The sequence below is a fragment of the Oryza sativa genome, chromosome 2 (genome assembly GCF_034140825.1).
Source record: "Oryza sativa Japonica Group chromosome 2, ASM3414082v1".
NCBI lineage: Eukaryota > Viridiplantae > Streptophyta > Magnoliopsida > Poales > Poaceae > Oryza > Oryza sativa.
This window is the reverse complement of record NC_089036.1, coordinates 7,947,554-7,999,515: the sequence shown is the minus strand read 5'-3', so window position 1 is coordinate 7,999,515 and position 51,962 is coordinate 7,947,554. Positions and strand designations below refer to the sequence as shown.

Genomic DNA, 51,962 nt, shown 5'->3' with positions numbered 1-51,962 from the left:
TTTCCTAATAATATGAACCTAATGTAAGGGCATGTTACTTTTTTTAAAGGAAAAAACATAAGCTCATAGAAAATGCCGAAGCAGTTAATCCTATCGATCGATCTTAAAATAAGCTAACACGACCTTCTTGGTTCGTGCGCAAAAAAGATGGTCAAAACGGCGTCATGCCCATGCAGACTTGATCCGATTCTCACCGGCGTATCAAGATTAGTTAACACACAATATATGCTTAACCTCGAATATATACTTTGGACTTTCTTGTAACAGGAATTGAAGATGTCGATACACGTACAGCTTGCCTTTGTATATGTGAAAAGCTGACTATACAAAAAGCAGAGTGCACTTGCCTATTAGCGACGGCACAGGCAGCAAGTACGACTTGTGTATTGTATAAGCTGCTTTGCTTTCTCATAATTTCGACGAAGTAGTCTACTACGACCGTGTTCAATTAATCAGTGGATCGAGATTTGTTGCCCTGACTTGCATGGCAAATGCGATGGGCGCTATGGAGACAAACTGATGAGATGGTGATCGATATATATCTTCTTAATTTCACCAGGAACCAACCACACGCACAAACCTAGATGTCTAAATCAAGGAACTGGAAACCACATGATATACTGTACATGGTGTAGTATTTTCTCTTATAAGAATAAAACACAAGAAATTGTCTTCCCTATGTTTGCACAATGGCTTATTTGCAACACACAACTCCACTAGGAAATTGAAACAAAATTATTGTTTCATGTGCTACAACCACTAGACATATCTCAATTATTGACAACGTGGTTTTATATTTTATTGTTTTTAAGGAAAACACTGTAGAGTAAGCCCCAAATTATATAAGATAGATAATCTTCAACTATATAAGATATGTACATTTTGTGAACAATGTTACAAATCACTTTGTTGGATGTAAAAATGACCAAAATAAAAGATATAGATCTTGATGAGTTATACCACTTTGTTATTGATGACTTTTTCAGTTGAAATCATTTTGTATTTTAAAATGTTGTTTGAAGTTGTCATATTTTGAAATTCAAATTCAAACTGTTCAAACAAAGTCATATAAAAAAATGACCAATACAAAAGTCGTAGATCTTGATAAGTTATACAACTTTGTTGTTGACAACTTTTCTATTTGAAATCATTTACTATGTGAAAAAATTATTTGAATATCTTATATTATAAAGTTCAAATTTTATATAGTCCAATCAAATTTGGATGAAGAAATGACCAAAAGAAAATTGGTAGATCTCAACGAGTTCTACAACTTTGTTTTTGGCAACCTTTTTATATGAGTTGATTTAATATCATAAAATTTGATTCGAAGTTCTCATATTTTTAAATTAATTTTTAATAACTATTTTCGCATGCGGTCCACTTAAGGAGCCGCATGCGAAAATCTATGTATGCAAAAATACGACCCCAAATCTCTCTCCACTCTCTTTTCCCTCCCACCACTTCAAAATTTTTAACTCATCGTCTCTCTCTCCTCTATTTTTTACCCTCCCCCTCTCTCTCTCCTCTCCTCTCTTTCTTTTCTCCTCTCCCTCTCCCTCTCCGAGAGTGCCACCGGGCGGCGATGGCGTCGGCGGGCGGCGGATCCGGCGGCGCCGCCCTCGGGAGGACCGGATCCGCCGCCCTAGGGAGTGGCTGCGGCTACGGCGACGGCCGGCGCGCAGCGGGGGCGGCGGATCTGGCGAGTAGGCAGCCTCAGCGAGTGGGCGGCGTCGGCGAGTCGGCGACCTCGAGCCTTCCTTGACGGCGGCGGGAGCTGCGAGTGGGCAGCGGATCCGGCGAGTGGGCAGCCTCGATGACCTCGGGCCTTCCACGATGGCGGCGATACGGGCGGCGACGCGGGCGATGGGCGTATCCTCCCGCCCGAATCTAGCGGCGGGAGTGGTCGGCGACATGGTCGGTGGCGGCGGACCTCCTCCCGCCTGAATCTGGAGGTGGCAGGGGTGGCGGGCCGCAGCGGATCTGGAGGCGGCGGGGCTGCCTGGATCTGGAGGCGGCGGGGGTGGGGGTGGCGGGCGGCAGCGGGGGTGGCCGGCGGCGGAACCAGGGCGACCGGCGGCGGGAGCGGTCGATGACGATGTGGGCGGCGACGTGGTCGGCGGCGGCGGGCCTCAGGCCGCCCAGATCTGGAGGCGTGGGCGGGCGGCGGCGCAACTGGGCAGCTGGCCGGCGGGAGCGGCCGGCCAGCTAGGGTTTCCTTTTTTTTTGAATTTTATTTTTTTCGCGATTTTTTCTTTTTGCATGCGGTCGGGCAAAAGTCCTTTTCGCCCGCATGGAAAGACTGGGAGCACCACCTGTCCCGAGGCGCCACTGGTTTGACACACATCAGCACGCATATCTGGAGCTACTATGGCTCGCACTCGCACATGTACTGCCCGGACGACGACGTACACAGGCACAGCAGCTAGCTGCATATTATCTGCAGAAATTTCGTCGTCCCTGTCGCCATCGCTGGCGGTTTGGAAACATGTACAGCTCGTCGATCGTATCGTCGTACATACTGACTGTTCGTTTGCGCTTGGCCGGAGCCGGAGACTGTCCGTGCCGCGTCAACCACGCTAATTAACGGGCAAAACAAAAACGCCACCTTACGTACGTACCTGCTCCGATATTCCGACCTGTCGTCAACGAGAGACAGAGAGAGGAAGGACGACGAAGGGCGCATGTCCTGCTCGTCGCTCCTGTGCCGCGTCCGTCTCGTTGCGCCTTGTGCCCTTCCTCCTCAGGAATCCGGCCGGTGGCCCCCATTCCTATGCGTGATATTATCTAGTCCCACCTCCGTTTCAGATTATAAGACTTTCTAGTATTACTTACATTCATATAGATATTAATGAATATAGACACACATATATGTCTAGATTCATTAACATATATATGAATGTGGGCAATGCTAGAAAGTCTTATAATATGAAACAGAGGAAGTACTTTCTTTCTGCTCAAAATATATACTATTATCATATACATCGCAAAAAAAATAATATTATCATATTGTAATAAATAGACATAGAACCCAGTATCATAAATTTATGGTGTGTTTTGTTCATGGTTAAGATTAGGTAGGATATAACAATTCATATTTTTTGGGATATATGGTCCAATTTTTATTTGGTGAGTTGATATGGCTATCCAAATTTTTATAGAACGGATAGGAGGAAAATAATAAACTAGTAAGTAATAATAACATATGTTAATTATTATTAGTTTCACCATAAACTATACTAATTATATCTCCTTGACATTAATTTTGAAAAGTTATTACTAATTAAAAAAAATAATTGTCGCCAATTAATTACTAATGATCAAAATTAATATCCTCATTCGGTTAATTTGGCCGGATGCACTCATTCAACGTATTTTAGAATATTTCCTCTTCGAACCGTCCTATAGCTACCCTTGTTCACCAATCAAACACCTTCAAAAGTTGGATTGCTATCACCTATCTAGGGACATCTTTCCAACCAAACACATCTTTACATGAAAATGATATGTCTAGATTCATAGTGTTATATTGTAAGTTAGTATTAAGTTATTATATTTTAAAACACGGATAGTATATATGGAGTACATGTTGACTAGCACAGTGGTCATTCACTTTGGAAAAACACTTGCTTGTGATCTCTTGTCCTTTGTTCTCTGCCGTCATTCAGAGTACACCCCACGTCCCCACCTTTAAAGAAAAAGAGCAGTGTTTACATGCGACCATCCTATGCTGCGTGTGTCCATGCGCTACTTGGCTAGTTGCCTCGCTGCTTGGCCAACTTGCGTAGTTGCATTGGTGTTTGGAAGATGTGGTGGTAATTGCTTCGATCGCCGATCGGTTTGCATGTCTCTAGTCGGGGCAGAAGCCGAAGAGGGGAGATTTACGGTTCAGACAATTTAACTACGGTCTAATTTTTGAAGAGCTAAAGAGCTTCCGATAAGCAGTTAGCGGTGAAGCTATACTCAACTTGGGGCTATACTAAGACTAATTTCTAATTTTATATTATATTTGTTCTAAAATATAAAAAGTTTGGACACGGGTACGTGTCAAGAAATTGGTACAATTAAATGGGGTAAGGTTGTAATTGGTTGAGAAAATGAGATGAGTAGAAAATTTAAATGCGGGAATAATGTTGTGGTTGTTTGAAAAGAAAATGTAGATGAAGAAATTATTATATTTTTAACATAAAATTTTAAGGTTAAAAATTGTTGTATTTTATGACGGGGAAGTAACTATTAGATAGGGTCTATATACAGACCAGGCATGCATGGATACTGCAGGACCTTCGCCGATGGATAGGGTTCACAATTTCTTTGAATTTTCCTCGAATTTATTTGCTCAAAATTCAGAGATCTCCCAAACTCAGTTTTATCTAATTCTGTGAAATTTGCGAATCATCTTGGGGGCTTGTATTTCGACCCCAAAGAAAATTGAAAACTATGGTTGGGCTAACAGACTTTTTCCAATGCCCCCGCGTCTCCTCCCAGAGAGGGCGGCTAAGGCTACGGCAACCCTAGCCACCGCCGCAACCCAACATCCTCTCACCCCTTCCCTCGCTGCTGCTCGAGCGAAGTGTCGGCAAAAGCTGGTGGCTCGCCAGGACGGCGGCAACGGGGCTCACAACTTCCTCCTCTCCAGATCCGGCGTGGGTGGACTCAGGTGAAGGTCGGTGGTGCCATTTCGGCAGCGAGCGGAGAGGACCGACCGGCGCCTCGGAGCAAGGCAACGGTTCACGGCTAGGGGCGACACAACGTTGTCCGACCTAGGAGGCTAGGCGAAGGAGGAGGCGCTGGTGGTGGGGCAGAGAGCGTGGAGTATAGGCGGCATGGCAGCTTGGAGCCGCTAGATCTCGTGCCCCTCTGGCCAGATCCAATGCTCCCTATCAGGATTTGGCCCTCCATCAAGGGAAGTCGTCTCCCTGTGCAGCAGCCTTAGTGCCAATGATGGCGACGACACGACAGCACCGGCGGTGGCGGGGACGGCATGGGCCTGGACAGAGGCAGTGGTGGAGCCCACGGATCCGGCGTGGGTGCGCCCGAATCTGGGGCTGGCAAGGGTGGCGGCGGCGGCGGTAGCGGGAGGAGTTGGTGATCATCGTCGTTTTTCTACTTGAAGACGTCGTCAGGAGGTCCCCCCTCAAAAACCTCTCTTAGGCAGCTTGTGTGTGCTCTCTCTAAATGTTTGTCTTCTTACGGCAACGCCCTACCTAATGCAAATTGGTGATGTTGGCAGGCCTTGTGGGGGAGAGCGGTTCCATCTTCTCTCTCACCTAGAGTTGAGTGCAGTGCTTGCTGTCAGATTTTGGTTTTGGCCGGTTCGGTTTGTGGCTTTTTTTTGTTGGTCTAGTGGCAGCCGGTCGCATTTAGCGGTGATCGGTCCGATGCTAGTATTTTTCTGAGTTTTGTATAGATGTTGTTGGTGTGTGATGGTGGTTTTTTTTTTTTTTTGCTACTGCCTTTTATTTATGGTGTTAACCTTGTAATGAATCATTGCTTTCATCCCTACATCTCTGCCACCGTTGTTTTTTTTTCCCCGGACTTGCTGCGGTATCTTGTACTATGGATTGGAGTAGAAATAACTTTCGTGATTCCGATGTTGATTGGATCAGCAAGACAAAACTTGCTCTCTTTTTTCCTCCAAAAAGAAAAGATCAAGACGAAGCTTGTCGTCGAAGTGATCATCTAATTTCTTCTTTTCTGGAAGATACACCGCATCAAGGTATGACAATACGATAGTGATATAATATGACAGCAGTAGCCAGTAAACCAGAGTAAAAATCACACACGTCATGACATGATGGAAAGGAAAACTTAACTACAGCACAGTATAATTAAATTACACCACTAGTAGTTAATTAGGTCTATTACTTTTCCTCGTTAGAAAAGTTCAGGAGGGCTTTGGTCTGTGAAAAGCTGTACGTGATTTAATAAATTAGCACATAGTTACTGATTCTGACGGTCAGGTCAATTTTTGTCATTAAACGATGCTACCGATTTGGCTGGAAATGACAGGCTAATTCCTAATTCCCAGTTGCACACCAGATTTTTTTTAACGAAAGACAACGTGTCCATTCATTGAGTATAGGAGTGTTATTTATAGGTAAAATAAAAACAAGGAGATATTTACGGATAAAGCGGCCTTCTATGGCATCATCTCAGTTAGACGTTTGGTTCCCGCCAGTGTCCAAGATATCTTGATTCCTTAATTTTCACAACAAGATCCACGGGGGATAGCTTCTTGTTTCAAAAGATTCTCTGGTTTCACACCTTTCATATTTCCCAAGAGATTAGGGGTGTGTTTGCAAGAGCAAGTTCCCAACCCTCCTCTCTCGTTTTCCGTGTGTACGCTTTTCAAATTGCTAAACGGTTTGTTTTTTAAAAAAGTTTCTATACAAAAGTTGTTTAAAAAAATCATATTGATCCATTTTCAAAAAAAAAAGCTAACATTTAATCAATCACGCGTTAATGGACCGCTCCGTTTTCCGTGTATGGGATATGGGTTCCCAACACCCACCTCCAAACACAGCCTAGGAGAACAAGGGTTGCACGCTAGGTCGAACTAGTTTTTATCATGGATGACTACGACTTACGCCCTGACGGCCACGTTCATTTTAACTTATTCATTGGATTATTAAAAAAATTATTTACTAATTCACACGTCAAAAAATGTATTTTATTAAAAATGTTCTATTAAATTATTTTTAAGCTACTCACTGTACTTGTCTAAATTTACAAAAGAAAATATGTTTTTGGGTGGAGTAGTATTTGTTGAGTTGGTTTCTTTCAATATTTATTTTATCAATTTACTATTATTGAGTAGTTAATCCATGACAATAATTTGCTCAATAATCTAAATCAAACTTAGCCATAATATTAGAGTATGTATCAAATATTTGTACAAAGTAGTTGATTATAAATTAGTAGGATTTAGAGTTTTACTAGGTATTAGTGTATTTGTGTTAGGATAAAGTTATTTACATCTCTCTCCTAGGTTCTCTCGAACGACTTCTTAGCGGCGTTGTTGATCGAGGATTTTTGATATCTTGTAATCTATCTATTATATTATTAAAGGAATAGAAAAAGGAGCCTCCAGTCCTCCACGTTCGCTCTCATGGCCTATAAATTCTCACATTAATCGGAGAAAAAGAAAAAACAGAGTCCATATAGAAATACAATTTAGAAATAGCCTCTCACATTAATCGGAGAAAAAGAAAAAGCAGAGTCCATATAGAAATACAATTTAGAAATAGCTGAAATTCGGAATTAAAGAATAAGGAATATTAGAAGAGGAGACTAGACTCCACATAGAAATACAATTTATAAATAGTTGAAATTCGAAATTAAAAAATAAGGAATATTAGAAGAGGAGACTAGACTCCATATATAAATACAATTAGGAAATAACTAAAATTCGGAATTAAAAATAAGGAATATTAGAAGTAGAGTATAGAGTCCATATAGAAATACAATTAGGAAATAATAGAAATTTGGAATTAAAAATAAGGAATATTAGAAGTAGAGTATAGAGTCATATAGAAATACAATTAATAATAAAAATAGAAATTCAGAATTAAAAAAATAAGGAATATTAGAAGTAGAGTATAGAAACCATATAGGAATTTAAAACTAACTAAAACTTGGAATAAACATAATAAAATTAAAAGTAGAGTTTAGAGTCCGTATAAAAATACAATTTACAAATAACTAAAATTCGAAATTAAGAAAAACATGGGAAGAAGAGTTTAAAGTCAATATAGGAATACAATTTAGAAGTAACTGAAATTCGAAATTAATAATTAAAGAATATATTGAAAGATGAGTTTAGAGTCCACATAGAAATACAATTAGAAATAATAAAAATTCAGAATAAAAGTAAATAATATTGGAAGAAGAGCATAGAGTCTATATAAAAATACAATTTACAGAAAGTTCGGAATTAAAAAAATAAGAAATATTAAAAGACGAGTCTAGAGTCCATATAGGAATATATGTAATTTACAAATAACTTAAATTTGATATTAAAAATAATTAATAACTAATATGTATATAAAATACAATATGAATATTACACATTAGTAGTTTTATAAAGTTATTGCAAAATTTAAAATTATGTTATCATTTTAATATATTTGAATAATACCATAAGAAAACATATATACTATTATATGAGAGAAAATATAATAATATGCTAGCCGCATAATCTGCGCGGGCCACCATACTAGTTATGTTGGATGAGGGAGGGATTATCTGTAATCAGTGTCTTAAGGATATAGACTACGGTTGAACTAAATTATCAAATATCGTGATTCGAGGTCATCGTCACTTTTGAATCTTCTATGACCCTCCTTCGTGTATGGTTTACGATTTCAATTTTGGTGCATGTTTTATAATAAGCGGCATTAGAGTTTGTGGAAGATACATATATAGAGATGTGATGGAGGTGTCCCACACCGTGAAACTTCTGTTTTTTTACCCGGTCTAGCCATGAAGCTAGTTTACAGTTGTATTCTTGGACAGTCCTCGGAGATAGAAGGCCCATGCATGGCTCATGCTGGGACTAGGCCCATAACTACAAGCCCAATTGTTCAGAACCAAAGGAATAAGTTCACTTGAGGTCCCTCATTGTCGCCTAGTCTGATTTTCGTCCTTCCACCAAAAAACCAGATACAATCAGTCCCCCAACTAACAAAACCAGGGCAAACAAGGTCCCTCGACAGTTTAGATGATGGTCTTAGCTGACATGACGCTTCTGTAGCTAATTTGACTTGGTCCTTGTTCTACGTGGCGGCAATGTGGCACTGGAAGTAAAATATAAAAATTAAAAATTAAAAAACATGTGAGGCCTACATATCAGTCAGATAAAACATAAAAGAATTCATGGGACCCACATATTACCCTCCTCTCCTGTCAACGCCTCCTTCTCCACGGACGACGGCGACGACGCCTCCTTCTTCCCTCTCCTGCCCGGTCATCCTTCCTCCCTCCTCGAGCTCCCTCGTCTGCTGGCGAGCACACGTGGAGAGGGAGAAGGCCGGCGGGTGGCTTCACTGGCGCCGCTCAAAGGGAAACAAGGTCGCCGCTCCTCTTCCACCGTAATGAAGACCACCACCTGCAGGAGACGTGGGGGAAGCAGTTATGCAGAGGGAGGGAATGGTGATGTCGGCCTCCGAAAAGGGGAACTCAACGACGGCGGGAGGAGATCCGATGGCGACTGGACAAGACGCCACAGGAGGGGATCCAACGGTGACTGGCTCTCAGATCCATCATAGCCGGGAGGGGACCCAAATGCGCGTGGTTGCCGTGGGTTCGATGCTTAGCCTCCCCGCGGCGGTGAGGCGGGAGCGGAGGTCCCTAGAACTCCCCGTGGCGGTTGAGGTCAGTGACATTGTGACTGTCGCCTCGCTCCTTCCCGCTGGTCGTCGCCCTTCTCCCCGATGGTCGCCGCCCCTCTCTCCGTCGCCCATTGTGCCTCCAAGGCGGCCACACTCCTGGTGATCGGGCGGATCTAATGGGTGCAGGAGGAGAGTGGGGTGAGAGGGGAGGCGGCCGAGTCGTCATTGTCAGCGGCCTCCGTGACGGGGGCATGTGCTCGTGGCTTGGCGGAAGCTGAGGTGCAGTTCACGCAGCTGGCCTAGGAGCTGCAGGAGGAGTCGGCAAGGGCCCGTCGCGCGCGACGTAGTTGTCAAACCGGGTGACCTCTTCCGCATTTCCTCCGCACGGCGAGGATGGATGCGCTGGGACAAGGGGCGGGGGCGGTCGGTCCTCCTCCACGCAGAAGCGTTGGCGGCGCGGCGGGTCCTGTCGCCGGCGGCGGTGGAGCCGGAGCAAGGAGGCGGAGATCTGGAGGGAAGGAGAGTGGCCGCTCCACTCCTGCCGCCCACCGCATGCCCCTCCTCTCCCACCGCCCACTGAAACGCCACTCCTCTCCCCCCGTCCTCGCTGCAGTCCTCTCTCTTCCTCTTGCCGCCGCTGGCGTTCTTGGAGCCCGCAAGCCACAGGTGGCCGGCGGTCACCCGCTTCGACGCCGCCGTCGTGGGATGCTACCACCGCCGGAGCGCTAGAGGATGAAGGCGGGGATGGAGGATGGAGGCCTAGAAGAGAAAGAGAGGAGAAGAGGCTGAGGTGAGGTAGTGGGACCCACTAACACGTGGGTTCCACTATTTTTTTTGGTTGACGTATGGGTCCCGTATATTTTGTTAGTTTTTTTAGTTTTTATTTTTGTTCCATTTATTTTTTTACTCAAACTGCTACATAAGTGCCACGTCAATGTGATGCTAGAAGTCCATATACAAAGTTACAAACATGCAAAGCTAATTAAGTAAACTAGGAAGATGGCCCGCGTGTATGCGCGGGCACTTATATTATATTATTGAAAGGTAAGATTATTGTTTATTTAGAAATTTTGTCTCATAGATTCAGGGCAAACTTTAGCAAACTAAAGTTTGGATAATGTTATTTTATACTCCCTCCGTCCCCTAATATAAGGGATTTTGATATTTTGCTTACACTGTTTGACCACTCGTCTTATTCAAAAAAAAGTGTTCAATTATAAAAAACGAAAAGTTGTGCTTAAAGTACTTTGGATAATAAAGTAAGCCACAAATAAAATAAATAATAATTCCAAATTTTTTTAATAAGACGAATGGTCAAACAATACAAGCAAAATATCAAAATCCTTTATATTAGGTGACGGAGGGAGTAATAATTTAAGGGTTCTATTTTTCTTAAGGTATCTTAAAAAACCATTCACAACTTTTGAGTAGGAGATGGATTAAGTACTTACGACTTTTGAATCATGTTTTTTTTTCTCGACTAAATAAGAAACCATTGCTGGTTAATTATCATACAGTCCATCTATATATATATCGTACGTGTAGTATGGCTGCAAATGAAAAATGCGAGTGCAAGATACTCAAAATTCTTTTGATTAAATCGTCTCATGAAGGCGCATGATATAGTAATAAAGGGAGGGAAGCATATGCATGGGAAAAAAAGAAGAAAGAGAAAAATGAAAAAAAGGGAGGGGAAGCGTACGTACCCACGCACGTAGGTGCGTACCTATGCCGAGGTGGGACCTCGTAGTATTTAGTTTGTTCTAAGATCAATTTAATCTAACGGTTTATAATATTGGACCTACCGATTTAAGTGAAAATCAAGTAATAGATACTTTGATTTTTTTTCCTTAGAATTTCTAATATTTGCCCTAATTTATTAGAGCACCACGTGGCAGCTTGAGAGCATTTTAAGGAATTTTAAATGACTTAACACATGTAATTAGAATATTAACTGCGCAATATATATGTATGGGACATATGGTAATATTTGTTCCAACTTCGTCCATGTTTATATACACGTAGAGAGAAATTAATTTTGTGGCTAGCAATTAATTTTGACACCTTTAGATGTCTAATTAATAGAAATTAATTTTGACACCTATTTACAATTGTTCAGAGTAACTCTTACATATTTATCTTACAACTTTGATGATCCGTTGATCACCAATTTACTGATCACCATGACTTGCATGAAAAAAAATGTAGTACTTAAGGTTTAGGATGAAATTGATGAATTATATAATTTATGTGATAGCTATTTGAGGGTATAAACGAATGAATTGACTTCTAAAAAAATTAGAATGTTGTTTAAAGAAGACACCATTTAGAAACTTGGAAAGCGTGCAAACAAAAATCCAAAAATGGAATTGGGAAAAAAGAGAGGGCCTTAAACTCCCTTTATCACCCTTGTCGTAGTAAGAGTTCTATTGATATTCATCAATATTGCGCTCACATTTATAACATAATGATTCCTTTCACCTGTACGAACAAATAGTACGAAATCCAAATACGACATAACATAAATACATTATAATTATAATTATTATGTAATCAACTCTCGGTTTCAACTTAAACAGAGCTAATTAGTGTTGAGAAAAACACAACCCATAGTGCTTAATTATTCTCTCGCTGCATCACACATTTAATTTTCTTTTCATGTTATTAACAAAATTAATTATCTCCATATATGATTTGATATGTGGCAAAGCGGTAGCGCTACAGCGGTTGTGATCATCTTAGATGTCTCAGACACTACGCTTTGTCACACGTGCGAAAGGCAAAGGTGCAGGCGTGCATTGTGCAGCAGGCAAAAAGAGAATTTCAGACGCTTTATTTATTAGCAAACAATTGATCCGATGATTATAATAATAGGTCCACCAGTTATAGGGTAAGTGTAAATTAGTTAATATAGATTTTAAATTGTTAATTTAATGGGTACACAATATAATGGTGTAAACCTTATTTTGAAATAGTGCATTACTTGAGAATAATAGGCCAATGTAATAAAAAATAGATCCGATGATTTATATAATGGGGCCATCAGTTTAAGTGCACGTATAAATTAGTTAATATAGATATTATTAATTTGATAGGTACACGATATTATTGTGTAAATTTTATTTTAAAACAGTGCATTATTTGAAAATAATAGTGCAAAGTAAAGAGTACACCGGTTTAAGTTATGTGATGGTAGATTCTTTGTTTATAAAATCATGATTATTTAAAAAATATATCCATTATATATATATATATATATATATATATATATATATATATATATATATATATATATATATGGTAAAAAGAAGAAAAAAGGAAAAAAAAAAGGAAGGAAGCGTACGTACTACCATGTAGGTACTTATATACTCCACCTGCCCATGCGCGGGAGGAGGATAGGTGGGGCTCATGGTATTTAGTTTGTTTTAAGATCGATTTTATCTAACGGTGTATAATATTGGACTCACTAATTTAAGTGAAAATCAAAGGATAGATGTTTTGCTTTTTCTTAGAATTTCTAGGATTTTCTCTATTTTATTAGAGCGCCACGTGGCGACTTGAGAGCGTTTGTAGGAAGTTTCATGGACTTTTAGTATATAATATAATATAATATAATATAATAGAAGATAGATAGATAGATAATAGATTTGATTACACTTGGACATATCTTCAAGTGATATTTTGTCAATTTGTTTCACATTTTTATTTAACTATTTAAATCACATCACCTAGGTGATAAAAATACCTCCTGCTTTCTTTCCTTTTCTTGAAATGTAAAATGGTTCCGATTTTGCTTGATAATTAATATCACAACAAGCTCAGAGTTACAAACGAACAAATTAAACGACAAATACTGCAACAAGCTCAGAGGTACAAATAAACAAATTAAATTACAAATACCGTGACAAGAAGTTCGGAGATTAAAACAAACGAACTTATTACAGAAATGAGTTAAGTTGAAATAACCGTACGCCGTAAAAAACTGTGAAAAGTAATCAAGAAATAGTAGGTGATCATCATCTTGCTAGCTCAGCTGCTGTTGACCACCCTGCAGTTCTTCCTGATCTGGCCGGCTGCTCCGGTGAGCGGGCATATCTTCCCCATCTTTATCATCGCCGCCACGAAGTCGCCGGCGAAGAGGTCCGGGTCGGTGCTGTACTTCTTCACCCGCTCGTCCTGCGAGCCGCCGTTGAAGAGCTCCTGGTCGGAGTGGAGCAGGCCGCGGCGGCCGACCAGGTCGCGGTAGTAGGCGTTGTCGAAGGCGAGCGCCGTCATGTCGTCGAGCGGCGCCAGGTTGGAGTCGCCGGAGCCGGACGCGGCGGGGCAGCGGCGGCGGCGCTCGGCGGCGAACAGCGGGTCGACGTTGGTGTCGTTGTAGATGTGGCCGCGGAAGAACTGGCACTGGGCGTAGCCGATGGTGTGCGCGCCGGAGAGCGCCGTCATGTCGCGCGGCGCCAGGCCCTTCTTGCCGAACGCCGCGACGAGGTCGGCGAGGCTGGACGACGGCCCCGGCAGGTCGCTGTCCGCCTCGCTCTTGCTCGCCGTCGTCGAGTCGCGCCGCCCCAGCGGCACCTCCCAGCTCGGCCCGCCGAGCTGCATTGCATTGCGTGTGCAGTGCAGAAATGTTGTTACGAAACCGGCCCCGAAATCACCATCGGTAACCAAACGCGGTAACCAAACACGTACATACCAGGTTGACGCCTTCGCGGGCGGCGAGGGCGAGGATGTCGGCGCAGGAGACGACGCCGGGGCAGGCGGCCTCGACGTTGGCCTTGATCTTGTCGATGACCTCGTAGCCGCGGATGGAGTTGGTGTTGGGCCCCGCGGTCTTCTCGCCGACGAACCCCTTCGACGGCACGTCGTCGAGAAGAATCGATGCATCGCAACCCTGATCAATCACAAGCAATGTGAGCTTGCATTGCTTCAAGATCTCCATAGATCATCCGCCCAATGAGCAGGAAGAAATGAAGCTTAGCTAGGATCATCTACCTGGACGAAGCAGTCGTGGAAGAAGAGGCGGAGGATGGAGGCGCCCATCCGGCGCTCGGCTTTGATGGCACTGAGCATGGTGCCGCGCACGATGGCCTCGAGTGTTGGGCACGACTTGCGGTAGTACGACGGTGTCATGGGCAGCGGCAGCGCGTCGTCGCCGGCGGCGGCGGAGGAAATCATCGGCAGGACGAGCGCAAGGAGAAGGCAAAAACGAGTCGTAGTAGACGAAGCTGCAGCCATGGCGATCACAAATTCACAATCAAACTGATCACTGTATACCTCTCCGATCACAGCTAGCTAGCTTAGCTTCTTCTTGCTTAGGACGACGACTGGTACGAGCTGAGGGATTCGTGGTACGTGCTTCGCTATTTATAGAGTGGATTAGTGGAGTACGTGTGCCTTGAGATATCTCTATGCATGCATCGATGATCATGCGAGATGATATGCTAGGATTAATTAGTGCTTTCTGCAGATTAATTACCTAGCTGGCTGCACGGCTCCCATGTGGAGATATCTGTAAGTTTATACGATAGCTTTCTCTAACTATGTTTGTTATTATTATACCGCCAGCTTAGCTCAAATATACCTGGACCCAGTATATACGTTGGTGCAACTGCTAGTAGGAGCAGTCGCTGACCGGCATTGGCACGGTTAATTAACGCCCTAACTTTGTTTGAAGTTTCTACAATTGAAGGGAGAAAAACGCCAACATAACCTCCCCTGTGAAAACGTATCTTCGCTTTTGATTTGTAGAAAAAACATAGCGGTTTCGAAGGATTTCAATTCTATAGAAAAATTTTCTATGAAGGCTTTCAAAACAAATGATTAAATCCTATCATATGTTTTACGATATCTATAACATAGGCAATCCAATGGAGATTTTAGAGAAAACATAGCAAGAGCCAGTGGCGGAACCAACACCAAATTTTAGCTATGGCGGATCAATATGATAGGACTACGTTTGTTTATAATTTTTTTTACACGAACTATACTGCAAATTGCACTCATTGAATATACGACACACTAAATAAAACGTTAACGACAATAGTCCTAAATTTGTAATGTAAATTTCACGAGTGAAATAATTTTCACAAGAGTGTGCGTCCATTTTACATATGTGCTCTGTTTATGGCCAGACCTTTGGATGGTCAGTCCAATCAATAATTCTGCTCAAGGAAAAAAGCAATAAACTAGTGGAAATTTACTAAAGCAGCATACTTATTTTTTACGGGTTGTGTTAGTCTTCTTTTCAGACATAAGGCAGTTCTACGAAATCCCTACATCCTGAATTAAACAAACTTTTATCAAATCAAATAACCAATTAATCAGCACATAAATCAACATGCTAATGGCCAAATGCATAAATACTCTTCAATCCTTGCATGGCATAGCTATGGCCAGTGCCACAGCATGCCACAAGAGAGGGTCCGCCACTGGCAAGAGCTTCAATCTCTTGAAAAATTTTCCTTGAGTTTATCTTTCTCATCCGATTCATGTGTTTTTTTTGGGGTCCAATCAAACGACCATTCCTGTGTTTTTCCGCGTTTTGCAATCATCTGATTTACACCTACGTTCCTATCAGAATGCTGTATTTTTCCGTTTTTCATTCGTGCGATTCAAAGGGCTACTTGATATAGGCACACAAAGATAGTATTTTAAAGTGTGGTCAGGCTTTTGACAGGTTGATCCAAGCACATTTGGCACAAAATAAGTGAAGTACAGGGACGATGTAGGTCGGTGGACCCATCTGTCGTAAACCCATACTAGTTCCTTAGTTTCTCACATATCATTCAAATAGTTAAATTCTAAAAAAAATAATAGATTAATATGTGATATATACTTCATACACATGTAAGTTTAAATACGACATATAAAATTTGATAAAAAAAACAAATTATTAGTGCATGTTCTTTATTGGATTATTCGATCTTTTGTTTCAACTTGTATATATCAATTTTGATTTTGTATATTTATGAAATGATATATCACATATTGATCTGTGTTATCAAATTGTTTCATAATTATTTAAATGCATTCGAGAATTTAGGGATATCCCCTCACAAGGGAAAAAATACTTTACCACTTGAGGGTATTTCTTAATTAGCCCTCTTGTATATTCAGAATTTTGATTTTTTTTCTTTAATGGATCAAAGAGAGGCAAACGTAGGGCTTAAGTTCGAATTGCCCTATGTTTGTAGGAACATATTCTAATCCCTAGAGAGAATATCCGTTCTCTTTTTTCTCTCAAGTTTAATTGCATGCTCAAGAAAAACAAGTTCAAACTTGACAACACATTGAGAAAAAAAATACTAGTATTATTTATATGTTGTCTTTATCTTTTTATTTTCTTAATGCGTGAGTTCAGTTTATGCCTATTCTATAGATTGTTACATTTTTGTTGTATGAATATTATTAAAGATTTAAAGATTTGTTCATAACTATCAGTATGATTTTTTCAACAAACAAGGAATCATCTGTTCGAGGGATTAAAATAGTTCACCTAATGTTTGCATCGTCTCTTGCCCCGATCCTTGCACGCTATAGTTGGATCATACGATCAGTACGTAGTGGTGTGCATGCATATTGATGCACGGCCGGCTAGTCAAGTAGTTGAACTTGGCAAAAGAAATTAGACCCATGGGAATGGTGTGCTTAAGTTAATAATTAGTGTGTCTTCTAGCTGGGATATATCACACCTCACTAGTCAACGACACGCACATGCAGAGCGAAGAGATTACGCAAGTACAATATGAACACCAACGAACTAGCCATACATTCTCCAAAGTTCTAGGTGATCATTGGCTAATATATATGCAATGCACACTTTAATATTTGAACGTGTGGTCCAATTCCTTGCTAACTGCAATATCAGAGAGATCGATGCAGTTGTGTTAATAGCTCCGCGAATCCTATATTTATTAATATTCCAAGTGTCCAACTGTCAGATACTCCCTCCATACTCGTAAAGGAAGTCGTTTAGGACAGCGACACGGTCTCCAAAACACAACTTTAACTTCTTGTTTCTATAAAAATATTTATTGAAAAGTGATATATGTATACTTTTATGAAAGTATTTTTCAAGACAAATATATTCATATAATTTTTACATTTTCAAACTCAACAACTTGAGAGTTATTCATGATTTATATTCCCAAGGTTTGACTTAAACATTGTCCTAAACGACTTCCTTTGTGAGTATGGAGGGAGTATTGTGGTACTCAAAGTTGAATTAAGAAGCTAGCGCGACTATATCTATATCTAAAACAACGTGTTTTCATGATAAAAAGATAAGTTTGTGTTATTCATAGGAACAAAGATAAACTTTCACTAGTTATTCGTAGGAATTAAGTTTGTGTTCTTAATATATACTTACTCTCTTTGTCATGAAATGCAAACATTTCTGAATTTCTGATGTTTAATTTAGGATTAAGGAGAGATGAGAAATTAAATGTGTTGGGTTTAGTCTCACATCGGTAATTGATGATGGGGGAGCACGACTTAAAATGTGGGAGCGGTCCTCACCCGTCAGACTAGTCTTTTGGGTTGTGTAGGCTCAGGACCTAAAGTTGTGGCTCCGGTTGGACTTGTGGTGGAGCAGGCCCAATGTGACCTGGGTGGCTCACAGTTGGTAGGTCGGGCTGCGCACTCTAACAAGTGGTATCAAAGCCCAAGGTTTGGAACCCGAAACAATTTCCATGGGTCACATACTCACATGGGTTGATGTGACGGGGGAGATTGTTGGGTTCTAACAAGTAGTATTAGAGCCCAAGGTTTGGAACCCTGAACAATTTCCTTGGGTCACATGCAGACCCACAAGCCCTAGGTTTGGAACCCGGAACAATTTCCATGGGTCACATGGAGTCTTCATCGGGTCACATGGGTTGATGTGACGGGAGAGATTGTTGGGTTTAGTCCCACATCGGTAATTTATGATGGGGGAGCACGACTCAAAAGGTGGGGGGCGGTTCTCACCCATCAGACTAGTCTTTTGGATTGTGTAGGTCTAGTTGTGGTTTCGGTTGGGCTTGTGGAGGAACAGGCCCAATGTGACTTGGGTGGCCCACCACTGGGCTGCGCACTCTAACAAAATGTGAAATGGTTGTAACTGGTTAATATTAGGGGTGAATCTAGAATTTTAAGGTTGTATATTCAAAATGTAGAGAAGTAGAAAGAAAAGTTACAGCCAAAAACCTAATAGTTGGCATGTATATTATCATATAGTAGTAATGATATTTATATAGCATAAAATCAAACTGTTATTCAAAATGTAGAGAAGTAGAAAGAAAAGTTACAGCCAAAAACCTAATAGTTGGCATGTATATTATCATATAGTAGTAATGATATTTATATAGCATAAATCAAACTGTTGGGTAAAGACCTGGCAGTACCTTCATTAAAAAAATGATATTTATATAGCATATATATTTAATTATGTGTTGAATATGATGACTTCTTGGTTTGAATATGACGTCCATTTTATTTGTTTTTCATACACATACGCATCACATACGATATATATCTATTTCTTTTATAAAAAATATTAGATATTCATTTTAATACTCTTGAATTATGCTGGGCTTGCCTTTGGTCAATATGAGTAACCACTACTACAGATTTGGTTTTTTTTTATGCGGCTAAAATCGACTTTTGCATGTGGATGGGCGGCCCACCTGTGCTCAAAGGTCTACGAAAATCGGATTTTCCCATATGGGCGCTTAAGCTGACCACATGAGAAAAGGAAAAAATCATGAAAAAATATATATAAATTCTGAAAATTGAAAACTACCCCACTACCCCGATACGCTAACCCTAGAATCCTCTCATTGTCAACGCCATCCTTGTCCTCGCCCTCCGGTTGGCGTCGGCGTGCTTGTCCTCCCATCACCGTCGCCGTCATCGTCGTCCTCATTGCGTCGCCGCCACCGACGGATCCGCGCGGAAGGGAGAGGGGCACCGGATCCGCGCGGGGAGGGCCGCCACCGGATCCGCGTGGGGGAGGGCCGTCGCCACTGGATCAGGGCTGGGGACGGCAGCCGGCCGCCGCTGGATCTGCGCTCGGCCACTCCTCCGTCAGCCTCTCGCTCCCTCTGCCAGACCCATGATGGGATAGCCGCCGTGGCCCTCACTCACCGAGAGTGAGGGGAGAGGGGAGAGGAGTGGGGAGAGGACTTAGTGACAGAGAGAGGAGGGCAGAAATAAAAAAGAGTGGCAAGAGAGAGGAGTATTTTCTCATGCAGGTCACTTCATGGATGTTGTTACTTACTTTGTGTTAGAATAAATGGGCTAGGCCCGATTTTTCTATTAAAATCTCAAGGGCCCATAATAAATGTTAAAGATAATAATACCACACTGGGAATTAAAAGTGGAGTATCTCAACTTAAATAGGGAGTTATTGGAGGCTCCCTGTTGACCGGTTGAGGTGGGGATCGGAAAGCCACAAGCGCGCGCGCGCGCCGAGCCGAGCCGGCCGGCCCGAGGGCGTGGGGAGGCCGAGGCGTTGCGTTGTGTCTGCATCTCTCTCTGTCTCTCTCTCGATCCTTTTGCAATGGACCGGAATCCAACCCCGCGAGATTGCCTCTGTAACGGGCAGGCAATTCAATACGCATTGATCGCGTCGTTACTGCGGCAACGGGCGGATTCCTCTCCTGCGCTATTAGGAAACAGAGACCCCCGATCAGATCTCTACGCTTTCTCTCCGATTGCTGGTTCTTCCTCCTTGCACCGCTTGTGCTGCTTCTGCTTCCCCGGTTCTGATCGCTTGCGCACATGAGAGATCGGAACGAGCAAGCCCTCCGAAACCACACCTCGCCTGAGATCTGCACCGGGTAGGCGGGTGATCAAGTTTTTGGGGAGTGCTTCCGCACGACTGCTCTTCTTCCTCTGTTCGTCGTCGGTTCATTTGCATCATGTCTTCTGGAGATGGCGCACCTGGAGCGGGAGCTGGCGCACCGGGAGCCGGAGCTGGTGCACCGATCGACAACACCAACGGAGGCAATTCTACCTCACAATCCAGGGATGGAATTTCATAGTGTATAACATTCTACCGCTATCTCTGTTTTTGTTACTTCTGTTAGTCGCAATGTTATTGCGTTCTCTACATGATGATGATGCTTATTTTATCTTAAGCATGCTCCTGGTTATGTTTAATTTTATCACTAGATCACCTCACATTATTCATGTCATGATTATTGTCTTAATATTTTGGATTAAAATATACCGATATATGACTATATTTCCAACACTTTGTGTATATGTTGTTACGTACTTACATTCCTGCCTACATCCAGAGCGCATGGGTATGAGGATGGGCCGAATCTACGTGGAAGTAACAACTAGGAATAAGTCTATTTCGCATCCTGCATCTCTTTACCCTGGTTAAATCGCATCCCTGAACCACAAAACTAGAATAACACCACCCACAATTTTAAAAACCGGTGGAAATTGACTCCTTGGATAGTTTCGAAAGATGTTTTGCTGACGTGGCAAATTGCCTTGGTCTAAGTGTCCCGACGTGGCAGCTCAGTCATCAAAGGAGTTGAAATAGAAGTGGGTCCGATTTGTAAGGTACAATGGTCAAAAAAATTAAAAAAAATATGGGATCCACTTGTCAGTCCTTCTATTTCTCTCGCATCACCCGTGATGACGAGCATGGGGTTGCGACCACGGGAGAGGATCTTGGCGATGCGGCGACAATTCTTCTCCCCCCGAGCCGGCAAGGTTCCCGGTGGGATAAGGGATAACAGCGTCGTCTGCGGCGGCGAAGCTGCAAAGGAAGAGAAGCGGCGGACAGCTACACATGGGTAGGCAGCCGAAGAGCGGCATGGGCAGAGAATGGCGAGCTTGATGTCCTCATTGCGGAATCCGACCTTGCCGAAGACTCGGCTGACATTAGGGTCATCGAGGACGAGCTGAGAGAGCTTATGCCAACCAGCTGCACGAGGCGGTGGCGCCAGGCCACCATGGCCAGGTGGTAGTAGATATTGTACACCTCGAATGCCGCCACTGTCCCACTCGCCGCTAGGAGGATCCAACATCGGCGACAGCGGGAGAAGGTCACAAAGCTATCCATTGCAGCGACTCGCCGAAGCTAGGGTTAAGGTTCGCCTATGTCCACCACATAGGTGGTGCTACCGAAATCATGCTCGGTGGTGGCAGAATTGAATGACACCTTGCGGAGGTGGCAGCGGTGACAGCGGTGGCTCAAGAGCCCTCAGTTGACATGGTGGTGGCTTGTGAGGTGAATGCAAGACGGGCAGATGTCGCCATCGATGCATGAGAGCACGGCGACAACGAGAGCGAGCGGTGGGTCGTTGTGCGCGACGAGGCACGGGACGTCATGCGACTAGGATCTCCCACCAGCCGCCCCGCCCAGCTCCACTCCCGCCGCTTGTTGCTTGCCTCCCACATCTGGGGAGAGAGGGGAGAAGGGAAAGGAGGTGCGCTGCACGCCGGCCAGCCTAGAGGAGTCGAGGAGATAGAGAGGAGGTCGCAAGGATCTGGCGGGTCGTTGCACTCTTCGAGTTCCCAACGCCGTGGATCGCCGACGTCGCTAGGCTGTTCGGCGTCAAGGCGACACAGTTCTCTGTTTCCCGCGTGTACATAATAGACCTCGCACGCCGCCTCCACGGCGAGCACCGGACCTTGGAGGACCTCGTGTCAGCGCCCATGGGGTTTCCTCCGTCGTTGCTGCTTGCCGCCGTGTGGAACGGACGACGTTGATTGGGAGGCGGAAGAGGGCGGCGATGGAGAGGACCAGCTGTGGAACGCCACCGCGAGCCCCTCTAGCCTGCTGCGTGTGCCTCGGCTGCAGCGGGATGTGGAACTTATTTGCCAACCCCGCCGATATCAACGGCCAACTTTGTCCAGTCCGCCACTGGTAAACCGGCATTGCGGGCCGGAATTGCTACTGGGCGAGCGATCGCCCAGGGCGATCGGATCCGGATCCCCCTTCCTCCACCTGGTTTTCTTTTTTTGACACCGTATTACTTTCCTATTTTAATAAATTTATGCACCTATAGTTCGTACACCTCAAGTTTACACATTTAAAGTTTAGAGACCCAAAGTTTATAAATCAAAAGATTATATATCCGATTCAAATTTGAATTTGAATTCAAATATTTTTTATATATAGTATTTCTATACATCTAAAGTTTATACACCTAAAGTTTATAGACCCAAAGTTTATAAGTCAAAAGTTAACATACCCGTTTCAAATTTGAATTTGAATTCAAATATTAATTTATAGACCCAAAGTTTATAAGTCAAAAGTTTACATACCCGTTCAAATTTGAATTTGAATTCAAATATTAGTTTATAGACCCAAAGTTTATAAGTCAAAAGTTTACATACCCGTTCAAATTTGAATTTGAATTCAAATATTAGTTTATAGACCCAAATTTTATAAGTCAAAAGTTTACATACCCATTCAAATTTGAATTTGAATTCAAATATTAGTTTATAGACCCAAAGTTTATAAGTCAAAAATTTACATACTCATTTCAAATTTGAATTTGAATTCAATTTTTTTTATATATAGTATTTGTATTTCTATACATAAATTTTTTCAACTTTGTTTTTTTATTTTTTAAAATTGTATGGTGTACTGTAGTATGAAGAGAAGAAAGAGAGGAGAAAGGGGGAGAGAAGGGAGCATACAGGGGGAGCAGGTGGGCCTGTGATCGCCGCCCATTAGCCGTCCCCCTTCTATATTCAACTCCTTTAATGATTGGGCTACCACGTGAAAACACTTAGACCAAGTCGATCTGTCATTATGGAAAAACCGCTTTTGAAACCACCCAAAGAGTCAATTTGAACTGGTTTTTGAAATTGTGCAAGGTGTTATATCCGGTTTTGTGATTGAGGGATACGATTCAACGAAGCAAGAGAGGAGGGAGCAAAATAGACTTATTCCAATCAACTAACAAGCAATTTTGACGTCCTAACATCTGGACGAGCTAGGCCCGGTTTCGGACCTCAGATGGCCTCACAGGCCTTACAGACAAAGCCCACAAGATCACCTTGTAAGACAGCCTGGTTTATGGGCCACCGTGTAGTCATCTCTGGGTAAAAATGGACAATTGTGTTCTTATTTCTGTTCTTTAACTTCAGCTACGATTTTACCTTTTGTTTTAACTTTGTGATTTTGTAATACTTCAGTTAAGATTGTATCCCTATTTTTTGAAGTTTTTGATTTTGTCATTTTTAACTGAAGTTTGTATGTGCTCTTGTTAACATGATTTAACGGTGTTCGTCCCTACTTTTCCGAGGACATTATGATTTTGCTCCTTTTTTTTTTACATTAAGCTTCATTTTATAAATGTTGCCCCTATTTTAATACGAATTTCCACTTGTTTAGTAAAAAAAAAACTAAGGGATAGAGCAAACTCAAAATGAATTTTGACCCTACATAGTTAGTCATCTTAACGGAATGGGGTAAGCACAAGCTTCAGCTCAAATATAAGGACATGATCTTAAAGTTAAAATTAAGGATAAAATCGTAATTGGAGCAGGGGAAGCCACCGATATTATGCACATGTAAGTGAGCTTTCAATAGAAAATTAATGGGATTAGATATATGCCACTGGTTTCCTATATCTTTGAGCGTGTGTTAGGGATGTATTCATTAGTGTATGAATGTGGTGTTGTGTGCAGTGGTGTGTGTAAACATATTTGTATGTCGTTCAATTGTTAAAAAAAAGTAACAGGAGTAGAAAATAAGGGTAAGAATGCAAACAAGAAAGCTATTTTTTTTTGGATGGATCGACGACTTGAACATGTGTGCTAGATTGTACTACCTCTGTTTTCTAGTAGATGACGTCGTTGATTTTTGAAACACGTTTGACCATATTGAAAACATTTATGTAACTATCTTTTACTTATTGCGAGTTGTTTTATCCCTTGAAGTACTTTAAGCATGATTTATGTATTATGCATTTACATAAAATATTTAAATAAGACGAATGATTAAACACATAACGACGTTATTTATTAAAAACGGAAGGAGTAAAACCACAAAGAGCATTGAGAGAAAATAGCAACGATGTTACCACGCTGCTTTATTGCATCACAGTATTTACAACAAAGATACGTCACCACAAATCCACATGAAAATATATACAGCCCATGGATGATCAGCTGTCGTTGACGACCCTGCAGTCGCACCTGACCTCGCCGTCGCTGGGCTGCCCGATGTTCCCCATCTTCACCATCGCCTTGGCGAAGTCGGCGGCGAACAGCGCCGGGTTGGCGGCGTACTGCCTCACCAGCGCGTCCTGCGACCCGCCGTTGAACAGCACCTGGTCGGAGTGGAGCAGGCCTCGCCGGACCAGCAGGTTGCCGTAGTAGGCGTTGTCGAACGCGTTCTGCGTCTGCACGTCGAGCGGCGCCAGGTTGGTGTCGCCGTTGGGTGCCGCGGCGGGGCACGCGCGGCGGCGCAGCGCGGCGAACGACGGGTCGATGTTGGCGTCGTTGTAGATGTGGGCGCGGAAGTTGGTGCACTGCGAGAAGCCGACGGTGTGCGAGCCCGACAGCGCCGTCATGTCGCGCGGGCTTAGGCCCTTGTTGCCGAACCGCGCGATGAGCATGGTGAGGTTGCTCCCCGGCCCCGGCAGGTCGCTGTTCGCTTCGCTGCGGCTCGCCGTCGTCGAGTCGCACCGGCCGAGCGGCACCGCCCAGCTCGGCCCGCCGAGCTGCATGGACAAGACGAATGTCGCTCACACACCAGCTCGCCACGCATGTCACGAGCACGCGTCGAACACTCGGGTGAACGTACCAGGGCGGTGCTGTCGCGCGCGGCGAGGGCGACGATGTCGGCGCAGGAGACAACGCCGGGGCAGACGTCCTCGACGTTGGCCTTGATCTGGTCGATGACCTCGTACCCGCGCACGGAGTTGTTGTTCGGGGCGGCGGTCTTCTCGCCGACGAACCCGGTCGCCGGCACGTCGTCCAGAAGGATGGACGCGTCGCAGCCCTGGACCAGTTTGCAGATCGATCATTAATACCATGATTAATCAATAATCATCCTTGCAAAGTTGCAAACGTTAGAACCCTAAGACATTATAACGTGGTGATTAACAAATTAATCCAGTTTACAAGATGATTAAACCTGGACGAAGCAGTCGTGGAAGAAGAGGCGGATGAGGGAGGCGCCCATCCGGCGCTCGGCCTGGATGGCGCTCGCCACGGTGGCGTGCACGACCTTCTCCACCGACGGGCAGCTATCTGCGTAGTACGACGTCGACAGCTGCCCGGAGGCGTCGTCGGAGAGGAGGAAGAAGACGAGCAACAACCAGCAATGCCAAGTCCTGGAAGCCATGGCACCGTACTCCGTACACACAGCTAGCTAGCTAGTGATATGATCTCGATCGCAATTAATCTTAATTACCTATGTGTGATTGACCAAGTGCTAATTCTTTCCTTAATGATCACTGGAACTCTAGCTCAGCTAAGATCAGTAGCTTCTTGCTCTTGTGATTGGCACGAGCTAAGAAGTTACACTTGTCTAGCTATTTATAGTGTGGCTGAGATCAGATCGCATGCACGCAAAAAAGGGGTAGCTTTCCATGACGCCGATGGGGGGTCACAAACTTGTGGAAAAAAATGGGCAAGTTCTACGACCTTTCTTCCTCCAGTTGACGAGAGCGACATAGGTGTATGTGCCAAATAAACTTATCGGCTATGTATCGCTCACACAACTTCACAAATCCAATGAAAGTTTACAACACATACATATTATCTGGAGGAAATTTCGTTCCTTGCATATATATCACCTTGTTTTTGCTCAATATATCATTCCATCCATCGTCTTGATTAAGCTTTGTTTCATCCTGGCATATACGGAGTATATCCATTAGGGTTTACTTGTGATATCCCTAACATACCTATTCAGTGAGTTGGTGCAGTGATTTTCTTTTTCTTGATCAAAATGTTAAATTTGAAAGTTTTTGAATCACAAAAAACTATGGTATTCTTATCTTGATCTTTTCAAAACAAATTAAATTTCAATCTGTCACAATTAAATCATATCGGAATTGAAGCAAATTTCAAATTGGAGAAAAGCACTGAGATTGATCACTTACAATATCAATTATTTCACCTTGTTTTTTAACACTGAAATTTTAATATTTGAGTGAACCCTTACGATGATTCGATGAGGGGGAGGGGGGGAATTGTCACTTATAGCCTACTATGAAACTTAGGCCCCGTATAGTTCCCAGAATTTGTTTTCCCAAAAACATCGTATCAAATCTTTGGACACATGCATGGAGCATTAAATATAGATAAAATGAAAAACTAATTGTATAGTTTGTATGTAAATCGCGAGACGAATCTTTTGAGCCTAATTAGTCTATGATTAGCCATAAGTGCTACAGTAACCCACATGTGCTAATGATGGATTAATTATGCTCTAAAAATTCGTCTCGCGGTTTCCAGGCAAGTTATGAAATTAGTTTTTTCATTCGTGTTCGAAAACCCCTTCCAACATCCGGTCAAACATCTGATGTGACACCCAAAAATTTTCATTTCACGAACTAAACAGGGCCTTAGCTAATAAGTGGCACGAAACCGGTGTAAATTACGAGCACCAAATTTTATTACCAACTACACAAAAAAGTTATTTGGATTGGCTTTGACCCGGTAAATTTACAGCTGCTCTCTGCCTATTCGAACAGAAAATAAATTGTGTACTTCTCATATATTTGTCACGATAAAAATCAGGCTTGGGCCATTAGGAGCTCGGTCTCAACCTCAGGCATGGAAAGGATTTTTGGCGCAGCTTCGCCACACTAGTACCTTCCCTCCACCATCGGGCCCTACGCGCATGCATTGGCTCCCCCACGTCCAGCCTCACTCTTGGCAAGACGGCAGGGAGCGCCCACATCATCATCCTCCATGATGAATTCTAGTCTTGTCCTTCCTTGTAGGCTTGGGCTTGCTGCCCCTACCTCGATCCTCTTCCTCTTCCCGTTGAGATTCAGATAATTCCCACTTCTTCCTAATCTCTACCCGATAAGGCGTGATGAGTTATTCTTTCCTTTGTTAGATTTGGACACTGGTAAGCTCCATACCGCTAGTTCGTGTTAGGCAAATCACACAAACTTTCGCTTTGAAAAGTTCGAGATTAAGCTTGTAGAATGTTTTGTGGTTTTTGAGCTAAAAGTCTGAGTTATAAAGTTGCACATATTACCACTGAAAGTTTCAGAATTATGGTTGTAAATTCCTGATTTTGAATAAAAAATTACGATATTATATCGAAATTTCGAACCACAAGTAGATAGTTTTTTTTTAAAAAAAAATTACTAGAAAGTTTCATTTGTTTTCTCAAAAGTTCTGTGTTTATATTGATAGTTTGAACCACAAGTAGAATATTTTTAAATTTTTAGTTGAAAGTTTCAGTTCATGGATAAATTTTTTTGTGATTTTGTATAATGTTAGTTTGAACCACAAGTAGAAAGTTTTTTAATTATTAATTGAAAGTTTCAGATTTTGAATTAAATGTTCTGTCATTTTATATTGAAAGTTTTGAATCACAAGTGGAAAGTTTTTAATTTTTTAGTTGAAATTTTCTGGTTTTGAATCAAAAGTTTGTGGTTTTATGTTGAAAGTTTGAAGCACAAGTAGAAAGTTTATTGAAATTTTAGGCTCAAAGTTGAAAGTTTTATAATTCGGGTTCTCTCCGGTTGCATGGAGAGTCAATTGCAGGACGAAAGGATCGAAAGGAGCAGCAGCTCTGATTCGGATAGGCACGTGCACAACTTTCTCTCCTAGCACACCTGCGCAATTGAGGAGCCCCCTCGAGGTAAGCTCTCTTTCTCTTCCACTGTACATTGCATGCTGCTACCGTTTCTATATCATTGCTCTACTACAATAAATATACCTTGTAGAGATATTTTCCCAATAATATATAGACATTTTTAAAATGTCTTTACAGTGCTATAGAGACATTTTGAAGAGTGTCTCATAAGTGCCTTTTGGTGAATTGTCTCTACAAACTAAGAGGCATTTTATAAGATGTCTATGCAAATAGAGGCACTTTGTAGAGGCATTAATACATTGCGGCAACTATAGCAAATCAATATGAAAAAAAAATATTGTTCCTTACCAATCCTTGAACTCATGACCTCTTGAGTTGACCATTTTTATCTTCAATGCACTAACCATCCCAACCTCATATAATTACACGTAAATATGTGATTTGTGTTACTTATATCTAGTTACTTAATATATATTAATATTTGGAAAAATGCCTTTACATCTTTTTAAATGCCTTAAAAAAATGCCTTTACATATGAGGCAAATTTTAAAGTGCCAAAAAGATGTCTCTACAAGATAAATTTAACAATGTATGCTAAAAATGTCTCTAAAGTGTCTCTAGAGTAAAAATATTTTAGGCTATTTTAAAAGTGCCTCTAAAAAATATCTCTAGACTATAGAGCTTCAAAACTTAGAGACATTTTGAAAATTATCTCTGCAAAACTTAGAATGGTAATATCGTGCTTGATACGCCTGCTCATATGTTTTTCTCCAAAAAAAAATTCTCAACTTAATTATGCTCGCTATTGGCATGGTGATTTAGCTTTGATATGCTAACAAATGCCCATTGTCATCATCAACAGTGCACCTTTCTGCCATTATTTGTCATATACTCCTATATTTCACTTTTGTTCTGTGTTTATCTGAACCAAATGAAAATCTGCCACCTTAGGACACATCCACATGGAAAGCAAACGGTCTTGTCTGCTTGCATGCAGTGAATTGGACTTGTGGACCTAAGATTGTGACAATTCGGCTTTGTTTGACCTCTCCGTTGGCTCCTTGGAGATCTAAAGAACTCAAGGGAGAATCAAACAAGCCAGCTATTACTACCTATTAGTCTTGCGACTCAAGGTAGTAATGATCACCTGTTTTGTAGGCAAGATATCCAGGGGTAGATATTTAGGGTTCCTTTGAAACACATAATTAAAATAGCGAGTAAAATAGATAATTGCAAAGCACAGAAAAAAAAACACAGGAATATGGTTGTTTGATTAGGCCGTAGGAAAAACATAGGAATTAAATGAGAGAGATATACTGAAAAGAAATTTTTCAAGAGATTGAATCTCTGGCTAACTTAAAAAACTCTATGGGTATGTTTGGAAAATAGGTTAGGAGAGGTGGAATTGGGAAATAGAAATGAATGGAGGGATATGATAAAATGAGGTGAGATGAATGAATGGCTAAGATTGAAACTTACCTATTGGAGAGTGGGAAATCATATCCCAAACCTATTTTCCAAACATTGTCTATAGGATTGTTCATATCATACGAATTTAAAAGGAAAAAAATATGATTCAATTCTCTATATCAAAGACCTTTACAGGAATTTTCCCTATCTAAAGTAGTGAAAATACTAAAGTTTTTCACTACCACAAAGCGTCACGTCATCAAAAATTTAGGGCTGTTGGATGCAGCAAGGAATTAAATTGGTGCCATTGGATCTGAAATAAACATGAGTGAAAAATCCCGGTCAACAGTAGAATCCTCCAGAGTTTTCACGTAGCCAACGGTCCATGGTCCACACAGCAGACGAAAGGTGGCGAAAAGGAGAAGCCCACATTCACGGTAGTGTATATATAGGAATCACTGAACAGGTGTAAAAAAAACCCATCTAATCCCAGAAGCCAGAACGCATCCATCCACATCCACTGCCTCCTCCCCCGTTGCGGCTAGCAGTTAAGTTCAGTTGCAATGTTCTTACTCTTTACGATTATAGATATTCATACCCTGTATAACCCTTACGATATTACGCACAGTTTGCATCAATGTACACCTACCTCTCAAACAGGTCATTATGGTCGCGCAACGTGCGACTTACGTGGCTAGTAAGATAGAAATCCCTTTAAATTTCCTATGATTTTCATACAAATCAATTAAGCCTTAGTATTAATTTAATAGGGCATTAGTACCTACTATATAGATTAATTTAACAGGGCAATTTTAATATTCTGAGATGCAAATCCTTCAAGGTAAAAACACAATGCAACTCATGACAATGAACGAGGTACTATTTTTATTTTCTTGGCTCACAAGTCTTAGGACACCGAAGTTTCATATCCTTTGCCTCAGGAGTACTCTGTGTCTATTATCATTGAGCATGATCAGTAGTGATGGTTGCGGTAATTGGGGCTCACTACTACAGATACGGTCAATGTAGATAGCCCTCATGGCCCATTACATAGGCAGTGGCAATGAACTCTGATTGGTCAAAACAAACCCTGTTTGAGGTTAGGCAGTAGACACGACCTGTCACAAATTAATGGAGGATCATTTATGATAGGTCGAATTTTCGAACCGACAGAAAACCCCATGGTGTCGGTTCCGAATGTATGCCCACCACAGATGACCCCTATCTGTGACAAGTTGTGTTGCACAATCCCCCTAAACCATAGCCAACAATGCAGGAAGCAGATACAACTGTAGCATGGTTGCAGCCAACATCTACCTATTAGGGCTATTATACAATCACAATCTAAAGTTGAGTAGGTGAGAGAATACTAAAAGGAAAAAAAATAGCAGCACTTTGGCCTTAGTCCTATCTAATGCGTCACACTCATGTCTAGGGTTTAAGGAGAAGATGTGAGTAGGGAAATTGGCAAAGGCAAGTGGTTTGGGTTGTGTAATATGCAGTGATCGAGTCACCCTTTTGTGTAACATTCCAAAGGACAATATTGTCATTCAGTAAGCACACCCTCTCTCCTTCATTCAAAGAAAATAAGTAATATAATAATATGTAAGAAGTACCAATGTAAATGAGCATAGAAAAAATAAAAATCAATGTTCCTTGGCAAAAAAAAAAGTGTGAAGCAAAATTACTGCTTTGAATGGTTCCCGAGTGTTATGATTTACTTATTGGCAATCATTCGGATTCTATAGTTCGGCATTGCCAAGCACAACACAAACAATATGCCCTGATACATGTGTTATCTCTCTCTTTGTTTTTTTTTTGTCATTGTTGTCAGTGGACCTCCGTTAGCATATAAGAAAAGACTATTTTGCCCCTAAGATATCACACAAGCAGTTAAGCAAATGTATTGCGCTAAGCATAGTGAGATTCAGTTCCATTCTTTCACTAGCATCAAAATAATAGTATATTTAATTGCATTATTGAGAGGACTCTACGCGTCGGAAGCCTTATGCCCCCTACATCCCGGCAAGCGTGCATGCCCACCAAACTCTTGGGAGAGCATGCATGTTGTTTCCGTTGCTTGCTACTCCATCATGTTCGACTGTACACCCATCCATCTCTCGCTATACTTTTAGTAAAACTTTTTATTATTTTTTTCTAAATTACTTATTTAATTTACAATTCGATCGTACCACCGTTGTTGTAACTAAATTTTTTTAAAAAGATCCAAAATAATTATGTTTCTTTGATAAGAAAATATATTATTATTTTCCTAACTAAAATATTTATATATTGCACATGCATCATTGAGTTGTAACTATTGGAACATCATGAAAACTTGCTGGAACATCAAAAGAATACCAGTATACCACATGCAATATTTTCAAATGAATTAGTAAAACATCCAAATAGCACCATATGCAACATTTAAAAAAAAATCATAGCAACATAATAGCTTACAATGTGCAAAAGAGTTAAAAACATTGAGTTGTAACTATTGAAACAACACAAAATCTAGTTGAAACATCATAAGAATACCATATGCAATATTTTCAAATGAATTAGTGAAACATTAGAAATACTTAGTGAAACATCCAAATACCATACGCAACATTTTAAAAAATTCATAGAAACACAATAACTTATATTATGCAAAAGAGTTAAATTTCAGTGGTACTACTAATAAGAGGGTAGCGCGTTGATTAGCCGATCGCGCGCCTCATCCCGATCTGGCCGACCTCCCTCCCACCTCTCGATTCCCACGCCCTCCCCTAGTAATTGTTTTACTAGCAATTTCATATCTTATTATATATACCGTCCTATTTTTTCTGAGGAGTTAAATTCCTACTTTTACGGATGTAGTGAAACCATCTCGTCAAGCGGCAAATGGGGCCGAAACAGCCGCCACCGTCCTCGCCGGCGCCGCTCGGACGGATGAAGCGTTCCTCATCGTGCCTCCCTTGCTCGGCCGACATAGCCTTCCTCCAACGCTGTTGCCGACGGAGCTAGGGTTGGGAAGGAGAGCGGCCGGCAGTGGAGGGCAGGTTGAGGTCGTTGTCGCTGCCGGATTTGGTAAGTGTGGCCGGTGGCCGGTAGCGGAGGCGACTTCGGCTCCATCCATACCAACTGCCCCGTTGTTCATCGTCGCCGATGACCCTGATCTGTGCAACCATAGGCCTCCGCTGCTTGGACATCGGCTGATCTGCGCAACCCCAACCCTCCACCAACGGGGCCCAGGCGGTTATAGTCCTCACCTAGAGGGAGGTGACCTCCGTCGACGTGATGGTCGACGTCACAACCGTGGATTCACATTAGGCCGATGAGGACGCCCTCTGCCATAACAGTGTGCCCTACCAATAAAAGAATAAGTAAAATAGTTACGAACAATTGATGGTAAATCAATTGTTGAATGGATTTTGGAGAAGAATTTGAGATAATTAAATTACTAAATGGATTCTAGCGAGAATGCAAAGTAAAAGTACATCTTTTACTTGATAGTAATATACTACTTTGCAAAGATATCATATAGTAATTCTTTTACTCTGGTACAACTGTAGAAAAACGAAAGCAAAGTAAAAGTAAATCTTTTACTTGATAGTAATATACTACTTTGCAAATATATCCTATAGTAATTCTTTTACTCCCGATACGATTGTAGAAAAAACGAAAGGGATAAACTCCGCTCAGGGAAGGAGTGGGAACCAGAGGTTGGGCTAGTTGAAATTGAAAACGGAAAAAAAGAAGGGGGTGGATTGGGAACCGGAGGCGGAGGCGAGGGAAACTGAAAAAGGGGAAAAAAGGAAAACATGGTGAAGATCGCTACGTCAGGCACTTGAATTAACAAACAACGCACTGCGCATGTATTAGCGCTACCGTAAATTTCAGTTGAAACATTCTTTTTCTCACGTGCGAAACATCGAAACTCAATGGTTGAAACATATATTTTCATCCAAATATAATCATGTGTGATATTTTATTATAAAGATTTAATTATAACGAATATAGCAGTGTAATCAGATAGTTGATCCGATAAATAATTTTTAGGAAACCGTTTAAGTATTGTCCATAGACCTTCTGCACGTAACATGTAACATCTCATGCATGTACTGGCTACTAGGTGGTAAACAATTCAGATCCTCAGTACTGCAGACTGACATGTAGACCTAAGGGTCTGTGGGGCCTACATGTCAGTGAGCAGTACTGCATATGTAGTACTGCAGAGGACCCTCACTCAGTGGTAAATGGGAATGAAGGGCAGAGAGACGTTTGGATTGTTCAAAAAAAAATTATGATTGATGTGACCCAAGCCCATCATATGGAGTGTACCGTAGTGTCCGATATGTTTCTGGGCATCTGACTCTCGAGGCCAAGCATTCTCGTCATTATTTGCAAACACTCTTTAACTTTAAGGTTATGTAATGCATGCACTCTGACTAAAATTAAAGAGCTAACCGAGGTTATCTAGTAACAACAATAATAAAACGTGGGAGAAAGAGAAGTTGTGTAATAGAGTGTTTTCAATGGTAAATAGTAGAATAATCACAATAACAACAACAATAAACAAAGTTTATGCTTCTCTGCTGCCATGAAAATAGTGTTTGCAATGGTAAAAAGTAGAATAATCACAATAATATTGTATATACGGAGAACTTGTGTTCATCAATGGTAAGTAGTAGAATAATCACAATATTTTTATGGCAGCAGAGAAGCATAAACTTTTTTTATTGTTTGTAGAAATTCTTGCACATCCAGATATAGTTTCACAACTTAGAGTGAGTTCGAGGAGAAAGGGATTAAGAAGATTAGGAAGATACGTAAAACGAGATAAGCCATTAGCACATAATTAATTAAGTATTAACTATTTTAATTTTCAAAAATGGATTAATATGATTTTTTAAAGCAACTTTCCTATAGAAAATTTTTGTCAAAAATGCACCGTTTAGTAGTTTGGGAAGCGTGCGTGCGGAATACGATGGGCTTTCTCACCCAATCCCCCAGGAACGAACGCACCTTTAGTGTAGCACATGATAAACAGATGTTCCCATTTATAATGACCTTGCTTGGTTGATCCATCACTTTTCAACCCAAGGTCATATGTGTACTTTCCATAGCTTACTTATTCATCCATGTATATCATGTGTATATATGGGTTGGTCACCTTTGTAACCAACATCAAAGCTGCGAATCACCATGAACATATTAATTAAGCATGTTTAATGCCTTAATTAATTACACTTATATAAGCAATAATCCATCAGCTGCTGTTGACGGCCCTGCAGCTGCGCCTGATCTGGCCGGCGGCTCCGGTGAGCGGTTTGATGTTCCCCATCTTTATCATGGCGGCGGCGAAGTCGGCGGCGAACAGCGCCGGGTTGGAGCTGTACTGCTGCACCAGCGCGTCCTGCGAGCCGCCGTTGAAGAGCTCCTGGTCGGAGTGGAGCAGGCCGCGCTGGGCGAGCAGGTTGCGGTAGTAGGCGTTGTCGAACACGTTCTGCGTCTGCGCGTCGAGCGGCGCCAGGCTGGAGTCGCCGGAGCCCGGCGCGGCGGGGCAGCCGCGGCGGCGGAGCGCGGCGAACGCCGGGTCGATGTTGGTGTCGTTGTAGACGCGGTCGCGGAAGTTGGCGCACTGCGAGAAGCCGATGGTGTGCGCGCCGGAGAGCGCCGTCATGTCGCGCGGGCTCAGGCCCTTGTTGCCGAACCCCGCGATGAGCGTGGCGAGGTCGCTCGACGGCGCCGGCAGGTCGCTGTTCGCCGCGCTGAGGCTCGCCGTCGTCGAGTCCCGCCGCCCCAGCGGCACCGCCCAGCTTGGCCCGCCGAGCTGCACGTACGCGCGTCGCCGTCAGAATCTATGGAATCAATTCGAACATTGTGTGTGTCGGTGGGCGGCGCGTACCAGGGCGGTGCTGTCGCGGGCGGCGAGGGCGACGATGTCGGCGCAGGAGACGACGCCGGGGCAGAGGAGCTCGACGTTGCGCTTGATCTGGTCGATGACGTCGTAGCCGCGGACGGAGTTGACGTTGGGGAACGCCGTCTTCTCGCCGACGAAGCTCGTCGCCGGCACGTCGTCGAGGAGGATGGAGGCGTCGCAGCCCTGGACGAAGCAGTCGTGGAAGAAGAGCCTGACGAGGGACGCGCCCATCCGCCGCTCGGCGAGGAGCGCGCCGAGCACGGTGGCGCGCACCACCACCTGCAGCGTCGGGCAGCTCGCCGCGTAGAACGTCGTCGACAGCTGCTGCCCGTAGGCGGCGCCGGCGGCGGACGAGAGGAGGAAGAAGGCCAGCAAGCAGCAATGCCAGCTACTCCTCGAAGCCATGGTAATCTCACAAATCTTAATTAATTAATTATCTATGAGTAACTAAGTGTTCTTGCTTAATCACTTGAGCTCTAGCTAAGCTTAGCTAAGCTGAGTTAGCTCAGTAGCTTAGCTTACTTGATGTGTGGCTGGCACGAGCTGAGAAGTAACAAATGTGTTGCTATTTATAGTGTGGCTGAGGTTGCATTTGCATGCATGCAAAAGGGGTACCTTTCGATGACGAAAATGGGGGGTCAAAGTTAGGCCGCTACACAAGTGGAAAAAACACTCGAGAAGTTCAAAGACCTTTCTCCTCCTGTTGACAAATGCAACACTCATATATATGCAGCCAAATATGCTTATCGTTTATGTATCGCTCAGAAAAAATGCCCAATGGATTGAATGGAACAAAAAAAATTGTTTAGATAACACACATGTTGTTGGCATTACTATTTGGAGACGTGCGCAATAGACCATGAGTACAGTTCAAAATTTACAGGGGATCAGAGAAAATTATATAGTCCCTCTATTTGTTTTTGGAATGAGATTAGTTGGTTAAAAATAAACTAATCATTATCATATATTTTGGAATGTACCTCCAGATAGTAAGTATCTCAAATTACAACAAACTTTAATGTGCCTTGAGATATTTTCTCAAGGACTGCAAAACTTTTCTCTTGGAATGAAGGTAGTACTACACATGGATACACTAGCTTAGTAGCTTCTGATAAAAATTTTATTATATTCACACATTTATCTTTGGTCTCTATCTACATGATGTATATATATGCATGTGGTTTGCATAATAGGAAAAATGCAAGGATAACTTCACGAATATGTGACGAGACCACCACTAGGACTTCAATAAACCCCTAAGCATGGACACCAAGGTTTGTAATTGGTTCTCTACCAAGTTGTATGTGTTTCCCCCAAAATACATTCATATGCATTAATTTATGCAATTCATAAAGTTCAAGCGTGGATTGTGTTCACCGGTAAAAATCGTAATCAACCAGCTAATTTGAATTAAGCTTCGTGTCTCATTCTTAGGTTTTATCTCGGCAAATCGTGGTTTTTAAAGTTATCTTTTCCTGTGATCACGTTCATGCATGTTGTGATCACGTATACCGATCGTATATAAATTCGCTTAAGAGATGTGAGAAACGGATTGATGCCATTAAATAGCCGTGATGAGCACGTAGGCGAGACATGACAGGATCATATATATCCAATGTGAATAAAAGAATAATATTCAAAACAGATTGACAGAATTTAAGATGGTTCGATCGGTAGCTTGGAATTAAACTACATTTGCTGTGGATCGATGAATATAGGAGGCAAGGGGCTGTCGATCATGCAAATTGGACATATTAATTTTGGTATTTTCACAGGCGCTATCTTACGTGGTCCGCGTGCGAAATTGTATCTTCGCAGACGGACTGTCATCGCCCTCCCCCTCCTCCTCCCCCTTGCCATTTTTTAGCCGGTCCTTTGGCTTCGAGAGTTCTACCCGCCTAGAAAAATATTTTGCCATCGTCTAGAAAATAGTCTTTCTAGTAGTGGTGGATGTGCCCATCGTAATTTTGGTATTTGAGATATGCCCATCAGACCACATATGAGATACGAGCTAACGTAATTAACCTTAACTGGTCAGGGTCAGGGTCACCACCATTTGTCGTCGGAGTTGGAGCATAACCAAAGTAGATACGACTCGAAATCTACATAATTTAATTAGGCTTCAATTTTCTATCAAACGAAGGCTGTGTTTAGTTAGATCCAAAGTTTAGATTTGGTTGAAATTGGAGATGATGTGACTGAAAAGTTGTATGTATGACAGGTTGATGTGATGGAAAAGGACTGAAGTTTGGATCCAAACTTTGGATCTAAACACAGCCGAAGGTTAGCAATTCCGCAGAAGGAAACAACCTCTGTCAATATTTGGTTTTCCAGTTCTGACACCATTCAGCTGAGCAAGTATACAAAATTCAGAGAAAAAAAATTTCGATCGGGACTCGCAGCATTTTAGGGATGGACGGACGTACGAGCAGACACGAGCATGTGCCCGGCGACGACCACTTGACCACCCTAATTAATTAAACTGGAGTGCAGTTATACGGGCTTGATCGATCGACCAACGAAATACTTAGCTTCTGACGTGATTCAGGCTGGAAAGTAGCGGTGCTGATGGTGATCGATTTTGTGTTTGGTCGTTGACACTTTATTTATACAAAACATGCATGCATATATATATATATAGGGAAACTATATGTCAAATTGTCAATCGTTTCCTACTACGAGCACATGCATAACTCGCGCAATATGCGCAATAATTAATACTATCAAGCACTTGGTTCTTCAGACTTTTAGGCGTACTAATAACTGAACCTCAACTGAATTCTATACGCGCATAGTATTGAAGAGTGCCAAGTCCAACTGATCAGTGACACTCACACAGCCAGAGAAGCATACATGCACGCAGAAAGGGGAACTATTTTATTCCACGAGGCGATGTTACTTCGTTTGCTAAAAATAATCCAAACGATAATAAAAAATTCTGAAAAAAATTTGATAGGACTCATACAACATATATATACAACTTTATAAAATCTTAGATTTAAACTCAACTCACACGTCGAGATATAAAAAAGATAAATTTATATATAAACAGTAGCGCACGATTCACATATTAATTTGTCTTTTTTTATTTCTCAATGTGTTGGTCAAATTTGAATTTGTTGATTTTTAGTAGATCGATATAAATTACTCCCTCCGTCCCATAATCCCTTATATTATGTCCCTATATTATGGGACAGAGGGAGTATTTTTTATTTTTTTTGGAATTTATTACTACTCACTACTACAGAAACACACATAGAAGTCGACACTATAGGTGCCGGAAGTGTTAAAACCGACACATATAGACCTTTTCCCACCTCCGCGGTCCGAAAACATAAAAAACCAACATATTTAAGTGATTATAGGTGCCGGTTCTGTATAAAAACCAACACCAGTACTATAAGTGTCGGTTTTTAAAAAAACCTGACATCCATAAAACCGAACTGAGCCGCACGGGGGAGGGAGAGATATTTCTAGCCGTTCTTATCCACAGCCCACCCACACACCGCACTCTCTCTCTCTCCACCTTCTCCTCCTCTTTTCTTCTCTTCACCGCACTTTCTCTCTATCTCTCTCCACCGCAGTTTCTTCTCTTCTCCTCTTCTCTTCACCTTCTCTTCTCTTTCTTCTCTCCCGGCGGCGGAGGCGGCGGCAGGAGGAGCAGTGGCCGCTCGGAGGCGCCCTCCCTCCGCCAGATTCGGTAGGAGGAAGGGCGGCGGCGGCCCAACAACGCCCTCCCCTCCGCTGTAGCGACGTGCGGCGGCGTCGGCGGCGTGCGGCGGGAGGTGCGGTGTCCACCCGGAGGCACCCTCCCTCTGCCAGATCCAGCGGGAGGAAGGACGGCGACGGCCTAACGGCACCCTCTCCTCCGCGGCAGTGGCGTGGGGCGGTGTTGGCGGCGTGTAGTGGGAGGAGCAGCGGCCGCCCGGAGGCGCCCTCCCTCCGCTAGATCCGGCGGAAGGAAGGGCAGCGGCGGCCCGGCAGCACCCTTCCCTCTGCGGCAGCGGCGTGCGGCGGCATCGGTGGCGGCGGCGGTGTATTTGTTGATCTAGATGTGATTTGTTGATATGTGATTTGTGATTTGTTGATCAAGATGAGAGCTAGATGTGTATTGTTTGATCTAGATGAGTTCATGGGTTTGAGATAATTTTGGGATCGGCTTGACAACCGATTTTTTTTGGCTCATGTGCACTTCAAAGGTGCCAGTTCTAAAACCAGCATTGATGACCGAAAGTCAACAGTACCGTCTCGGTGGTACCGGTTGGAAAAACTGATATCTAAGGTTAATTGGGTGGGGGCATATGCCGCTAGCTGCAAACGGTCGCTTGGGCCATTTAATTGCATGTCAGTTTCCGAGTCCGACGATGGTTGTCTGTTGCTCTGTAGAGAGGTAGCTCTCCTTCCAGCTGGATGCCATGTCGACTAGCTTTAGCCTCTCACCTTCGTATATACTAGGCATGTATTGCTCTTATTCCCAAATGTATTCCTTACGTTCCAAAATTAAACCAACGCTACTGCGCAGAGGCGGACAAACCGACTACTAGATGCAAGTGGCAAGCCACATCATTTTTTCTCCACGAAATACACGAGTATGATGTACTCCTAGAAGATTTAAACTCTAGACCTCATAGTCCACACACGGTCACACTATTAAGTACTCGTTGTTTAGAGTTAGGATATGCTATTCTTTTGAACATCACATCTCTGCAACTTAAAATGCTTATTTGCTCTAAACGATCTTAAATGAAAAGATCATCAATTAATTACAAAATTGTAGATCTGGTTGAGCTCTAAAACTTTGATGCAGAGCATGTTTTCATCAGGGATTGTTTAAAACATAGATCTGAGATGTTGTAACAAGTGAGCGGCTTAAGCTAGCGTGCGCATGTGAAAATCGATTTTTATATACCCCTTCGCATTTTCACATGAGACGGAGGGGAGGGGAGGGGAGGACCGCGCCGCCGTCGCTGCCTTCCCCCCTCGGCCAAATCTAGGAAGGAGAGGGAGGAGAAGGGTGAGCCACGCCTCCCTCTCCGGCTGGATATGGGAGTGAGAGGTACGGGAAGGGTGGGCCGCGTCGCCATTGTCGGTGCCCTCCCCCCTTTTCGGATCTGGGAGGAAGGGAGGGTGGGGAGGGGAGGGCTGCGCCACCGCCGCCCTTCCTCCCTCCAGCCGGAGCTGAGAAGGAGAGGGAGGGGAGGGCTGAGTCTAAGGGAGAGGGAGAGAAGAGAGGAGGAGAGGCGAAGTGACTTATGCTTGGATGATTCATGTTATCTGGTTCATAATACTGTTGAACCCGTTTTTGTAAGCAGACCTCATAAGGCTACGCCTGCAAAAGTCGATTTTTGCAAAGGTGGCCTTAGGAGGTCCGCAAGTAAAAATTAATTTTTGCATGTGCAGCCTTATGAGGTCCGCCTGTGATGATATATATTTTTTCGCAGATGGGCGGCTTAAGTCGTCCATCTGGAATATATATTTTCGCTGGTGAATGACCATCATTTCCCCATCCACGACAATGCAGGTGGCATTTTGATCCACCTGCATAGTGAAATGGGTGTCGTCTACGAAAATTGTTTTTCCAGTAGTGAGTTAAAAGTTGGTTTATTTTGGGAGTATAACAACTTTCAAAATTTATCTTATTTAAGAAAATTATATAAATATTATTTGTTTTGCTTTCAGATGAAAGTTTTTTCAATTATTTTGATGTGACTTGCTTTATTATTAATGGTACTATAAGTCTAATTTAACTACACCATGCACATTTACGCTAAATCTTAGATAAGATGTACGAATATTTAAATATTATGTTTAAAAGTCAAAATTGTTGTATATGCATTTAAAAACGGATTGAGCTATATGTTGTCTATCTGTCAAGCTTATCCGTTTAGTTTATTGCCGGTATATATGTCGCCACAACGTAACAACAATGTTACTGTCTGGATAGCTAGCTGTACGTGCACATGTGCTATAAGTATACTAGGGGCCCTATTCGATCTCCACATTTGAAGATAAATTTTAGTTACACGCAAAACGACATTAGCACATGATTAATTAAGTATTAATTATTATAAATTTAAAAATGATTTAGTTGCTTTTTTAAAATAACTTTTATATAGAAACTTTTTAAAACACACCATTTAACATGTTACAAAACGTGCTAATGGAAAATAAGGAAGCTGAAATTTGGAGTTATAACAGGGCCAATTACAGGTTGCAAGTTGCATTTATATACATATACCAATATATAAGTATGTATCAAGTGAATGCGTATATATCGAACTAATCTACGTACCAATTTTAAATTGTCCTAGCTATATTCATATTTTAAATATGTGGGATTTGACTGTGCGTGGCCTACATGAGCGAATTTTATCCCTTTGCCACCGCGTATATTCCAATGCGATGTGCCGTTGAATTTGGGAATTCCTATATGTGATATTTCTTTTTTTTCACGAATAGAAAAAAGGATTGCACATTAATATATTATAGCAGAGTTCCGGTTACACAACGTAAACAATCAGAGAGCCATTGCCCGTGGACAAAGGAAGAAAAAACCAGCAAAAAAAACCGAAAAGCCACTCCCTATACAGAGGGAGAGTGGTGGCGTAGAAAACTCCCTACACTCCCAACAGGCCCCAAAAACAATGGTGCCAGCAGAACAAAAATTTTGTAATCTATGCAATCACAAACACTTTACCCAGCGTTAGGTGTAACCGTGCAACGTGGAAGGATGAAAACTGACAGAAACAATATCATTTAAAAAAATGATTATTGGTCAGTCAAAATTTACATACTTATCGATTTTATTATTGAATGTTATTGCAACATAAGAGATTAGAAAACTCAAACTTTATATTTAGCCTTGATCTTGACTTCTTGAGCAGTTGAGCTTGAGCACTTCACCGAAAAGAGGAGGAGCAGTGCATTCCTGGTGGGCCTACTGGCCAACCTCCAACGGACCTCAAACTGAAGAAACCGGCCCATCCTCTCCGTTACGGATCGGCCTAAAATCGTCCCGGCCCGTAAACTCAAGCCCCTCCCTTTTAAGAGGACGCCGCTTCTAGGGCTTCTCCCCTTTCTTCCTCTCCTGCTCCTCGCATCAGCGGCAGCCGCCGGCGGCGACATCGTCGGGCAGCAGCGGCGGCGGCGACGGCTTGGTTGGGTCGCCTTCCGACCTCGCTGCTCTGATGAACCCTCGCCGCATGCATCGCGATCTTGATATTCTTGACATGGAATTAGTAGCGTCTATTTTTTTATCCCCCTTACGGTTCTTGATCTCCAGCGCTTCTCTGAATTCTCCGGTTCTTCTTGCTCGCTCAATTTACTTGTTTTGTTTTTTCTATTGATTGGTTGCGTGATCACATGAGCTGTGGATGCATGCGATGTTGCAAAACCGAGAGCGCTGTTGATTAATCCGATCTCCCTCGGGCACGGTTTGCTCGTGTTCTTGGAGGGGCTCAGTGGAGCTCGGATATGAACCCTTCCATGGAGTTTGTCAGGCTCCCTGCGTCCTCCCTTGTACGCGAGTTTGGAATACTCTCCAACATTTCTTCATCCCTTGCTTTCTATGTTTTTTTTTTCCTTTCAAAATGTATTATTATATTGTGTCTTTGAGGAAGAACACTGCCTCGATCGGGAGGAGCAGATCTTCAGGTTAACACTTCACTGAATTGAATTAGGTTTATGAACATATTTGGTTTCAGCTAAATTTTATCCAAAACCATGCAAGTTCAATCGAATATAAGTACCTCAGCAATGTTATCAACAAATCTGATAACATTAGAAGAAAATAGCTTTACACTTTCGCCAAAAGAACTGAACGATGGATGCACGTCCGTGGACTGAACAGGCATTCAGTTTCAGTATGCTGAGTGTAAGATGGGATGTTTAGTCAGTTTCCACTGTCAAATTAACCGATCGATCGAGCAGACTTGATTCGATTTTAAGCGATTCCGTGACATGCATGTGGCTCTATGTAAGGCACGTGACATGCATATGGTGTCTGTGCTGGACGTACGAATGTGCGCTAAGAGGTGGTGTGTTCTTGGACATTTGCCTACATGTATGTATGGCTATACGGGTAAGTTGGATTGACGGAGCCATCGGGTCCTTTGGGGTGTTTGTCTGGCTTTACGGGTAAGTTGGACTGACGGAGCCGTCGGGTCTTTTTTTTTTAGGAGGGGTGATGAGAACACAACTAGCTCGGATATAACCATAACTACATTATGTATTCATCAACCAAAGGTATATATGTTCTATATTAGATTTACTTGTTATATATTTGAACAAATATTGCTACATAATGAGTTTCGTGTGTTCTCGTTTGGAGATGTACTTACTTGGGTGAAGGAAAAAGAGTCCGAGCGTTAGGAATGCATGGATGATCAAAGAAGTTGATTGGGGACCAAACCAAGATCTTCTCCAAGTCCACTTCTATCTCACCACGTCAATTTTGGTCCATAGAAGACAAGAGATAAAGTTCTACACATTTTAGATTCGGATTCAGGCCTCCTGACATTCAAATGGATCTAGATGCTGATCTAGAAGGAATTTTAGGGCCCATGAGTACTTGTTGTAAAGCTTATGAAGTTTACTTTCAAATGGATTTCGTCCCACGTCAAAACTCCCACCAAGCTATCGGAAATCTACAAAACAAGCTACATACCTCATCTAGTTCGAATCTGATTTGGGTCTTAGGCTAAGCCCAATGGGGTGTGCACCCTAGGGTAACCCTAGGATATCCTTAATCATATTTATTCAGTAGCCGTCATAGTTTAGAATCGGGTTTTGCTTAGATTAATTTGTTAAGAACAATTTCACTGCTAGATCGGTTTGTGAAACCCTAAATTTGAGTGCTTAATCATTCATATGCAAGTGTGTTGCAATCTATCTTGTTCTTACTTGTGTTCTTTGATTCGCATGCAGGGATTAGCCTTCTCAGTGATGTCAACCGGATTTCGGTACAGCTGATAACCAGGGGAGAAGTAGTGCTGCGATTGTAGGGTTTAGATCGTGTTGATCGGAAGCCGGATCGTGTGTGTCAAGTTTTCACCAAATCGAGAGTTATCAATACCTATCGGAAGATCGGGACCTAGCATCCTTATCATGTGACATCCTGGCCCAATTAAGATTTAGCTTATGTTGCACATAAGAGCTGTGTGCGTATGTTTATTACCACGTCACTAGTTTAGCATGAGTGGAACCAACTTATAACGGCTTGCCAATCCAACCATATCACTTCTAGGTTAACCCTTTTATACGTAACGAGGACGAAAGTGTAAGTGGGGTAGTATGTGTAAATGGGCCCACCTATCAGTTGGGCTGTGCTGCATGGTTCTGAAGGGTGGGATGTTACAATAGTCCTATGGAAATACTGATTACAATCACTGAGAGGAACATTCTAGCCTCCAAGGGTCTCAAGAATTTGACAAGAAATCAAAGGGCAAAATTTAGCAACAAACTAAACATTCCTAGATAGTCCGGTTTCCCTCGCCTATATGCAAGAGAGTAGATGTATCTGCTATATGTGTTTTAATAACAACCCATCCAATCTAATAGGTTAAAACTAAATCGAATTACCCCAAACTATTGTGATAGTATGAATTACCCTCTCAATTAAAAAACCAGACATTCTTCACTCTCAACTTTTTGTACCGGATGAATTATAACAATCCAGTTAGCACTAAAAATAATAATAATAAGAGGGGCTCACTTGTCAGTTTTGCCTCCTCTTTCGGTCACCACATGTGGGTCCTACTTTTTTATATATTTTTTTATGCTCCACGTAGGACCAAAACCATATGTGAATTTATTAGGAGGGTATTTCGACCGGTATAAGAAGTTAATGGTGAAGAATGTCTGATTTTTTAATTGAGAGGGTAATTCATACTGCCACAATACCACAATAGTTCAAAGAGGTAATTGGGACTTTTTCCAACTAAAACATCATTTGTTTATTTCTTGTTACCTACTTACATTCATGCCTGCATCCAGAGCGCATGTCCATGTGGATGAGCCGAATCTACGTGGAAGTAACAAGCAACTTTAACGGCCTAATAGCTAGGCCCGGTTTAGACCTCAGATTCACAGGTCTTACGACAGACAGCCCACAAGATCACCGTGTAAGAGAGCATTGTATTCTTAGACCCTATTTAGATCCCACCCTAAAATTTTTCACCATGTCACATCGAACGTTTGATCACCTATATGAAGTATTAAATATTACCTCCATCCCATAATATAAGGCGTGCACGCATTTTAAGATTTAACCTTTAAAACATTTGACCAATACTTACTATAGTATGAAATGAATTTTATTTGTTAAAAAATATATCATTAGATTGATATTTAAATTTATTTTCATATGGTTATAATTTTGTTGTTACAAACCTTATAGTATATTAAAAATTATAAGCTAAAGATTAGTTTTAGAAACCGTGCTAACTTTGACCGTGTCTTATATTATGTGATAGAGGGAGTATAGGCTAAAAAATAACTAATTGCACAGATTGCGATGAATCTTTTAAGCCTAATTGCTCTATGATTTGACAATGTGGCGCTACAGTAAACAATTGCTAATGACGGATTAATTAGGCTTAATGAATTCATCTCGCGGTTTACTGACAGATTTTATAATTAGTTTTTTATTAGTGCTCGAACACTTCATGCGACACCCTATATAATACCCGATATGATACGCCAAAACTTTACGCCCCTGGATCTAAACACCCTCTTATTTTTGTTTTGTAATTAACTTTAGCTACGATTATACTATCTTTTTAACTTTATGATTTTGTAATACTTCAGTTACGATTTTGTACCTATTTTCTTGAACTTTTTTATTTTTTCATTTTTAACTGAAGTTTGCATTTGCTCTCATTATATATATATTACGTTAAAGTGGCTTAATGGTGTTAAAATCCACTAGTATGCCTTTGCAGATTCGTTCCTACTTTTCCGAGACTTTATATTTTTGCTCCTTTTTTACATTAAGCTTCATTTTATAAATTTTGCCCCTATTTTAATCAGGGTTTTAAATCTCCCGCTATAGCTGTTTGAGGAGTACAATTTAGCCGCTATAGCTCCATTTAGCCCGCTATAGCTGTTTGGAAAGTTAAGCACCAAATATCTTAGCCCGCTAATTTAAAACATTGATTTTAATACGAATTTCTACTTATTTAGTTAAAAGAATTCAGGGAAAGTACAAAAGTTAACAAGAATTTTGACAAATATAATTGTCTTAACGGAATGGGGTAATTATAAGGTTTGGGTAAAATATAAGGACAATATCACAAAGTTTTATAAAAAAATGGATAATATCATAATTGGAGTAGGGGAAGCACAAGTGGTTTAACAATGGAGTCGTGGGTACATGACTTTATTCACCAAGGTTCGAATTCTGGTGCCACGGATATTCATATATAAATGGGTTTCCAATAAAAAAAATAGTGAAATTAGATATGTTCCACGGGTTTCCTATATATTTGAGGACGAAGAGGAGAGAGACGTTTGGATTGTTTGAGAAAATATTATGATTGATGTGACCCAAGCCCATACCGTAGTGTCCGATATTTTTCTAGACGTGAGACTCCCGGGGTGAGGCATTCTCGTCATTTCTTTCCTAACAGTCTTAAGGTTATGTAGCGCATGCATATTCCGACAAAAATTAAAGAGCTAACCGAGGCTATCTAGTAACAACAATAATAAAACCTATTGGATTTGGAAAAGTGAGGTTAATATGAAGATTAAGGTTTTTGTGTGGTTGTTCTTTATGGACTGGGTTAATACAAGGACCTTCTGGATAGAAAGCACTGTGCTCCATTGGATGCTTCGGTTCAATGCTCCAGCTGTACCCTGTGTTAGAGAATCCAGAGAGCATATGTTCTTCTTTGGGGCATTTGCACAACTGACGCTCTTTTGAAAGCTAAGTATTAATTTGACCTTATTTTATTAAGTTTGCTTATTTGACCCTTCTTTTCAAAATTGAAGATTCAGTCTGACCCTATTCTGTTAAGGGCATGCAATGGTGTTAACTGAAGCACAAAATATCCCTTCTGCCCTTCTCACTTGACCCTATTGCACATGGGACACACCTGTCAGTTCTCTCTCCTCTCTTCTCTCTTCTCCTCACCTCCACTCGTGGGGGACAAGGCGAGGTGAGCAGCGGGCTGAGGCTGCGTGTGGGCGGAGAGAGGCCAAGGTGGTGCCGGCGAGCGGCGAGAGGGCGTGACGGCACCGGCGAGAGGGCGAGAGGACGCCGGTAGATCCGCCTGCCACAGCCCGAGCACCGCTGCCACTCCTTGTCGCCTCCAAGCCTTCGTTCACCCCTCCCATGCCAGATCCCTCCACTGCTGAGCCCTACCGCCACCACTCCCTCCCTGCGCGCCACCGCTCCCTCCCTCCTCGCGGAGGCACCGCCACTCCCTCCCCTGCTAGCCGGCACCGTCGCAGATGCCTCCCGCGCCCCGTCACCGCCGCTCCCTCCCTCCGCGAGCCGGCACTGGCGTGGATCCCTTCCCTTCACGCCTTGCCGCCGCCGTTCCCTTCCTCCACAAGCCCGTGCTTCCGCTGATCCCCTCCGTGCGTGCCGCCACTGCTCGCCGAGAGAGAGAGAGAGTGTGTGATGGAATACGTGAAAGAGAGATATGAGTGGATAGGGTTTCTTTGAGGGCAGTTTGGTCATTACAAAAAGTAATTTTATTTCTTGTTTTTTTCCAAATGAAACTTTAACGGTGCAGTAGAAATAGGGTTAGATGGATTGTTCATGTTTGAAAAACATGGTCAAATAAGAAAACTAAAAAAAGTAGGGTCGAATTGATTGTTAGGCTTCGAAACAGGATCAAATAAGCAAATGTCCCTCACCTAAATACCTAATGATATAATCACAGCATGCTTCATTCTCCCATCCATGCTTTATGTAACTTTTTCTCTTAGCTGCTTAGAATATTTGGAAGGAAAGGAATGGTCTAATTCTTCAGGGTATTTAGCCTTCTATTCCTTCTTAGAAAAGAAATCATAAGTCCGATTTAAGCCTACATTTACTTCGGCTCAAGGAGATACATAGCCCTTTAGTCTCAAGGATTGATCTACTGTAATTTTCATTTTCAGCTCCTCCAATTTTTCCCCTTTTTTGGCGTTTGCCATTATTTTTATATAAACTTCAGAAATTAATATATATCGTGGGAGCCTCCCTTGGTTTGAAAAAAAAATAAAATGTGGGAGAAAGAGAAGTATGATTGTAAATACGTAGAACTTGTGTTCATCAATGGTAAATAGTAGAATAATATAATCACAATATTTTCATGGCAGCAGAGAAGCATAAACTTTGTTATTGTTTGTAGAGATTTGTGCACATGTTTCACAAATCACAACTTAGTGTAGCACATGATAAAACATGTATTCCCATTTAATGACCTTGCTTTGGGGTAGTAGGCGTTGTCGAACACGTTCTGCGTCGGCACGTCCATCTAAAAAATAAATATAAATCTGGTATCCCCACTTTTTTTAAAAAAAATTGTCGTATTTTCTCTAACTAATATATAGAAAAAAAAAGGAGGAGAACACCATAACTGGGTCAGGATCGGGCAGGGTAGCCGCCACGTGACCTTTTACAAACGCTCCTAGGTCACCATGTGGTATTCTATAATCTCATCGTCGATTTTCCTTTAAATCAGTGGACCCGTTAATTTTAACCATTAGATCTTCATCTAAAAAATAAATCTGGTATCCCCACTTTTTTTTTTTAAAAAAAATTGCCATATTTTCTCTAACTAATATATATAAAAAAGAGACAATTGCTCATTTGACCCTATTTCAGAGTGTAACTATCAATCTAACCCTATTTTTCGTAGTTCGCTCATTTGACCCTGTTTTTCCAAAATAAAGTTGCCGTCTGACCCTATTTCTATTATTTTTATTTAGGAAAAGAAAAAAAAAATCAAATTATTATTTAAATTGATCAAAATACCCTTGAGGACTCAACCAACCCTATCCATTCACTCCCAATCCTATCCAGTCACTCTCAACCCCATCTCTCTCAGCACCGGTGCACAGAGGGCGGCGGCACCAGCGGATTAGGATTCAGTGACATTCCCCCGTGATATTCTCGGTGACATTGTGTCACTGCAGGCACACCCACAGTGACACAATGTCACCGAGAATATCACGGGGGAATGTCACTGAATCTGTGTCCAGCAGCAGCTGCTCCGTGAGGAAGGAGGAAGGCGCAGGAGCTCACCGCCGAGGGGTGCCAAGGGAGGCGCACGCCGCCGCCGCGGGGCGCGGAAGGAGGCGCGCGGCGCGGGTCGAGGATGGTGCGGGAGCTCGCCAGGAAGTGTTTGGCTGCTGCTTTGTTTTTTCTGTTGCTGCTGCTCAGCTGCTCTCCATCTCTCTCTCGCCTCTCTCTCGCCTCTCTTTGTTCTTGCCCGGCTGGAGGGAGACGGAGCCGCTCCTGCTCAGGAGGACTGCATGCTGTTGGTGCTGGAGGGATTATGTAATTTCTTTTGTGTGAAATTTATCAAAAATCTGTCAAATGTATGTTAAAGTTTGTCAAAAATATATCAAATCTAAGTGAATTTTGTCAAAAAAAAGTTAAATCAATTTCAAACTTGTCAAATCCCTCGAACCTAAGTTAAATTTGTCACTTATCTTAGTAAAAGAATTGTCACTTTTTTAGATAAAAATACACAAAATTAGACAAGCAAAAACTTTGAAAAAGTAGTCAAATGAGTTGGGAGGCATAAAAGCCATTTTTCTCAGAATTAACACCGTAACACCGTTATGTTGCTTTAACGGAATAGAGCCAGACCTAACATTCCTTTTTAAAAAAGAGGGTAAAAAAGCAAACTTAAGGTAGGATTAAATTGGTAGTCAGAGTTTAAAATAGGGTTAAAAACACAATTACCAAAAAAAAAAAAAAAGAGGAGAACACCATATCAGGGTCAGGATCGGGCAGGGTAAGTACGTTCTATTTTTTTTCGGCGGTGTACATACGTTACTACGTTAGTATTATTTTTTTCGTCTTTTTTTTTTGGCAAACAGTACTTTTTCTTTACACCTTCTGCAAACAAACAGTACTACTACTACGCACATCGTACGTAGGGGAGTTTAGGAGGAAGTGTTAATAGATATATAAAATCACATATTACGGATTTAAGTGAAAATCGACAGCTAGATATTTTTTTATTTCTCATAATTTTTAATATTTATTTTAATTTGGAGATGTGACATGTGGTGATCTACGAGCGTTATATATGAGTGTCACGTGGCGGCTTAATAGCATTGGTAGGAAGTTTAATAGACTTATATACTGAAAGCCAAATAAACTTCCTATAAACACTATCAAGCCGTCATATGGCCTCCTACAAACGCTCCTATATCATCGCGTGGCACCCTATAATCACATTGTCAAATGGTGGATCCGTTAATTTTAACCAATAGATCTCTATCTCAAAGAAAATAAATCCGGTATCCCTACCACCAACACCTTACGTATATGAGGTAAAAAAAAACGCAGTACGTATCCCTTCCACCCTCCGAAACTCCCATCTTCTCCTATTTTCTACTCCCTCCATCCCATAATATAAGGGGTTTTGACTTTTTCTTGTACTGTTTGACCATTCGTCTTATTCAAAAAATTCTGGAATTGTTATTTATTTTATTTGTAACTTACTTTATTATTCAAATTCTTTAAGTTCAACTTTTCGTTTTTTATATTTTCACAAATTTTTTTAAATAAGATAAGTGGTCAAACAGTGCAAGAAAAAAAGTTAAAATTGTTTATATTATGGGACAGAGGGAGTAGCTAACATATCCTATTTTATCATTAACACTCAATATATTTAAAAATAATTCGGACATCTAAAAATGATCATGACTCTCAAGTTCAATTTTATTCTCAGGTGTTTTCAATTGTTGTGTTATTTATAATTAAATATAGATTTCAAAATGCATATTGCTCATATTTTGTTATCTAAAAATTAGATCGTGCAGCCGTTCTAACTGCAAATCTCTGGGCTTAATGGTACACCCATAAACACTTCTAAGTTGATCGCCACGTAACACTCTAATAAATTAAAATAATATATAAGTGTGACAAATGAAAATAAAACATCTAACCATCGGTTTCCACTTACATCGATGATCCATAGTTCAACTCATCATGTGACACATCCAACGATCGAAAATCATCAAATAACATCGATCCAACGGCTTCCGCCTCCCCTGGCAAACACCGCGCCTTCGGTGAAATCCTAACGTTGGAGATTGATCCCACCTCCCACCTCCCTCAATCGCCGCATGCCCCCTCTCTCGCTGTTCCACTGCACCCGCCGCATTCCCATTCGCACCTGCGCCGCATCCCCGATCCCTCTCCCGCACGTGATGACACAGAAACTGCTCTGCCATCAGCGCTCCCCTCCCCCAAAAGCCTCGCTGATTTGCCCCGCACGTCATCAAGGGCGCCGGCTCGCCGCAGTCTCCATCGCCGCGATGCCGCCCACTCCGTCATCATCGCATCCGTCCTCGCCCAGGAATCACGTCGCCGCCGATGCCCTCCGCGCCGATCTGT

At 42.1% G+C, this 51,962-nt stretch overlaps 3 protein-coding genes and 2 long non-coding RNA genes across 6 annotated transcripts; 2 read left to right on the top strand and 3 right to left on the bottom strand.

Moving 5' to 3' along the window:
• Nucleotides 1-13,093: 13,093 nt before the first annotated feature.
• On the bottom strand, nucleotides 13,094-14,645 carry LOC4328843 (peroxidase P7). Its single transcript, XM_015770063.2, has 3 exons — nucleotides 14,322-14,645; nucleotides 14,023-14,220; nucleotides 13,094-13,925 (listed from the first exon to the last, which is right to left on the bottom strand). Exons 1-3 carry the CDS (start codon nucleotides 14,562-14,564, stop codon nucleotides 13,362-13,364), a joined length of 1,005 nt encoding a protein of 334 aa, XP_015625549.1. The 5' UTR covers nucleotides 14,565-14,645; the 3' UTR covers nucleotides 13,094-13,361.
• Nucleotides 14,646-24,287: 9,642 nt separating this feature from the next.
• LOC4328842 (peroxidase P7) lies at nucleotides 24,288-25,803 on the bottom strand. Its single transcript, XM_015770065.3, has 3 exons — nucleotides 25,429-25,803; nucleotides 25,096-25,293; nucleotides 24,288-25,012 (listed from the first exon to the last, which is right to left on the bottom strand). Exons 1-3 carry the CDS (start codon nucleotides 25,636-25,638, stop codon nucleotides 24,455-24,457), a joined length of 966 nt encoding a protein of 321 aa, XP_015625551.1. The 5' UTR covers nucleotides 25,639-25,803; the 3' UTR covers nucleotides 24,288-24,454.
• Nucleotides 25,804-27,058: 1,255 nt separating this feature from the next.
• On the top strand, nucleotides 27,059-38,137 carry LOC107280132 (uncharacterized). 2 transcript variants are annotated; one of them, XR_010739587.1, is made up of 4 exons: nucleotides 27,059-27,378; nucleotides 28,026-28,122; nucleotides 36,589-36,669; nucleotides 37,617-38,137. It is a non-coding gene; the product is annotated as an uncharacterized lncRNA (long non-coding RNA). The 2 variants fall into 2 exon arrangements; XR_001543409.3 differs by lacking the exons at nucleotides 36,589-36,669; nucleotides 37,617-38,137 and adding an exon at nucleotides 32,350-35,013.
• Nucleotides 34,506-35,935, bottom strand: LOC4328841 (peroxidase 70). The gene is made up of 2 exons (XM_015770060.3): nucleotides 35,381-35,935; nucleotides 34,506-35,305 (listed from the first exon to the last, which is right to left on the bottom strand). The coding sequence occupies exons 1-2, from the start codon at nucleotides 35,798-35,800 to the stop codon at nucleotides 34,742-34,744; spliced, it is 984 nt and encodes a 327-aa protein (XP_015625546.1). The 5' UTR covers nucleotides 35,801-35,935; the 3' UTR covers nucleotides 34,506-34,741.
• On the top strand, nucleotides 35,677-36,210 carry LOC136355373 (uncharacterized). The gene is made up of 2 exons (XR_010739588.1): nucleotides 35,677-35,801; nucleotides 35,971-36,210. It is a non-coding gene; the product is annotated as an uncharacterized lncRNA (long non-coding RNA).
• Nucleotides 38,138-51,962: the final 13,825 nt, after the last annotated feature.

Coding starts and splice junctions, on each gene's coding strand:
- LOC4328842 (XM_015770065.3), bottom strand. CDS start 25,638: ATGGCTTCCAGGACTTGGCATTGCTGGTTGTTGCTCGTCTTCTTCCTC. Junction 25,294..25,428: donor TCCACGACTGCTTCGTCCAG/GTTTAATCATCT, acceptor AAACTGGTCCAG/GGCTGCGACGCGTCCATCCT. Junction 25,013..25,095: donor CGCGCGACAGCACCGCCCTG/GTACGTTCACCC, acceptor TTGTCCATGCAG/CTCGGCGGGCCGAGCTGGGC.
- LOC4328843 (XM_015770063.2), bottom strand. CDS start 14,564: ATGGCTGCAGCTTCGTCTACTACGACTCGTTTTTGCCTTCTCCTTGCG. Junction 14,221..14,321: donor TCCACGACTGCTTCGTCCAG/GTAGATGATCCT, acceptor GTGATTGATCAG/GGTTGCGATGCATCGATTCT. Junction 13,926..14,022: donor CCCGCGAAGGCGTCAACCTG/GTATGTACGTGT, acceptor AATGCAATGCAG/CTCGGCGGGCCGAGCTGGGA.
- LOC4328841 (XM_015770060.3), bottom strand. CDS start 35,800: ATGGCTTCGAGGAGTAGCTGGCATTGCTGCTTGCTGGCCTTCTTCCTC. Junction 35,306..35,380: donor CCCGCGACAGCACCGCCCTG/GTACGCGCCGCC, acceptor GCGTACGTGCAG/CTCGGCGGGCCAAGCTGGGC.